The following is a 70,065-nucleotide window of genomic DNA, read 5'->3' on the forward strand; positions in this document are numbered from 1 at the left end:
ATCTTAATTAAGGGAGCCATCTTAGGGTTGGCAAGAGATTTGGTGCTCCCAGGTGCCCAGGGCGATGTCCCCAGTTAGTTCCTGGGGCAGCTGAGGACAGAGAACCTGAAATGACCCTATCCTATAGCCATACTGATTAATATCTTGCATATCACCATAGAACCTTCATCTGGAGGTGGATGGAGATAGAGACAGAGACCCACACTGGAGCACAATTATTTTTAAGACTTTAAAGAACATTCACTAGGTAGAACATGTGCTATTTTATGAAACAAATATTTTTTAATTAATTTTTTTAAAAAAACTATCTTTTCTCATTTTACATATAAATTCCAGTTCCTACTCCATCCCCTTCTCCTGCTCCCTTCACCTCCCCCCATCCCACTCGCCATCCACTCCTCAGAGAGGGTAAGGCTTCCCATGGGGAGTCAACAAAGTCTAACACATTGCTTTGCGGCAGGCCCTTTCCACTATGTCTAGGCTGAGTAAGGTATCCCTCCAAAGAGAATGGGTTCCAAAAAGCCCATTCAAGCAGCAGGAATAAGTCCTGGTCTCACTGCCAGTGGTCCCACATACTGCCCCAGTGCTGTGCCCCAGCCACACAACTGTCACCGATATTCAGAGGGCCTAGATTGGTTCTATGCTAGTTCCCTCGCTGTCAGGCCAGAATTGGTGAGCTCCCATTAGCTCAGGTAAGCTATGAAATAAATCTTGATTAAAGATATTGGAATCATTTAGTGTGTCTTAGGGTTTCCATTGCTGTGATGAAACGCCATGACCCAAAGCAGCTCAGGGAGGAAAGGGTTTATTTCATCTTACACTTTGTAGTCCATCATTCATGGAAGTCAGGGCAGGAGCTGATGCAGAGGCCAGGAGGAATGCTGTTTCCTGGCTTAGTCCTCCTCACTTGCTCAGCCTTCTTTCATATAGTACCCAACACCACCAGCTCAAAGAAGGTACCACCCACAGTGATCTGGGCCCTCCCACATCAATCACTAATTACGAAAATGCCCAACAGGCCAGTCTGATGAGGGCATTTTCTCAACTGAGGTTCTCTATAACAACATGATACAAGTTTGTGTCAAGTTGATATCAAAACTAGCCAGCATATAGTTTCAAGGTATTATGTTAGCATCCAATATCTCCAAATATTTAAATTTTAAACAGTATATGTGTAAACAACATATAGGCTCAAGATGAAAACACAGAAGAAATTAAGTTGATTTCAAGTTGTATGAATAAGAAAATGTAGCACCAAAATTCACTGATTTGCTAACGAAGGAGGGAAATGTGCAGTTTTTAAGAGCTTGCCTTATGTGCTTAAAATCAGTGTGACTCATTAACACAATGGAGGAGAAAATTATATGTAATCAGTTGAATAGACACAGAAAAGCTAGTGACAAAAAAACTCTATAGTCATTTACAATAAAACACTGGAAAGAAAAGGATCTTTTTTTTTTCTTTATAAAAATAATTTAGTTGGATGGAGATAGAGACAGAGACCCACATCGGAGCACTGGACTGAGCTCCCAAGGTTCAGTTGAAGAGCAGAAGGAGGGAGAAGATGAGCAAGGAAGTCAGGACCACGAGGAGTTGGTCCACCCACTGAGACGGTGGGACTGACCTAATGGGAGCTCACCAAGGCCAGCTGGACTGGGACTGAATGAACATGTGATCAAACCATACTCTCTGAATGTGGCTGACAATGGGGCCCGACTGAGAAGCTAATGATAATGGCACTGGGATTTGTCTCTACTGCATGTACTGGCTTTTTGGGACCCTAGTCTATTTCGATGCACACCTTCGTAGGCCTGGATGGAGGGGGGAGGGCCTTGGACTTCCCACAGGGCCTCTCTTAGAACTAGGGGGGAGGGAGGAGGGTGAGTGGGGGAGTGGGAAGAAAATGGGAGGAGGGGAGGAAGTGGAAATTTTGAATGGTATTATTTATAAGGCAATAAAAATTGAAAAAAAAATGGTTTTATTTGCTGTGCATTGGTGTCAATGTATGTCTATGTGAAGGTATCAGATCTTGGAGTTACAAACAGTTGTGAGGTGCCATGTGGGTGCTGGGAATTGAACCTGGGTCCTCTTGGAGAACAGCCAGTTCTCCCAACCGCTGAGCCATCTCTCCAGGCCCCCAAGAGAATCTTTTTCAATCTGGTAAAACTCACTGATGAAAAGCCACCAGCTAACATACATAATGGGGAAATACTAGACGCTTTCCCTCCAAGACTAGAAACAAGTCACAGATATCTCCTCTGACAATTTCCGTTAAGCATCTTACCAGAATTCTTAGCCAGCACTGTAACTTCAGGAAGAGATTCAGGACAGCAGCATCGTGATTAGTGGACTATACATGGGCACAAAACTCTGAGAATTCATGTATTAGAACTACTGGCTATAGTGCACAAAATTATTGTACAAGAATAAATTAATTGTAATTCTGTCTTCTAGTAACAAAGAATTTTTTAAAAACCCTAAAATAAGAAAGAGCAATATTTCTAAGACCCTAAAGTGTTAAATAGGAAAGCATATAATGAGATGTGCAAAGCTTCCACACTGGTAAAATATACACAACTTTGCTCACATACATTTAAGATGGCGTAAAAAGTGATATACCATGTTTGTAGATAGGAATTCTCAATGTCAAGAAATATGTAATTTACCTTATTATATATGAACTTGAACAAATTTACATGTCAGTTCAAACCTTATTAGGCATTTTTTGAAAAAAAAAGAAATTGTATTCTAAAATGTCTATGAAAAGATAAAACTTTAAAACAGAAGAATTGTGCAAAATTTTGAAGACCTGACTCAAATACAGGGTATAAATTGCAGTAGTCACCAAACTATAGCATAAATATATAGATGTACCTATATCTCTGCACATACAGAGATTTCAGACATCCTCCATAGAGAAATTTAAAACATCATTTTATTTATTTATTTATTTATTTATTGGATTTTTTTTTTTTTTTGAGACAGGGTTTCTCCGTAGCTTTTTGGTTCCTGTCCTGGAACTAGCTCTTGTAGACCAGGCTGGCCTCGAACTTACAGAAATCCGCCTGCCTCTGCCTCCCGAGTGCTGGGATTAAAGGCGTGCGCCACCACCTCCCAGGATATCATTTGATTTTTAAATGGACATTAAATAGAACAAAATTTGCAGTTTGTAGAACGACTGCATCTACCTAATTAGCATAAGCATCATAGTATTGTCTTTTTCTTTTGATGAGAGCATTTAGCATACACTTGCTTTTTGTGTTTAATTTTATTGAAAATTGTTTCATACAATATATTCTGATCTCTAAGATCCTTCTCACCTCTCTATCCACTCAACTTCATTTCTTCTTTCTCTCTCTTTAATGGGCAAATAAAAACAAACAAAATAAAACGATACAAACAGAAAACAACAAAAAATGCATGAGAAACATATTCAGACATACACAGAATCCATAAGAACACAATATTAGAAGCATATAAGCAAAATGACTTGTAAGATAGGAAATGCCCAAAGCACTATGAGACCAACAACAATAACAACAAAACAAACAAACAAAACCAAAAAAACTCCCAAACCAGCATTGAGTTCATTTTCTGTTGGCCATCTACTGTCAAACCTACAATTAAGAGTAGTTTGTTTTTGCAGTGAGACTCCTTTGCAAACAGTTGTCAACTGGAGATAGCTTCTTGGTTAGGTATAGTGGCTTGTGTCCACTTCCCACTTTCAGCATTAGGATCCTATCTGGCTTGAACCTGTGCAGGTCCTGTGCATACTGCCATAGTCTCTGTGAATGTATGTATGTGTATATATATATATGCATATATGTATATATACACACACATATGTATATATATATGTCACTCCTGTTGTGTCTGGAAGACGCTAACATATACTTTTTTCAGGATTTTACTGAATACACTCAGTTTCTATTAAAAATAGTTCCCATATGGTCCAGTAGCCTCTTGAACTTATTCCAACATCATCTCAACCCAAAGTGCTCCAGATATTGGTGCTTAAGGCACAGAAACATGTGCCATATTATATCACTCATACGTGGAATCTGCAAAAAAAAATTTAGTCATGGTGTTATGTTAATGGATTGGTGAAAGGGAGGTTGTTTTGACAAATGGCTTTGAGCAACTATGTATTTTCATGGAAAGAAATGAGCCTCCGTCTTTATACCTGATTTCATACAGGTTTAATTGGAATTGAACCATAGATCTAAACATAAAAGCCAGAATTCTGAAGTTTCTTAAAAGCAAACACAAGGCACTGTGTTCTTGGCATTATGTATTTAATAATTTTGTATATAAGGTAAGAAGTACCATGAAAAAATATCAGACAAAATATTACACATGTAGAACTGAGTACTATAGAATAGACTTCAATTGTTTGTAAATTTCTTTTATATTTTTTAAAAAAACTATCTTTTTTCATTATGCATACCAAACCCAGTTCCCACTCCCTCCTCTCCTCCCACTCCCTCCACCTTTCTCCCACCCCACCCCCATCCACTCCTCAGAGAGGGTAAGGCACAATGCTTTGGGAATCGTCCAAAGAGAATAGGTTTCAAAAAGCCAGTACAAGCAGTAGGTATGAATCCTGGTTCCACTGTCAGTGGTCCTGCACAGACTTCAATTTTAAACACTCCAATGGGATAAATTCAAAGGCAATGTTATTCTAAACACTATCAAAAGTTAATTGGTTCTATTAAATCATATTTCCTCCAACATAGCTGATTTCATGTTAGCCTAACTGAAGACTTACTTTGAAAATGCAAGTCAGACATGACAGGGCACTGCTGTAATCCTAGTGGTCAGAATGAGACAGGGGCTAGTCGGGGCTACATAATGGCACACTGTCTCAAATGAAGAAAAAAAGAACCAACAAGATATTTGATTAACAAGTTGTGATCTACTTTTGTTTGTTTATATAGTTAACGAGAAAAAATTGAATCCCTTAAAAAGTTGTTTAACACATCTTTTAAAATATATAAATCAGGTTTTTCAGCTTTAAACACATATAGACATGAACAATATTAAATGGACTCAGTGGGTTGTATTTATGGCTCAGAGAGAGAGAGAGAGAGAGAGAGGGAGAGAGAGAGACAGAGACAGAGACGCAGACAGAGTGACCATAGTTAAGAAGAGGTCATGAACTTGGGAGGAAGTGTAGGGGCATGGGAGGAGTTGAGGGGAAGAAGTTGAGATTTCAGAAATGTAAGTACAGTGTTTGTGAATGAAATTCTCCAAAAATGTAAGAAAAAAATCAGATTTTTAGAAGCAATTTAGAAAAGCCAGTACAGTCAAGAAATAGCAATGCAATGTTTTTGCTAGAAAATAGCAACATTCCCATGCTCCTGCCATCAAAACTCAGAAATAAAAATCTCAAAGTTTTTCTGGTTGACTTCTATTATTGTTGACATTTGCATTCGGCATTAAGAAGATTTATTAAAGTTTTTATATAACTTATAGCCCTCATTTTAAATATAGATGTCCTCTTACTTAATTCAGGACAAAATTAATTACTTTAATTTTTAGCTAACTAATGAAGGACATATAAAATTACATATTTGATTAGCTTTAATTGGAAATGACTCCATTACTGTAACCCCAGTGGACTCAGGACTTATTAAAACACTTTGACAAGTAAATGGTAAAACAACAACTTGAATCACTCTGACTCTGTGCCTATTTTTGAAGCATGTAGAGTTAACTATGTGTGTTCATATGAAAGTTCTAGGAAGAAAAAATGGTGTTTTCTAGTTAGTTTTCTTTTTCTTTTTCCAAGAAAAATGGCGAGTTTTTTCATCAAATAGGGCTTTGCATTGCTCTTGAAAGAGCCATAGAATAATTGATTTACCTGTCATCAACGATCAAAGCATTTATTTTACCCTGGTGCTGCGTGCTTAGATAAGGTAATAAGGTCTCATTAGTTTTCATTCCTTGGAAAATTTCAACTTCAGTCATAACTTAAATATCCATGACTTGGGACTAGAGAGAGGGCTCAGTGGTTGAGACCCAGATGTTCTTGCCTGGACCCCAGGTTTGGTTCCCAGCACCCACAGGAAGCTCACAACTTTCTGCAACTCCAGTCCCAAGAGAAGGAAGCTCTCTAGTGTTCTCCATGGGCACCAGGCACACATATGGTGCACATACATACATCTAGGTAAAACTCTCATATGTATAAAATAAAAAAAAAAGTCTTCAAAATATTGAAATAATGTGCCCCTATGTACAAAATGTCATACAGTGGTATTAGAGTCAAGATTTTAATAATTTAAGACACTATCAAGTTCTTTAGATTCAAATGTAGTTATGGTCTTGAATGTTGTAATCACTGTAAAAAATGCTGTATTTGAGTTTGTTCATAAACTTAACTGCAGTATATTAATTTTATTAGGCCATGAATGTGTGTTACTATAAAGCATAGCAGCAATTTCCCTTGAAGTCTTCAAAATTTAATTACATTGTAAATGTACTTACAATGCAAATGTAGTTGCATTAATTCTTCACTACAATATCTAGCCTTAATTCCTTAGTGAATTTTTTCAGGTTAGTATGATATCATTTATAGTTGCAAATCCCTTTTTTTTCTCTCTGAGGGAAACTGTCCTATTTTATGTCGACTTGGAAGAAGCTATAATTGTTTGGAGAGGGGGACTCTCAACTGAGACAATGCCTCCATAAGCTCGGCTTGTAGGCGAGTCTGTGGTGCATTTTCTTAATTAGTGATTGATATGGGAGGCAGAGCCCATTGTGGATGCTGCTACTTGGGAACAGGTGGTCCTCAGGACTATAAGAAAGCATTCTGAGCAATCCAGAAGGGAACAAACCAGTAAGCGGCAGTCTTCCGTGGCCTCTGCATCAGTTCCTGCCTACATGTTCCTGCCTTGAGTTCCTTCCCTGACTTTCTTTAGTGGTGGAATGTGACCTGGAAGTGTTAAAATGCAAGAAACTCTTTTCTCTCCAAGTTGCTTTTGGTTTTGGTGGTCTATCACAGCAGTAGAAACCCCAAGACAGTACTGTAAGTACTTTCACTTAATTTGTTTATCTTCAGTTTTTTGTTTTGTTTTGTTTTCTGAGACAAGGTTTCTCTGTGTCCTGACTGTTCTGGAACTCACCAGGTTGGTCTTGAGCTCAGAGATGTGCCTGCCTCTGCCTCCTGAGTGCTGGGACTAAAGGTGTATGCCTCCACCACCTAGCTTTATCTTAAGTTTTGCTTCATGATTGTATGTGTGTGACAGACAAGGTGGGGATCAGTCTGACCAGAACCAAATTTTGGAAAATGTTGGTAAAGTAGTGCTTTGCTCAAAAGTTTCTTTGCTTCACCATTAAAGCAGTTTCAGGCCTTAGACAGCCAGGAAAATGTCCACTTCCATAATCCCCCCTGAAAAGTACCTAGCTATGTACATTTGTTTGAATTGTCACTTGCTGTTGCAAAAGTCTCTTAGTTGGGAGTGCTAGGCCCAGCAATCTCTTTATATTCTATGTAGAAGCTAGAATTTGCATCTTAAGGTGGGGGACATGGCAATCTATAACATTGTCTTGATTGAATTTTCCACTTTTGGAACATTGAATTTGTTTTGGATAATTTAGTGTGCATCCTTCACATGGTAAGTAGTATCTTTTTGTGTGTTTATTTTGAGTTCCTGAGGAATTACCATCAGTGAATTAATCAATATTTAATTCATACCCAGATAATTACCTGAGAAATAAAATATATATTCAAGTTATTTCTGTGTTGGCTGAGGAGTAAATATTATTGTTGAGATTTCCAAAATTCTGTATTGTTCTTGCAGTATGGAATACATAGATGTTAGAAAAGGCATTATGTGGGTGATAATATTCTGTTAAGAAGAGAAGACATTAAGAGTGTATTGTGGAAAAGGGGAGGCAGAAGAAATACTCCACTTGAAGCAAAATTAGGTCTGTGATTTTGGTCAGGGTTTAGGAAGAAATCAATCTCGTATCAGTCACGGACCTCTGAGAAAGTGCCCATTACTATTAAGTACAAAAATACAGAAACCTCCTTTCTGCAGGCAGTGGACTCTACAGTCAAGTGAGCAATCACACAGCAAACAAGTCACTTTTATTATATGCCAGTGACTTCTCCATTCTGCACAATGTTTTGGGATAGTCATCTTGGAAGGGTCTTATGGGATAAAACATGTAGAAAACAAACAGTATTAAGGATAAAGCTTAACTTATTTGTATTGCCCAAAAGGAAATTGCTAGAACAGACAGATAATCAGATGTTTTATTTTTCATTTAAAATGTGAATATATTTTAGGTCTCAGAATGTAGCTCAGTAGTACAACATACAGTTAGCATGTACAACGATCTACATTTAATCTCTAGTACCAAAAGGGGAAAATAAAAACAATTTATTCCTTTGTAATTGAAACTTCATTTTGTCTATCAAATTTCATGGACTACTCAAAGCTACTGTTCCCTTGGTATTTTATGAGGGTTTACCTGCTGCTATTTGAGCACTTGATTTTTCACATGTATAAATAAACTCATTTAATTCTGAGGAGATATTTTTAGCTTGTTTACCACTGAATAGGACTAAGGATGCATATTAAGAACAGTCAGTGGTTGGACTTTGTAAAGATAAGCTCCTTAAGTTAAATGAAATATGCCTGAAACCCAGAACAAAGCAAAATTGAAAGCATTTCATTGATAAATTTTATCTTAATATTTGAGAGGAACATACTAATTTGATTGTTTCCCAAATAAGCCAATGTAGTCAGTCTGCAGAGCAGGCAGCAGCATCCAAGTGAGGTGGAATCCCAATGAAGAGAACGATTTTGAGCATGAGAAGAACATGGTGGGTTCCCTTGGCTAATAGCTTGAGGAAACTCTAAATACACCTTTGCGGGTGGCAAGTTATGATCTATCACACGATAAACGGGCAAGAAACTTAGTAAGCTGTGCTTTTACAAACAAAAAGGAAAAGTCCTAATGCTATTTTAGAATTTAATGTTAGAAGCTAAAATAATTTTCTTCCTGAACATAGAAAAGATACGAATACATCTGTACATTTTTAGCTACAGTGCTTTTAAGATAATACCAGTGTCTGATACAAAATAGGTATTCTATGAGATTTACTAGCTTAAAAATCTTTAAAACAATACCAAGTGTTGGGAAAGACTAAATGAAACAGCTGTGTCAGACAATTGATGATCTCATAGCAGCAAATCCCAAAGAAGGGGAAAACGCACAAATTAACATCACCAACAATGAAAACTAAATTAACAGGACATAACAATCCCTTAATATAAATGGACTCAATTCAACTATAAAAAGGCACAGGCTAACAGATTGGATATGAAAACAGAATCTATCCTTCTTCTGCATACAAGAAACACACCTCAACCTCAAATACAGACATCGCCTCAGAATAAAGAGTTGGGAAAAAATTCCAATCAAATGGACCTAAAATACAAGCTGGTGGCCGGACGGCGGTGGTGGTGCACCCCTTTAATCCCAGCACTTGGGAGGCAGAGGCAGGCGGATCCCTGTGAGTTTGAGGCCAGCCTGGTCTACAAGAGCTAGTTCCAGTACAGGCTCCAAAGCTACAGAGAAATCCTGTCTTGAAAAAAAAAAAAAAACAACCCAAAACAAACAAACAAACAAAAACAAGCTGGTGTAGCTAGCCTAATATCTAACAAAATAGACTTCAAGATAAAATCAGTCAAAAGAGACAAAGAAGGACATTTCATATTACTCACAGGAAAAATCCATCAAGAGGAAATCTAAATACTGAACATGTATGCCCCAAATACAAGGGCACCCTCATATGTAAAAGAAATACTTCTAAAGCTTAAATCATACATTAAACCCCACACACTAATAGTGGGAGACTATATTAGTCTCACCACTGGACAGGTCACTCAGACAAAAAATGAACAGAGAATTAAGAGAACTAACAGATGTTATGACTCAAATGGACTTAACGGACATCTATAGAATATTCCACCCGAACAGAAAAGAATATACCTTCTTCTCAGCACCTCATGGAACCTTCTCAAAAATTGACCACATACTCAGTAACAAAACAAACCTCAACAAATACAAAAATATTGTAATAACCCAATGTACCTTATCAGATCACTATGGTTTAAAACTAGAAGTCAACAGCAATACTAGTTCCAGAAAGCCCACAAACACATGAAACAATGCTCACCTGAATCATCTATGGGTCAAGGAAGAAATAAAGGGAAAATTAAAGACTTCCTAAAATTCAATGAAAATGAACATACAACATACCCAAATTTATGGGACACAATGAAAGCAGTATTAAGAGGAAAGTTCACAGCACTAACTGCCTACGTAAAGAGGCTAAAAAAACCCCACACTAGTGAATTAACAGAACATTTGAAAGCTTTAGAACACAAAAAGCAAACTCACCCAAGAGAACTAGATAAAAGAAAATAATCAATTTGACAGCTAAAATCAACAAACTAGAAACAAAGAAAACAATACAAAGAATCAATGAGACAAAGAATTGGTTCTTCGAGAAAATCAACAAATTGGACAAACCTTTATACAAATTAAGCAAAAGGCAGAGCGAGAGTATCCAAATTAACAAAATCAGAAATGAAAAGGAGGACATAACAACAGACATGGAGGAAATCTAGAGAATATTTCAAAAACCTGTATTCCACAAAATTGGAAAACTTAAAGGAAATGGACAATTTTCTGAATAAATATCACTTAACAAAATTAAATCAAGACCAGATAAGCAAATCAAACAGATCTATAACTGCTAAAGAAATAGAAACAGTCATCAAAAGTCTTCCAACCAAAAAAAGCCCAGGACCAGATGGTTTCAGTTCAGAATTCTATGAGACTTTCAAAGAAGAACTAATACCAATACTCCTCAAATTATTCCACACAATAGAAACAGAAGGAACATCGCCAAACTCTTTTTATGAGGCTACAATTATCTTGATACTCAAACCACAGAAAGACATTACTAAGAAAGAGAATTACAGACCAATCCCACTCATGAATATTGATGTAAAAATACTAAATAAAATACTGGCAAATCAAATCCAAGAACACATCAACCACCATGATCAAGTTGGCTTCATTCCAGAGATGCAGGGATGATTCAACATACCAAAATCTGTCAACATAATCCACCATATAAACAAACTGAAAAATAAAAACCACATGATTATCTCATTAGATGCCAAAAAAGCTTTCCACAAAATACAACATTTCTTCATGATAAAGGTCTTGGAGAGAGCAGGGATACAAGGAACATACTTAAACATAATAAAGGAAATATACAGCAAGCCAACAGCCAACGTCAAACTAAATGGAGAGAAACTCCCAGCAATCCCACTGAAATCAGGAACAAGACAAAGTTGTCTACTCTCTCCATATTTATTCAATTTAGTTCTTGAGTTCCTAGCTAGAGCAATAAGACAACAAAAGAAAATCAAGGGGATACAAATTGGAAAAGAAGTCATACTCTATTTGCTGATGATATGATAGTTTACATAAGCAATCCCAAAAATTCTACCAAGAAACTTCTACAATTCATAAATACTTTCAATAATGTATCAGGATACAAGATAAACTAAAAAAAAAATCAGTAGCCCTCCTGTACACAGATGATAAGTGGGCTGAGAAAAAAAATCAGAGAAACATCACCCTTCACAATAGCCACAAATAGCATAAAATTCCTGGAGTAACTCTAACCAAACAAGTGGCAGACTTGTATGACAAGAACTTTAAATCATTGAAGAAAGAAATTGAAGAAGACACCAGAAAGTGGAAAGATTGCCCATGCTCTTGGGTAGGCAGAATTAACATAGTAAAAATGGCAGTCTTACCAAAAGCAATCTACACATTCAATGCAATGCATCAAAATCCCAACAAAATTCTTCACAGACTTCGAAAGAACAGTACTCAACTTCATATGGAAAAGCAAAAAATCCAGGATAGCCAAAACAATAAAAGAACTTCAGGAGGCATCACAATTTCTGACTTCAAACTCTATTACAGAGCTACAGTACTGAAAACAGCATAAAAACAAACAGGAGGACCAATGAAACCGAATTGAAACCCAGATATTAATCCACACACCTTTGAACACCTGATTTTTGAAAAAGAATAAAAAAAAAAAACCAAATAAAAAAGGAAGCATCTTCAACAAATGGTGCTGGCGTAAATGGATATCAACATGTAGAAAAATAAAAATAGATCCATACCTACCACCATGCACAAAAGCACAAAATTCAAGTTCAAATGGATCAAAGACCTCAACATAAAGCCTGAACCTTATAGAAGAGAAAGTGGGAAGTATACTTGAAGACATTGACACAGGAGACCACTTCCTAAATACAACCTCAGTAGCACAGACACTGAGAGAAACAATTAATAAATGGGACCTCCTGAAACTGAAAAGCTTCTGTAAAGCAAAGGACACAGTCAGCAAGACAAAACAGCAGCCTACAGAATGGGAAAAGATCTTCACTAACCCCACATCAGACAGAGGTCTGATCTCCAAAATATACAAAGAACTCAAGACATTGGTCATCAAAACAAGAAATAATCCAATAAAAAATGGAGTATAGGCCCAAACAGAGAACTCTCAACAGAGGAATCTAAAATGACTGAAAGTCACTTAAGGAAATGTTCAGCATCCTTAATCATCAGAGAAATGCAAATCAAAACAACTCTGAGATTCCATCTTACACCTGTAAGAATGACCAAGATCAAAAACACTGATGACAACTTATGCTGGAGAGGTTGTGGGGTAAAGGGAACACTCCTGCATTGCTGGTGGAAATGCAAGCTGGTACAGCCCTTTGGATGTCATTTTCTCAGAAAATTAGGAAACAACCTTCCTCAAGACCCAATAATACCATTCTTTTGGTATATATCCAAAGGATGCTTACTCGTGCCACAAGGGCATGTGCTCAACTATATTCACAGCAGCATTGTTTGTCACAGCCAGAATCTGGAAACAACCTAAATGCCCCTGGACTGAAGAATGGATAAAGGAAATGTGGTACATTTACACAATGGAGTACTACACAGAAGAAAAAAATAACGACAACGTGAATTTTGCAGGAAAATGGATGGAGCTAGAAAACATCATTTTCAGTGAGGTAACCCAGACACAGAAGACAATTATCACATGTACTCACTCATAAGTGGTTTTTAAACATAAAGCAAAGAAAACCCTGTTGTAAGGAGGGACTGCTTATTTGTCCTGGCTGTCTGACTAGCTTACCTCTGAAATAATCACACAGAAACTATATTCATTAAAACACCGCTTGGCCCATTAGCTCTAGTTTCTTATTCGCTAATTCTTACATCTTAATTTAACCCATTTTTTATTAATCTCTGTATCACCATGTGGCAGTGGCCTACCAGAAAAGATTTGGCATGTCTGTTTCTGGTGGCTCCATGGTGGCTCTCTCTCTGCTCTTCTTCCCAGCATTCAGTTCCGTCTTCTCTCCCTACCTAAGTTCTTCCCTGTCAGGCCCAAAGCAGTTTCTTTATTCATTAACCAATGGAAGCAACACATGAACAGAAAAACCTCCTACACCAAAACCAGCCCACAAATTACAATCCCAGAGAACCTAGACAACAATGAGGACCCTAAGAGAGACATACATAAATCTAATCTACATGGGAAGTAGAAAAAGCTGAGGTCTCCTGAGTAAATTGGGAGCATGGGGACCTTGGGAGAGGGTTGAAGGGGAGAGGAGAGGCAGGGAGCAGAGCAGAGAAAAATGTAGAGCTCAATAAAAAAAGACAAAAAAGTAAGAAAAAAAGAGCTGTGTCATACCCTGCTACTGAGAGCATAGTTGGTATGAGTTTTTAATGAGTTGTTTGCTAATATCAAGTGTAGTTAAAGTATGTGCATGAAGGCTTACTAATTTCTCTAGTGGACATCTACCCACATAACTGCCAAGATATTTTTACTAGCATTTCTTGGCAGAAGGAAAAAATTGGAGAGAACATAAACAACAAGCTGGTAATCAGATAACTACATTCTGGAAGGTGATACAATACAATCTGTACAGAAATGAAAGCAGATGTCCTAGAACCAAACATAGTATCGCCGATAAGTATAATCTCATATGAAAATATAGCATAAAAACAACAGGATCACATTTACATGAAATTATGAAATATAAGCTGTGCAAATGATGTTTTAATGCATGACTTAGAGTAAACAAATGTGATTCAGGATAATGAAAGTAAATCAACGTTGGTAGGGGGAGAGAGAGAGAGAGAGAGAGAGAGAGAGAGAGAGAGAGAGAGAGAGAGAGAAGAGATGGGGGGCAGTACCCAAGAGTTCATGTTATTCTCCATACATTTTTATGACAGTAATATCTTCATATGAAAATATTCTGCTTTCTTTTAGTACTAGGATAGTAGAATTAAATGTCCTCTCTAGTGATGATTGAAATTCTTCAATCTTACCTTCCATGTGTCCCTGTGGGTTATATTTTGTTGTTGTTGTCTTATATGTGACTGAGAATCAGGAGAGACCTCTTTCTCACCGTTTTTACAAAGAGCTACAAATTCCTATGAACATATATGTTTGCACCATAAGATGAATCTTTGTGGATTTATAAAGACTGTGTTATGTGGAAGAAATACTTTCACTTAGGAATGTGTGAGCAGTTGTCATCTGAGAACCTCTTTAAGGTCAAGTTAACTCAATATTTTTACCTCACAAACAGTCTCCTTTTTTAAAAATTTTGAGACATGATCTCACTGAGCAGGCTCGGCTGACCAGGAACTCACTCCATAGACCAGGCTGGCTTCAGACTCTCAGAAACCTCCCTGCCTCTGCTTCCTGAGTGCTGGGATTAAAGGGATGTTCTACCGTGCCTGATTCATTCCACTTCTTTTTAAATATTTTTATTTATGTGTATGTGTGTGCAGCCCCTGCTGAGGCCAGAAAAGAGACTTAGAGTTGGTCGTGAACTGCCTTTTGGGTGCTGGGAACCAAAGCTGCTCCTCAAGAACAGCAAATACTCTTAACTGCTGAGCCGTATCTCTGGCCCCACATTTTCCTTCTTAAAGTTTTTTTTTTAATTATAATTTGCAACATGCATTTGGTACTCATTCACAGCGATAATTGAGTTTCTTGGCCCAGTAGAACTTCTGAAGATGGTGGCTGTTTGGCTCAGGGGCTGGTCCTGTACACAATTAAAACAGCTCTAAAGGTAAGAGTCCAAACTCCGAGAAACTCACACTTGCTAGATAAATAAGCCATTGTTAGATATGAAATGGAAGGGAGAACAGAGATTGCTAACTACACTCTTGTGCAAAATTCCCAAGTATCTAAAGTAGGAGTGAAATATTTATCTTGAACACAAAAGACAATAAATATGCCAGGGACTGGAGGGATGGTTAAGAATGGTGGCTGCCGATGGGGCCCCAGTGCTGAGAGGGAGAAGTGGACACTGGCTTCCATCCATAACCCAGGAGCTAGCTCCAGCTGCCAAGCACTCGCAAAGGAAAAGTTAGTTCTCTCTGATGGAGTCAGTCTTACTGGGTGTATAAACTACACTTGAGGATAGGCCTCATGCCTAGCAGTAGACGGCCAGCACAAAGTGAACCAAATGGTATTTCTGTAGACTTTTTGCCTCCTATTGTTTTGTTTGGGCTTTTTAAAAAAACGTACCGGTCTTTTGTTTGTATATCATGGCTTCTGTTATGTTTTCATGTTTTTTGCTGTTTATGTGTGTGTGTGTGTGTGTATGAGTGTGTGTGTGTTGTATTTGCCTGTTTGTTTTCTAAAGAAGGAGGGGAGGCATGGAGTTTGGTGGGTGTGGAGGATTTGGGAAGAGATGAGGGAGAAACAGCCGTGATCAGACTATACTGTATCAAAGTATTTATTTTCAATTAAAAAATAAAAATGAACACCGGTTGCTATTTCAGAGGACCTGGGCTTGGTTCCCAGTGCCCACATGGCAGTTTACAATGGGCGTAACTCCAATTATAGGGGGTCTGTGTCCACTTCTCGCTTCCATGGCACAGATTAAACATACCATACACATACATGAAGGCAGAACACTCATATGCCTAAAATAAAATAAGCAAATCTTTAAAAGACAATACACCTATATGCAGATGTCTTCAGAAGATAAATGTAAAAAAATAAAAGTAACCATTGTACTGTCAGAAGGGAGACTGATACAGAACCCTACTTTCCTTGTCCCTCTCGTTACAGCTCCGAAGGCTTTCTCACTGATGCTTAGGAAACGGGAAACCAATCAGCACAGAGGACTGACCGCCTAGAGCGAGGGCCTCTTTCTCGGTCCTTACCATACATTGCTTTCCTGATCTGCAAGCTACAGAGACCTCTCTCAGCAACACTTTCTCTCTTCGCTGAGCAGCTTTGTTGTTGTTATACCTTATGCTTATGGGTTCAGAGCTTAATTTTCTTTGCAACCTTGTTCATCCTAGAATTTGTACCTAAATGAGCTAATATTGAAATTTAACATCTCAGACAAGCTGTTGTTCTGGTCACAAGGATTTCATTTCAGCCAGTGGTTCTCCTAGATGTTTTCACGGCTATGCGCTCTTCTCAGTCCTAGATGATAAAGATTAGGAGTAGAACCCTTGGTGCTGGAAATGATGGCCCAGTGGTTAAGACCACGTGGTGCCTCGCCTTACAGCCATATGTAACTCTAGATCCAGAGGATCTGATGCCTCCTTCTGGCCTTCAAAAGAATCTATTATGTACTGTATACACATGTTACATAAACATACATGCAATTAAAGCACCTATAAACATAAAATACAATTTAAAAAATTCTTACCTGGGCTGGCCTCGAACTCATGATTCTCCTGTCTCTGCCTCCTTCAGCAAATCTTACTGGCGTGTGCCACCACAACTGGCTTCTTTGAACCTTTAATAAACAATTAAATCTTTAGAACCATGCTTCCTTTGTTTATAAAATATAAAATTTGAGGGACAGATAATGCTATATAGTATGGGGGATCTGATGCCCTCGTCTTTCCTCCACAGGCACCAGGCATACACGTGATATACATACACAATGCAGGCAAAACACTCACACACAGAAACCAAAATAAATAAAAACTTTCAAAAAGGAACACTTTAGACAGAAATCAATTTAACACTATTTATTTGAGCAAAGAACAACTGCAGAATGGGGTCATGCTCAGACCCAGCGTGATTTATTTGAGAGCTCTGCAGCAGTGTGAGCAGTGAGCCCTGATAACAGAAACAAAAGAACGTGGCAAGACTCCTTCCTTAGTTAAATGGCAGTGGATGGTTCTGATTAGTAATCTCTCCAGTCCCCCACCCCCTTCACACTGGGCTCTAGTATACAAAGGAAGAATCCCTACTCTCATAGACTCCCAGATAGTTTTTTTTTATTTATTTTATTCATTTATTTTTAAACTTATTTTAATTTTATGTGCATTGGTGTTCCTCCTGCATGTATGTTTGTGTGAGGGTGTTGGGTCCCTGGAACTGGTGTTACAGGCAGTTTTGAGCTGCTATGTGGTTGCTGGGAATTGAACCTGGGAAGAGCAGTCAGTGTTCTTAACCACTGAGCCATATCTCCAGCCCCCCAAATGTTTTTTAAACAAAATTTTTATTAATTCTTTGAGAATTTCATGCAAGGTATTTTGATCATACTTATTCACCTTGCCAATCTCCTCCCAAATCCATCTCTACCTCTCTACTCATCCAACTTCACAAGTTCTCCTTTTTTTTAACCCATTGAGTGCAATTTGTACTGCAGAAATACCGCTGCCTGTTGAGCCTGCCCTGCAATGGGGTGGTCATATCCTTTCTGTCTCCTAGAAGCCATCAGTTGCCAGTAGGTTCTCAGCTAGGGGTGGGCTTCATGCCCTTCTCCCCCTCTCCATGCTGGGGTTTTCTGTCTGCCTTGTGCTTGTGTAGGTCTTTTGTGTGCTGTCAAGGTCTCTGTGCGTTCCTATGGGCACTGCCTTGTTTTGTTGTGCCTGCCCTCCAATGATCAAGACCATGGGAGGGGCTGTAGACATTACTTCTCTCTCTCCCAGGGCAGAATTTTAGTAGCAAACCTCATAAACAAGCATGCTTATTTTTGTAATAGAGTTCAAGGAGAAAATATATTTTATGTATAGAGGGATATTTATTAAAGCTTGTACTACATGTGGGTCTTTGTTTAAATTTTAATGAGCTCAGCAGCAAACCATGTCATAGGTGCAGATCTGTAATCATTCTGTAAGTGTAAGGTTGGCAGTGCGTTGGTAAGATTTCTAGACTGGGAACTCCAACTGTCCCATTGCACTGAAGTTGCTTTAATGTTTTAAAAGCACATTTATTTGTGTACTTTCATCTTCACGCCATGGTGTGTGTGTGTGTGTGTGTGTGTGTGTAGGTTAAAATTGTGAGGATTTCTTCTTTCTTTCCATAATCTTGGTCCTGGGGATAGAATTAAGGTGGGCAGGCTGGGTAGCAGTTGCCTTTATCCACTGAGTCATCCTACCAGCCCTGAAGCAGCTTTTTGAATGCAAGTCTGTGGAATCAGGAATTTCCCTATTTCTGTCACTTACCTCTCACCCCAAAGGGTCGCTCTTGGATTACAGGGAGATGCTCTGGCCTGATCCAAAGACCTCTGCCGTGTTCTGTGACGTGTGGAAAAAGTGCCTTGACCCGATTTCAGTAACTGGTGTTTCTTTGTAGATTTTTGAATGAAAGCCTCTGCTACCCTTACCTTTATTAGAAGTTGTGATTAATGAAACAAATCTGATGGACAGGATGAAAAAGGTCTGCTTGAAACTGTGGGAGGGAAGGAGGAGACAGATCTGTGGATGTGGAATGGTTGGAAAGAATGTGTTCCCAGTATTCCCACAGTCTTTTTTTTCCCCTGCTACAAATCCTTCAACAGCCTCTATGGTTGACAGAAGAGTCTAGATGTTTGTGGTCATAACTGAGATTTCTAGATGGCATAAGTCTCGCATTGAAAAAAAGCGCTCTGATTGCTGTCCACAGACAGGCCTGTCAGCAACTGTAATGTTTGCCTGGTTTGCATAGCTGCACGACATTGGTAGCCATCCAGCTCCAGTGGGCCTTTGAAGGCCTCTTGGAGCTCCCAGATAGCTTCTGCAGTAGCCTGTAGTCTCCTAGTGTGGCCCTTGTTTACTTCCCCAGCATGATCTCAAAGTCTAAAGTGCTACTGTGCTGGAGTTGTGTGCCAGATGCCACCGAAAAACATACTCTACAAGTCAAATGGCACATCTGGAAGACCCAGTGCTCACAGCTGGAATAAAAGCCAGACACCAGTCCTGAAGGTTCATATCCATGTCGTTACTGAGTTTCTGCTGTGAGCCAGGGGCTGCAGCTTCAGTTTATCTGACTGCTGCTCTGCCTCCCAGGCTACCTGTGCTTGATTTTATCACTTGCTTCCCACTCAGAAAATCATTAATAAGAATGCCAGGCAGTTTTCACTCCCAGACATTCTGAATAGATTTCCATCAAGCAGATAGCCCTGGCTGCTGTAGGAGAACAGACAGCAGCGCGAGTGTCCTCTAGCTGCAAGCGCTGTGTTTCCCAGTGTAGGAGAGGCACTCTGAACTCCCTTCTAGACTTTGCCATTGCATTACTTGGGCCCAGCCTTCTCTTGACCTCAGTATCCTCATCTGTAAAAGTGCAGTGGATTGGATGGCACTTACTATGCCTCGCATTTTTGACACTCTTATGTTGAAAATATATAGAATTTATAAGGAAGCAGTTTGTAAAGGTTTTTGTTCAGGAGAGTACCCTTTCTTTTTTCCCCTGGCAGAGAAAATCAGACCATATTTGTTCTTGACATTATAAAATGACCAATATTTCAAAGAACTAAAAGCAATCAGATTTAAACAGCAAGGTAAAATGTGTGCTTGATATTAACACACTTTTCTTCACTCAGCAAGAGTTCTATTTTAATCTGTCACTTCCAATATTATACCAGCCTGTTTCAGCCCATTTAGGTTAAGTAGCTACAACAATTTGGAATGTACTAATGACTCTTATATAGTGACTGCATGTGACCTAGGCAGAATCCGTTGAGGCCTTGGCTCTAAGACTGCTGGCTCGTAGGTTCGCTTAAAGGCCCACATGTTTAGAATTGACAACATGTCGCATATGGCTCAGAATGGATTCAATCATTTTGAACACATGGGAGAAAGGGTAATTATGGCTCAGAGGTTCAGAGGCTTAGAATCGCCTCCCTGTGCCACATGGAGAGGCAATGGCTTGAGGTATGAAGCTAGTTCACCACTGCTTCTTTTGTAAAGGATGGTCTCCATGACAACATGACTCTCTTTTTCCAACTGAGCACTGGGGTCGTAGAGCCTTAGTTATTCAAATTTGAAGTAGCATGCTTCATGCACGAGCTAGCATTCTCCTCAAATGTAAAATTGACACTTATAGTGACTCATCTCTCTTCCTCTCCTTTAGTCAATGATAACAGAACTGATTTCTGTAATCTAGGTTTGGTCCCCTTTTAGGGTGCTCAGTGCATGGCTAATTGCTATCACTCCAATCCATCTAACATTTAAAAATCATTTATTTTTATTCATGTGTATCTGCATGTGCAGTGCCCATGGGGGCCAGAAGGGAGCATCACATCTCCTGGAGCTGGAGTTACAAATGGCTGCGAGCCTCTTGATGTGGAGGTGGTAACTGAACCTGGGTCACTGACAAAAAGCAAGTGCTACAGCAAATGCTCTTAATCACTGAGCCATCTCTGGAGCTCCAGCTAACATTTATTGGGAAACTGTTATATCCTAGTGCAGTAGGCACTAGTGGTAATTCACATACTTTTAAGAAACTTTTCAAATGCAAATATACCTATTTCAAAATGTAATCAGCATTATTGGTAATGCTGCACAGGGAATGCCTACTTGAATATTTGTTGAAGGAATGGAGAACAAAAAACTACACATTCTTAACATCTCAAAGGCCTTTGAACTGGGTCCTCTCAAATTCCCTCATACAGATGGAGATATTAATTCCTCAAAGGGTATTGTTGTAGAATTCCCCTCTGTATGCTGTGAATACCATTGGCTAATAAAGAATCTGCTTTGGGCCTATTGCAGTGAAGAATAGGGCAAGGTAAAAATTCCAAGCAGATAGAGGAGGAGAGAGTAGGCAGAGTCAGAGAGAAACCATTTAGTGACAGACAAGACAGACACCGGACACTGCATGGAACCCTTACCTGTAGGACACAACCACATGGAGATACACAGATTAATAGAAATGGGTTAATTTAAGATGTAAGAGATAGCTAAAAATATGCACAAGCTAATAGACCAAACAGTGTTTTAATTAATACAGTTTCTGTGTGATTATTTTGGGTCTGTGCGGCTGGGAAATGAATGAGCAGCTTCCACCTACAGGGTATATGACTTATCCAACGACACACACATAGTTCATTAGACCTGCAAGTGGATTCAGGGCATTGTTCTCTTCAGATGTAGTGCAAATCTCATGAAGTTGGGGGACATTGAAGCATAAAGACAGTATTACATATTTCATCAGATGCATTCTTTTCAGGATTTTGCTGATTGTGTTCTTTGGGCTATGCCTCTAAATGATTTAACAAGAAATGGAGAAATTTGGAATGATGTTTATTGATACTTCATGCAAGACAAAAAAGAGGCAGTAAGTAGTAGAACTTAAGTAAAATCGGCAGTAGTGAGTACGGTTTGTTTGGTGGGGAGCAGGTGGCAGTGCCAAAGGGTTCAAATCATGCTTTTGACATTTGTTCCATTTATACATCAATAAGTAGTCAATATCAAATATGTTTATACAGAGATCTAGATAAGAGTTAAAATACAAGTTCATTAAGTCGCAGGTGAGAAACATGTTGGACTGTCAGCAACCATCTAAAAATTCAATATAACAAGATTAATTATAGTAACAAAGCTCACAGGTGAGCTGAAAACCAGAAATGGGCCATTTGGTTGACCATTTGCAATGACTCCCATCCTTGAGCCTGCTGTGGGTGACATGACACTTACGCTGGTTGTTTCGCTTAGGCAAGTTGTCTTGTCTAAGACACTGGAGAATGCTGGAGACACACTGTTAAACTAGTCCTTGAACACTCAGCTAGTTCTAGGCTAAATATGGACTAAAGCACTGTTTTAAGATCAATTTTGCATGTTTTCTCAACTTCCTTGTTCAATAACTTCATGCTAATAGCTTGAAGTCTACCAAGGTAAGGGGATTTCTACAATAGAAATGAGCGATTGTTACAAGTAAGGTTCTGAGGTATTTTTAAGAGATCTTCGTGCTCAGATATTTACCAGTATGCTACTATACACAGTGTAATTATATGGCTAAATTTATCATTCACTTTTTTTTCTTTCTTGTTCCTTTTCTTCAAGATAGGGTTTCTCTGTATAGCCCTGGCTGTCCTGGAATTCACTCTGTAGACCAGGCTGGCCTCGAACTCAGAAATCCACCTGCCTCTGCCTCTTGAGTGCTGAGATTGAAGGCATGCACCACTCTGTCTGGTTCATCATTAACTTTCTATTACTGTGAATTTTTTTCCAGATGGGGGCAATATATTTTGATCAATGTCATTGCTTTTTATACTTGCAATGACATGTAAGTTTGCCTTCTCAGAACCATTCCTGGTCAGGCCTCCATGATCACCAATTACACATTCTTGGGGAACTATCCTGGATAGTGTATTAAAGGGAAAGTTCCTCTTATGATTTTAGGCAGTGTACCTCATCCCCATATTATTCAAAGTAAGTTTGAGACCAATCTGGAAGTAAGTATGGGGTTGGTGGTCGTGTATATATGTGTACAGCATTAAAAAAAAGACTGTCTTCTTTCTCCAAAGGCTGGGGAGAAGAAGCGTGGGAGTGGGGGAGGGGAACATTGATTTGGGGGTTGGGAGTTTGGCAGTATCCGGGGGAAAAAAAAAGGAGAGGAAGTAGCACATTTGATGAGTTTTGACCTATTAGCTGCTCCTGTGTGCTGCTGGCCTTAAATGGACTAAAGATTCTGGATTCACAATCAATAAATTTGAGAGAGGCAAGGGATCTCTAAAACATAGATTGCTGCTAAGAAGGAGAACGGGATACGTCATCACAGTTGAGGACTAGGGTTCCTGCTGGGCACCATGGAAAACATCACTTTTTCATTTTACCAAGGGCTGGACTTAGGGAGACAGTAAAATCTCTTACCAAACTATTTCTTTAGTGATTACATTTGATAACCTACTCGATCTAGTACAATATAGATTCTAGATGGGTTCTTCCTCTGCACAGAGAAACCAGTATTTATCGAACTTATATATTTAACAAGAGTTGGAAAAAATGACTAGTTTAGTAAAGGGCTTGGTCTATTTTCAATCCCAGTGAATTTCCTTTGTAAATAGGTTTTTCATTAAGTTAGCTTTGTTTTTTCCTTAATCCAGTTGACATACCGGGAAACTTTAGTATATATTCCATATTTTCCTTTTATAGCACACTCTTCACCCCAGCTAATAATGCCAGTTAAGAAACTGGTCCCTTCCACTTCAGTAACATGAGGTCCCCCGCTATCCCCTTCACAAGAATCTTTGCCTCCCCCACGGTAACCAGCACAGAACATGTTGTTATAGATGCTGAATGTTGTGGACCGAAGGCATGTGGCTCGGTCGACCAGTGGAACTCTCAGGTACTGAAGAATGGAAGCCTGTCTCCCTTTGTTGAAGACTTTCCCCCAGCCACTTACATAACCAGAACCAAATTTAAGGAAGATGTTGGTATATTCCCTATTGGCAACACAGATAGGTGTTACATAGCTGTTTAGTAGTAAAGGCTTATCCAGCTCCAGCAAGGCGATGTCATGGCTGTACTTATTAACAGCTGCATTGTAGTGGTAATGAGGGATAGTTTGAATCACATTTCGCCTTTGCTCCGTGTCTTCCTTTTCATCAATGTTATAATCACCTGTTGAAAACAAATCTCATAGTTTATTGTCTTTTGCATAGACACATTTCCCATGGGTCTACATTTGGCTTGGGGTCAGTGAACACTAGCAACCAAGTCTCAATGATCTAATACAGTGGGTGGGGAAATTCATGCACCAATAAATAATTGTACAATGCTGAGGGTGCCTTATGGGTTCGCAAAAAGAAATATGGGGCTAGGAAGGTGGAATAAGTTAGAATTTGAAATTATGACCCCGCTATCATTAGCCCAATTTATTCAGTAGCAATCCTATTGGATCTTTGTACAAGAGAATATGTCCATCATAATGCTGATGTTGCCAATTATTATCTATTCTGTTTCCTTACCTGCAACAACCTCAATTTTGTCACCAGGTTTAAGGCAGTGGGCAGCAGTTACCACCCATTTTTCATTAATGATGGCACCTCCACAGAATGCCTTAACCTCGCCGTTTAAAATGACCTGTGGAAATAAAATTAAGAATCTCACTGCAGATGGTATCTGATCCAGAGAAAAATGAATACATATGCTGTTTTCGGGAGTGGGGAAAAGTTGGCTGTTCGGTGCTGGCAGAAGCAGAGGGTTTCTGGAAAGTGTCGGCTCTGCTCTGCAGATGAGTTAGTGTTTCTGGAGCACAGACCAAACTACTGTTTCTCTATTGATCTCGAAGTGAATGCAGAATGAGAGCTAGTGTGGCAGGGATAGTGCTCCGGGGGAGGCAAATCTGGTGAGTGGCTATTTTCTGTGATGTGGGGCCCGTGAGTTCCTTTTATCATGCTATTTGCAGCCTCCTGGCACAAGCTTTTCAAGGAGCTACAGTGGATATGGGAGAAAATACTAACTCCCCAGGATGAATAATCAGTATTGAGTCTCTTGCCTTCTATGAGGACCTATGAGGACATCTCTTTGCTACAGGTCCCTTGAAAGAAAAAAAAACTGACCAGTTTCTCAGGAGTTGTTTCAAACCTCCAAATGAGAATGTTATAAAATGAGACCTAAGGACTCCACAGGGGCTGCATTTCCTAGTCACCTAGGTGCTGACCACCAGCAGGACTCACACATTCCTTCCAGCTCCCTTAATCACAGCCAGCGTCCTCTGGCTACAGATGGAGGCTGTCCTTGTTCTAAAAAGTCCGCTTTGCTGTGCTTGACTTTGAGACAAGGTGAACAAAAGTATCTGGAGTGTGACCTTAAACATGTACGTTATTGGATAAGAGGCTAATCCATTCTTTCTTGTCCACATTCACAGCATAAACAAAGAGGACCATCAATTTCTCTCTCTCTCTCTCTCTCTCTCTCTCTCTCTCTCTCTCTCTCTCTCTCTCTCTTCCTTTCCTTTTCTTTTTCTTTTTGCCACATCAATGTCTAAATCAACTTAGAGAATTTCAGTCCCATTGTAAACAAAGGCATTTTTTGATCCACACTTTCAGAGATAAATCTGAGAAGTGTGGACACTAGAGGGCACACTCAGCATTCAGTAAACTCTTTTCAGAAGCCCACTAGCCTTTGTGAACTGATGCCCTTAGCCTAAGTCTTAAGTAGCCCTTCAGCGAAACCTGTCCCTAAACACGACAAAGGGGTGGGGAGTGTTGGTTCCTTTGCATGTGGGGCACAGATGGTCCTTTTGAAGGACTTGTTCTGGGCCCAAATTCAACTTACTTAATGGCCACTTTGTCCTGGACTCTGAAGCATGAGCTGTGTAGCTAAAGTCCTGAGGGGCTCACCCAACTGTCACAACCCTCTGACCCCTTTCCCACTCTCAGGCTCTCTGGCTCTTTTTAGCTATTGCCTTACATTTTGAAAAATTGCAAAAATACAGAAAAAACAATAATGATATAATAAACACCAGGATTTCTACCACCCAGATTTAACAATCTTCCTAATTTTATGCATTTATTGAATGATTATTTGAGGCTAATGATTGCATTACTTATACACATTTGTAACTCAAAACACAATCATTGTGAAATATTACTCTGTACATGCTCAGTGAGCAAACTGAGGTTTAAAAATACATAAGCACTCGTGCTACTGAGATGACACAGTGGGTAAAAGTGCTTGCCACCAAGCCTAGTGACCTTAGTTCAGTCCCTGGGATCCGATTTCTGCAAGCTGTCCTTTGACCTCCACATGTGTGCTGTGGCCTATGTGTGTCACATACACTTGCCTGGCCCTAGTGTTTATGTTCCTGAACATTCAGAATATCTTAGATGTGGTCTGAGAACAAAATGTCAGAGAAAATCTCAGTTTCTTATAAAAACAGATTGGGGGGGTCATAGAGATTTAATGAGAATATTTTGTGGGTAGTGCTGGAGAAAGTGGAACTCCATTCCTCGAGTGCTTACATTTGAGAAGTGTTATATAGCTAGTGAATCCAGATTCTCGTAGCTTGGTAATCTTTATGGGTTAAAAATGTTCACTCAGGCTGGGAACATGCTTTGTAGGGTCATTGGGAAGCAAACATCTGATAAAAGCCTGGATAAAACCGCTGTTGAAGATATTGAAATAGAAAGTGTCCCTTTTGCATCTAGGGTCACTTTTCTAACCCATCATTTAAAGCTTATTTAGTGCTATATTCCTTCCAGCATGGGAATATTTGCTGGCTGACTCCAAGCCTTCATGTGTGGTCTTGATATCCCACTGTCTGCTAGCTCCAGATGATCCACCCAGTCCTCACACCACTCCCAACAAGGGCGAGGAGGCCAGTCTTCCCTTGATAGACTACCACACCCATCAAGGGAAGTGATTCCTGAACAAATGCACTTCCTTGTCAGAATGTGGATGGGCCCTGGAAGCTCCTGCTCCCTCTCCGAATGTGCTGGGAGAGGCATATTCTGGGTCCGGAGATGTGATAGGATTATGCATCTTTCCACAAATGATATAGAGTATGTGCACGTGACCTCAATTGTCCCTCTGCTTGTGCCAACCGTGTTAGGAAGGGAGCACAGCCTTGACATTTGGGTTGAAGCACTGAGAAGAAGTTTTCATGAGTACCATAGGTTGGGTGTTGGCAATGGTCCTGGGCAACCAGGCTCTATGAGGCACCATGGGTTGGAGAATGGGAGGTGAAAAAAGATGTGACTGCAACAAGCCAGGGTTCCAGCCCTCGCCACATGTTCTATTGTCTCCTTAGGCTTCTGTTATGGAGCACAAATACAAGCCACTTAAACCTTTGATATGAGACTCTTCTCATTATAGAGCACTGGACAAGTTCAAAAGATGAAGTGGCTGACTCTGATTCCAAATAATTTTACCATCAAGGAAATTTGGGTAACATGGTTCTATCCTGAAAATTACAATCCAGCATGTCTTTCTCTGGAAGTAGAATTAGCATGACAAAATGGATTTTTTTTAGGTACTAATGTAGGATTACTGAACACTTCCCAGCTAGTGGGTTAGGGTAGGTCAACGTGAAGGATAGCCAGCCCCTGGGCACATAGACAATAACATATTTTATATGACTTTCCCAAAGGGATGCTGCCTGGAGACTCTGCTGTTTTCCAGTGCCTCACTGAGAAATATGGTTGTGTCCTTTTAAGCCTGAAGAGCGTTCTTTGCCAATCCCTAATTGGTATTAGAAATTTTAGCGAACACCTTTGCCAAGAAAAAGGAACTAAGATATATTTACAATTAAAATATTACAAATGCGTGGTTTGGAATGCTTGCTTGGCCACCTAAAGACCATAGCTATCTCAATATTAGCTACTTGGAAGATGAGCTATCTGCTTAGCCAAAAGAAAAGTTCTTGCAACACTTCAGAGAATGATGGGGAAAAAATAGGAAAGCATATATTCTAAGCAAAACATCTGAGTTCTGATCTGTCAATTATTTTCATGGCCACAGTCTAGAGCCTTCTTCTGTGTATCACCGCCCCCTCTCCAACACACCTATACACAATGACAAAATACAAAAGTTTGTACTTCTGTTCTCCATGGCAATGGCAGCCCACAATAGCAGCTGTCTCATTGTTTGTTCTCTTTTGCACCTTTAATTCCAGCCTAGCCTTTCCCTGAGTTCACTAAAACCCTTATTTTCTTTTGTCATCTGTTCTAGCTTTTTAATAACACCATTTATTCTAATTTTCTATTATACAAAGTAAAATACATGATGTACTGTTTGTTAGGCTATGGCTGTTAGTCACCAAATTCATGGCAATAGGTTATTTTGTTGGGTACATAAGGGATACTCACTTTGGCTTATAATGGTTAACTATAATCATTAAATACAATGGCCATTGATATGTACTTCATAAAACAACACTGCAGGTTAATAGCTCAAATGGTCTGTTAAAACTAGCTTTGTAGATGTAGGCGAGATTATACGTGTTATTTTCTTTCTTCCCCGAATTGAAATTTTATCATCTGAGCTAGGAATAATACAAGATTGTCTTTTCCAGGTAAGACATTTCTTTTAGTTCTTTCTGCTTTTCTTTTCTTTCTTTTTCTTTTTTGAGACAGGGATTCTTTGATAGCCTGGTTGTCCTGGAACTAGCTTTGTAGACCAGGATGCCCTCAAACTCACAGAGATCTGCCTGCCTCTGCCTCCTGAGTGCTGAGATTAAAGGTGTGAGCTACCACTACCTGCTCTTGTTTTGTTTTTGAGACAGAGTCTCTCAATGTAGCCCTGGATGTCCTGGAACTTAGTATGCAAACTAGGCTGGCCTCGGACTCACAGATATCCATGTACTTCTGCCTCTCAAATGCTGGGACTAAAAAGGTGTGCATAACCACACATAGAGAGAAGTAAACCATTTCTGTAGAACTATGATCGTCATGTAAAAGAAAACATCTCTGGCTTATTCATATTTTAAGTTTTCTGTTTGTCATGGGGTTGAAGGAGTAGATCTGTGCAGGTCACTTCAGTGATAGCTTGGGCACTCATCTGGGAAAAGCTGAGAATGGGGAAATGAAGGTATTTAAGGAGAACATTTGTGCCAAGACTATAAAACCAAGATAAAAATCCATCTTTTAAAAAGGCAGCTATTTCTTAGGTGGAGCTACAAAGGCCTTAGCAGAAAGCAGAAGAGATTTGCGCTTGCTCAGAGCTGTCAGCCTAGCCATGACTGTGGGAGAAAAACAATTAAATGAAAGCTTTAGACAGGCACCTTTTTGTTTTCTCAAACCTCTACTTTAGAGTTGTTGATGAAAGTGATCTAGTAATATAGGCGTTACAGTTTGCCTTTCCTGCCCCCTAATGTTCCAAAGCTTTTATTTTTTCCTATATAGCTGTTTTAGTTTCTCAGTCGGCTAGATACCGTCTCTAAGAAAAATGTGTTTCTGTTACCGTGTGGTGCACTTAACTCTCTAGCTTCCCCTCTTACGCCCTGAAGTGTTCCTTCCAAGTCCCTGCTTCTTTTCCAAAGAGCTCTGATCCCCCTGCACAAGAACAAAAAGGAAAGATCTCTTCTGCTTGGTTTGCACCTTTGGCCTGGGTGGAGAGGAGGGGAGGATTCTGAAACTGAACTGGGTAGCTGCGCAGCTCAGGACCCCTAGAGTTCCAAGGGAGTAATCCTGTCAACCTGTCCTGATAGGTCCCTTAGGCTCTTGCTGTAGGCCAGGCAAATGAAGTGGAAGCCCAGGAATAAGGTGAGAAATGAGGGTGACATGGTGACCAGGCTTCCCAAGTCCCCTAGCCTGTGCCCACGGATTTTCATCTGGACCGCTGCTCCTGCCGTCAGAAGGGCTCCGCCACTCAACAGTTCCAAAGCATTTGCTCAAACAAGTCTCAGGTGAAACCTGCCCAGCTAATTTGAAGATTGCAGTGTCAGCCAAGCTATCGGTTTCTGACAATAAAAGTCCATACTTCAGTAGAGATAATATTTTGGTGTGAAGAATCATTGAAATCAGTATCAAATTTTGATCATGGCCTAAGGAGTTTTAAACTAGACAAAATCATGATCTTTTCTATCCACCAGAGATACATGCAACGATGGAAATATTCTCTTCATACCTACCTTGTCTGGAATAGTCACCAGACACTTGTGGCCACTATTCCCTGGAAGTGTGGCAGAAGTGACAGAGGAACCGAATTTTTTTAGTCAGTACATTTAAGTGACCACATATGCTGATTACTTATGGGCCAGTCCAATTTCATATAAGAAACTGACTAGCTCCTTGTGTTGAGGTGGGAGGAGTTGGCCTGTCTCTCCTCACAGATGGAATCACTTAAGCTTTGGCTAAATGTATAGTTAAGTCCTGGGTTTGCTACTAATCTAACTCTTGGTTATATATATAAAAAATACAGTCAGGGAATACTGTATATGCAGTTTGTGTGCAGAACACACTTGTAGGGCTGAGTAGATGGAGTCGATTGTTTGGCATTTGGGGGGCTGGTTTCTGCATGCTTCCTTTAGAACCATGGTTTTCCAGGCTACAGTATACACCAGAATGACCTGGAGTGCTTCCTTGACCCCAGCAGCTTGCTGAGCCCCTCCCTCTAGCGGTTCAAATCCAGTGAGAACTGGATGAGGTGTGAGGGTGCATGCCTAACAAATTCTTGGTGATCTGGACATACTGTCTGTCTTGGAGAAACGTGGCAGTAGGTCAGGCCTCATATGTTTATTCCAGGAAACTAGGTTTTGCTTTCACCCTTTCCATGTGAGTCCTTTTCTCTATTCCCATCAGGTTGTCTGGGCCTAGGGACTTCTTTACTAGTTTCCTCCCTTCAGGGGCTGAAGGTGTTTGTTGAGTTCCAGTCCCAGTGTGTGTGTGTGTGTGTGTGTGTGTGTGTGTGTGTGTGTGTGAGAGAGAGAGAGAGAGAGAGAGAGAGAGAGAGAGAGAGAGAGAGAGAGAGAGCGAGCTCATTTATAAGCATTGCTATTGCTGAGCCATTTTCAGAATCCTACTGTACTATTTGTTTGGTACTGAATTCCTTTTTGACCCTGTCTGGTAGCCATCCCCGGACATGCCTTCCACTAGATGCTTACCTATAGGGGTTTTTCTTTTGCTGAGTGGTGAAATCTGCCTAAATACATATCACAATCCCCACAGGTCTTTTTAATGTCCTAGCTCCATTCCTCATTTGGCCTCTCTCTTGCCATCTGAGCTCGAGCTTTTAAACGCACTGTCAATAGAAAGTACCTGCCAAGGGATTTGACCTGGTTTGGTGTTTTCTCCACCAACAACTCGACGGAAGTCATCATATGGTTCACTATTTTCAGTGACGTTATCCAGAATGGTGCTGTTAGTGAAGTCATCCAGAAAGAAGTCAGCTTCAGTAGAGTTTTCATAGCCCATATCAGAAAAAGTAGTCTCTACACGGGTGAGCTTAGAACCGTATGAAACAGAAACTCTTCCACATGGAAATGGAACTACAGAAATAGAAAAAAGAACATTATTCTGATATTTCACAGTAGGAAATGGAACTGCATTACAAACATTGAGAAGGAAGCTCATTCGTTGCTGTCAGTTTGGAGAAGTAGGCCCATCAACGCTGAAAGAAACTAAAAGGCTGACCTATTATTTTTATACAAAATTTTTAAAACTTCCATGGGTGAGAGCATTCGGCTCTGGAATCCACCATCTTTATGGAAATAAAATAGGTGTTCTGAAATCAAATCTTACTACTGTCTCCTGAGCTTCTTAAAGTCTTACTGTCCTCTAATGGAAATCCGGAAGGAATTCTGTGTAACTTTCCTTTTAGGATAAGGTAAAAGGGGCTTCTACTGATTGTTATTAACAGGCTTTCTTTTGTAGACCACTAATGCACCAGAGATTCCAACATGGAATTTTTTAAGAGCGCTCATTGTGATTCAATTGTGTTTGTCGAAAATTTACCAAATGGGTATAGGTTACAAATATTATAACCAAAGCTATATTTACTTGGATCTGACTATCTTTTCCCCCTCCCCCGCTTTCATTTATTTCCCAACAAATCAGCTGCTGATACACTGGGAATGGCAATTTTTTAGTCAAACAAAGTCACCTCCCACTTCATTTTCATGTTTTCCTCTCATTCCAGTTACATCTCTTATACCAGCTATTTCTATAGCAATTAGCTATGGTTAAGCATCATGAAGACAGTTTGTCGTTGAAAAAATAGAAAATTAGTTTAAAATACGTATTCATAAATATACAGGATCAACAATGTCTTGAGAAAAAGGACTGTTATCTTTGAAAAGGCAGAGCGGCTTATTTTAGGGTTGGCCTACTTACGCTGCTAAAGTAAGGCTACATTCAAATGGAACTCTTAATAGTTGGAGGTGCTTTTCAATCTTAATTTTCCTCTCTTAGAACATAGAAAGGCTTCTAAGGGCTAAGCTTCAGTGCCAGCTGCCTTCATTGGAAGTTAGCCTTTTTAATGTTAATTGCACGCGCACATACACGCACACACACACACACACAAGCACACACACACACACATCTCCTAAGGCAAGCTGTGTATAAGGCAATGTATGTGAAGAAGCAGGCAGAAGGTGAAGCATCTAAGACTCTCCCCTTTGTTTGCAGCAGACACACTCTTGTATGCTGGGCCTGTCTTTAATTTCCTCTGCCTGGTACATTGCTGAGATAGGTATCAAGCCCACAGCTATAAAGGAATGGTTCATAATTTAATGTACCAACTTAATAAAAGATCTTGCCTTGGAAATGCAAGAGAAACTGTACCTGGCTTGCTTCAAAATTGTTCTTCTTTTTTTCATTTGTGGGTGTGGTATATGTGTGTGGGTATGAGTGCCCAAGCCTGCAGGTATGGAAGTCAGAGGTGGACATCAAGTGTCCTCATTTATTTCTCTGCTTTATAAATTACTTTTGGAGACCGGGCCTCTCACCAAACCTGGAGCTCACTATTTCTGACTGGTCCTATCTTTCCCTTCAGTGCTGGGACCATGGATTTACACTGCCTGGCTTTTTTGCACTGGGAATCTGAACCCAGGTCCTCATGTGTGCACACCAGGCATTTTACTTTCCTTCTTTTAGTATTGTAAAGCTTGTCTCCCTCCCCCCCAAATCAAAATTATGGCTTCAGAGGTGACCAATGAATGTGGAGCTGTTTGAAACACAATTATCTGTCAACATGGTGTCACGCTCACACAACTATGAAACATTACTTTGCCCTTTACTGTAAAGGCTTGTGTGGCTCGGGCTAGGAGAGCATAAACTATTGCTGGATCCAGTCTGACCGAAAGTATAGAACCCCAGTTTATGACTCAAGTCAGGAAGTAATTTTAATAGATGGAACTAACTAGGCCTCCAACAGACTTAGACTTAACACTTAGCATCTTTTCATTAGAAATTTACTAATCAGCCAAGTATTTATATGACTTTTATGCTATGGTAGTATATTATTAGTTAGATCTGCTGAATCTCAAATATTGCACATAGATGCTACACATGTCAATTTCTTTGTGATACAGAAATCAGAGAAAAAACATGGTCTCAGAAAAGAATTCAGGCTGTACATAATTATTGAACTCAAGTGATGGTGCCATTTGGAAAATTAATTTGTTTATTTCAAGCTACTAATCTTTTGTTCAGTTTCAAAAAGGAGTAGATACAAGTAAGTATTGAAATAAGGTATTTTGGGGGCTGAAGAGATTTTTTCGGTGGTTAGGAGCACCTGCTTCTGCAGAGGGCCTGAACCTGGGCTATAACTAGAGTTATAGAGGGTTAGTGAAGCACCTACGGGTTAACCCACTCAGCCTCCATAACTCCACTTCAGGGGATCTGATGCCCTCTTCTTACTTCCATGGGAATTGCACACTTGTATAATGCATACATGCACACAAGATACTCATATATATATAATAAAAATAAATAAATCCTTTTACAAGTCTAAAATAAGATAGTTTAAGTGTTAAAGATTCAAACACAGAATTTTGTTAAACAACTTATTTAGGGCTGGAGAGATGGCTCAGCGGTTAAGAGCATTGCCTGCTCTTTCAAAGGTCCTGAGTTCAATTCCCAGCAACCACATGGTGACTCACAGCCATCTGTAATGAGGTCTGGTGCCCTCTTCTGGCCTGCAGGCATACACACAGACAGAATATTGTATACATAATAAATAAATAAATAAATAAATAAATAAATAAATAAATAAATATTAAAAAAAAACAACTTATTTAGATTTTGACCTGCTGGTTCACAAGACTTCTGGTCTTCTGCAAGTTGGTATCCCTCAGTGCAGGAACAAATTACCTTGTTATCAGCACCATTTTTACAAAACTGCGTGCACCTGCCATTTTTAATGTTACATGTTGCATCTAAAAGAAAAGAAAAAAAAACTAATGTCTTGTCTGACATATATTTCAAAAATACACAGAACTATTGGCTCACGTGTATGTTAAGCACTTGTATGGAAGCCTTGAGCTAAGAGTAGAAAATGAGGTAAAATAACACTCTCAGTAATTCATGAAGATGGTGTTGGCAATATTTTGATTCTGCATATGATCAAATAATTCGATATTGTACTTTGACTAAATCATGAGCTACGACTAGATGCTTATTTATTTACATATAACACTGGTTCAAATGCCGCACAGGTTAATGCATACAGCGTTATCAACCCACACAAGTCCCTTAATGTTCCCTCCCAATCATACTACCCTTCCTCTTCCTCTTTTACAGACTCTGTCACTGCCTGGGCTTCAAACATGGTAAATAGCTTTGGTAGTTAATGAACTTCATGTAAACAACATATATATTCTTCTCTTTTAGCAATGTATTTGTGTGATTCATCTATAAGCTTTTGTATAGCAATACTTCCTTTATATTTCTGTGTAGTAGGCCATTGTATTAATACAATTTTAATCTATCTATTCTATTATTTTTTAAAACTACTAATGTGCATGTGTGTGTGTGTGTGTGTGTGGTATCCACAGAAGCCAGAGTGTGTTTAGAGTATTTGTACATCTTTCTTTTATTACTAAGCACTTCATTTTCACTCTGTTCCACAACTTATTTTCTGTTTATTCTGGTATAAACACAACTGGTATTTACATATTGCGTCCATATTCAGCACCATTTCCATATGTTTCTTTATTTTAATTGTTTAAAGTTCATCTGATAAATAGCTCATAGTGCTTACTGGTAGCCCAGTAAATCAGGAAAGGAAGATAAACTGTTATTGGGGAAGGGAATAGAGGAACCAACCTGAGATTTCGTTTTTGCTACCAATAATTCACTAAGTGCATGATTTAAAAAAAATGGCATCTGGTCTTTTGCATTTAGTTAGTTTTTAGGACCTTTTCCCTCATGAATGTTGATAGCATCTCTGGCTCTTTTCCTGTTCCTAGCTATCCTATCATTGCTACAAAGCAATACTAAAGTGTTCAGCCAAAATTAAATACCACTTGTAGAGAATGTTTCATCAACAGGAGATTGTGACAAGGTAACAGAGGTGGGTGGTGAGAACAGGGCAAATGTGACGGTAATGATTTCTCCATTCTGCTTCTGTGCCCTTGGTTAAGCCACCAGACCTCTCAATCATTTCCTTATTTGCCATTGCCCTTTCTGGCTCAGCATGTTGCTGCTGCTCTTGATCCCTGGCCTGGTTGGTGCACATAGGGGGATGTGTTGCTGTAGCATCAACGGTCTTTTGCCTGCGGCCAAAGGCTCAGGATTCTAGAAATAGAATTATAGCTCAAGACATTCCAGGGGAGAGGTCAATAGATCGAGACCTGGGAAAGAGCACGGAGCTCATTCGTCAGCTACTGAGCACTTAGACGGCAAACACTAGGTTGGGTATTGGATTTTCCTTGGTTTTGACAGCATCAGGTTGCCCGCCAGAGCCTTAACAAAATTTTGTTCTGTTGAATAGGTTTGCCAGAAAACATGATGCTATTCAGCTAAACAAAACGTTTTTCCTATTCAAAAAAAAAAGCATAGTAAATGAGAAAGTTGGGTCTGTGGTGTCCTGCAAAAATTAGAACAAAGTCAAAAACAAATAAACAAACCCCCAAACCATAAAAAACAACCTCAGAGAATATTCTTTTGTTTGTAATTTTTTCTTCCCACTCTGTTTTTCTGTCTGGAAATGTTTCTCATATTCTTTAGGAGGAAAGGGTGTCTAGAGCCTTGAAGACCTTGATTTTCTGATAATGGGTATTTGGATTTCTTCTGCAGCAGAGGAAATCCGGAGATCTTTATTCTAGCCAAAGGGAGCCAGTAGCCAATTAATTCTTGTTTTTTGTTTTTCTTTTTCTTCTGACTAGAAGGCATGCCCCAAACGTGTGCTCCCCACTCCCCTGACTAAGAGCGCTGATAAACGGAGGGTGTGGTGGGGGAGAAATCAAAAAGCCACACTAGTGGAAATCCGGGCATTTCCTAGGCAGGGTGAGGCATGGGCCCACACACCTGGCTGCTGTGCGGCCTCATGACTTCTCAGGGGCGCGTTCAGTCAGCTCGAGGCGAGAAGCTTAAGTGGGAGTTTGTATATACTTTGTTGCTGCTCTCCTCTAGTGTCCGTGATGAAGAGCATTCTGACAGAATTCCCATTTTGTTTCTGAATCAGCTGAGCTAATTTTTTTTTTTTTTAAAAAACAAACCCTTTATCGAATTGGTTGGATCTGATCAATATACCCCAGAGGCTAAGTGCGGCGGTGGCTGTAGTACAGCTACAGAGCCCTGGCCAAACAGAAACGTGGGAACCAAGGGACATTGAGATGTTGCCAACACTTTTTCTCTATGGACCGTAACCTCTTTCGTATTGTTAGAGCATTTCTGAACTTATGTTCGTATTCCTCGAGGCTGTTCTCGTCCTCCTTTTAAACTGTTTGTTTTAAAACGAGATAGAGAACCGGAGAGCTGGCTCACTGGTTAAGAGCATTTGCTGCTTTTCCCGGGGAACCAAGTTAGGTTTCTAAAACCCACGTGGATGCTCACAGCCACTTTTAACTCCTGTTCCAGAGGATCCCCTGCCACCTTCTGGCTTCTTTGGGCATTGCATGGACATGGTACCCAGTTATTCATGCTGAAAAAACATCCTTAAGCATAAAAGAAAAATAAATATATCAAAGTAGATAGACATGGTTTTACAATTATTTCATCACTATATTTTTATATGCATGGGTAAGTTTTATATGCATATAAATTTATGTACCCCGTGCATATCTGAGCCTGCGGATGCTGAAGAAGTACAGCTAGTTGTGAGACACCATGTAGGCTCTGGGAACTGAACAGGTCCTCTAGAAGAGCAGCCAATGCTCTTAACTGTTGAATCATCTCTCCATCCCAACCTTTATGCTTGCAATGATCATCTACTACAATGTGTCCTTCAATTATAACAGACTGAGTTATCTATCCCCTTCACTCCAATAGTTTCATCATTTGAGGCAATAATGAGTAACTATTCAAAGTATTCCCGTATATACCTGGCATAGGAGGACTAAATTTCACTAAGTAAGTCTGAATTTGAAATTATAATCTTTCAGAACAAATGGCACTTTAGAGATCTTGAGCCAATTAACACAGCCCCAGGAGGGGAAACCCAAGCTGTGGGTTATTGCTACACCAGGGATGCTAAACAAATGGAAGTCCAGCCTGAGCATTTTAGTTTCCCCGCGTGCATTCATTCTTTCTTTTTAAATTCCTTTGTCCTTTCAACTTTTCTTTTCATTCTGAGATCTTTCAGATCTCAAAGGAAGATGATCAATGAACTTTCCCATGGTCCTGAACAATCTTGCAGGGACTTTTATCCCCTTTCTCAATAGGACAAGTGCAGCTGCCGCCTTTCATTTCATCTCCTGCCTTGTTCATCTGTCAGAGAGATGGCTATATAGCCTTAAGAGTGTCCTGATATTTTTCTACCTTTTATCCTTAGCCATGAAACCTGTGCTGTTAAATTTCTTCCCTCAGATTGCACATCTATTCTCCTAGAGTTTCAGAGAACAAAGTTTTTTCTTGGTACCACGTGCTTTTCTCAGTCACAATGTCTGAAATACTGCATCCAGAGTAATCAGCAGGTAAAGGACTTTGGGGTTTACGGCTCAAATCACAAATATCTCAAAAAAAAAAAAGATTCTAGGCAATGAAAAGGTAAACAAAGCCTTACATTGCAAGTTACTTTTTCCCTGTTACTCTTTGATATAATCAATACTGTTGAATTGAGGAACAATCTCTGATTTTTATAACAAATTTAACATATAAAGTGTTTTATCCATCTGGAGGAATTCCTATTACATTGGGAGCTGTCATGCCGAGATCTATATAGACTATCTACTTCCACAGCCTAGATCAAAAGTGACTCAGCCACAAGTTCAAATTATTTTATAGATGCAGTTTTGTGCACAGTTCAGCTGAAGTTCACTTCCTGGCTCAACCATTTACACCTCTTCTGTTTGTGCTGTTGTCTTCCAATGTTCCTCAAACGGGGATAATAATGGTACTGAGCACATATGACTGTATTAAGGATTAATAAGTAAAGGGAATGGAACATTACCACTCAATACTAGACTGAATTCATACCCTGAAAACTGACTACAGAGACCATGAATGCTTATAAGCTTTGAAAGTTTGTTTTAGGAGAAATGTGTGGTACATAAATATTTCAATTTCCTGTTTCATCTGGTTTAAGAAGGAAACTTTGAACCATGAATAATAAAAATGTTACTTACCTAATTCACAGTTCCTTCCTTCAAATCCAGCTTGGCACCAACATTCATAGGAATTAATATCATCCTTGCATTTTCCACCATTTAAACAAGGATTTGACTCACACTGATCTCCATCTTTAAGACAGGTTAGAAAATGGAATTATCAGATAAATTGCTTAGAATGCCCAGTCCTCCCCTGAATAGATGTCTGATTTTAGGGTCAGAGAAGAACCACTGTGCTGCAAGCTAACTGCATATGGGTAAGTGATGCGCTTGTTTTTCTGAGCTTCTAAAATCCACGGAAGCAAAGGCCAATGGTATCTTGAAAGTTGCCCATAGGGAGACACACACAGTTCATTCAATCCAAAGGAAGAGGGGAGATATGTTTGCATGGAAATTACTATATGAGCAGACAACAAGAGAGGCTGTTCATGTTTCTTTATGGAATGGAAACAGGTTAACCGCAAGTCAATCAAACTCATCCACTTCAATAATTACTATTTATATTTCATATGAGAACACTTTAATGCAGGTATTGAAGAGCAAGCTGTGTTAGACAATAAAGATGTTTTCACACAAGGAACTAGCAGCGCAGGTACAGGGCAAATGTATCAACTTACCTATCATATGAAGCAAGGGTCTGTGGGAACAGGGAAGGTGCCGGAAGCTTAAAGATAGTTGTCTGCCTACCAGTTAGGTTCCGAGTGGACAACCATGGTCAGCACATCATCAGAAACTTAAAAGTACTGTTGGGTGTGCTTTATGAATGGATTTGCTGTCTCCATTCTGTTTTCTGAAGTTTCTACATTTATGGTCTTTGAAGACAATGACAGCAAAACAAACAAAAAACAGGAAGAAGGAATAGGCAAAGAGGGGAGCAGAAGGAAACCTTTAAGTCTTCTTCCTTAGTGTTTGGCCGCCATTCATACTATTAAGAAAGTTTCACATGGAGAGGGTGAATCCAACCAGAAGGAGAGAATTATGCATTTTGAGCTATAGAAAAATTGCGAACTAGGCCTGTAGGACTCCACATATGAGAAGGAAACAATGAGATAAAATGGTATCAAAGATCAAAGAGAGAAAAAAAAGGAGGAATAAAAGAGAAATTTCCAGTTATTAGTCATTCTTATATATAGCCAAACTCCTGGGTACATAATTGTGTAGGTTCTCATAATCTTTCCCTACTGTCTGATAGCAGCATGTGTCTATTGTCTATGTTCTGTTGACTAAGGGAATAGAATCCTTTTCAGAAATAAACTCTCTGGAAAATTGGATTGCTGTAAAAATTAGACCTTGCCCTCTCTGCCCCTTGATCCAATGTGCTTTTGCACAGATACTGCAATTTGTTCCAATTCTATGAAAACAAAATACATTATCTCTGGTTTATTATTATTGATGTTCAGAACTGGTCTAAAAACGAGCTACATTTGCACTTTATATTATAGACCAATGAATCTGAATTATTTAGGGTGTTTCAGTGGAAGGGTCTGGGCTTGCAGCCAGCCACACAGGAAACTCATTTGCTGAGACATATCTTCAAAATGAGTGTCATTATATTTTGCATTTAGTCCTCCTTTGGGTTCCTATCTTTGTGTACTATAGACCAGGAAAAAAAAACATAGTAGGGGTCAAAGACAACAGGAGACAAGACAAGACATGTGAGATTTTCTTTTAATTCTGCTGGGTTTTGGAGCTGGAGAGGTTGTTCAGTGCTTAAGGACACTTGCTGCTTCTTCAGAGGACCTGGGTTCAGTTCCCACCACACACATGGTTGTTTATTACAGTTTATAACTCCAGTTCCAGGGAATCTGATGCCACTTTTCTTGCCTCTGTGGTTACCAGGCACACACATGGTACAATACATACATACAAACAAAATACATCAAATGAAAAGAAATAAACCCACAACAACAGCAGCAGCAGCAACAACAACAGAAGCAACAGCAACAACAGACTATTAGACTCCTATTTAATGAATAAGAACATTCAGATTCCAATGTTGTGAGGTGTTGTACTGAAAGGGGTTGGGAAGAGAACTTGGATTTTCTTCCAGGTCTTGTGACTCTCCAGCTGGGTAACCCAAGGCAAATCCCTTACCCCTTCTATGCCTGTTTCCTTCTCTGTGAAGCAGAATTCACAGTGGGAACGTGTGAGGGTTAAATGTGCTAGGCATTCTGTAGACTGCTTCTGTGAGCTGTACTCTACAAGGTGCCTGACAGACGCTAGTTTCCTCAGGCTCTTTGTCTGATGAGGCCATGTTAGAGAATGACACAGCAATAAGGAGCCCGGGACCAGGCTATTTCTGAGTAGCACAGGCTAGTTTTATCGAATCTTAACTACATGTGAAAACAGGCATGGTTTTTTTTTCCTTTTCTGTGCTTGTTTGTGTTGTTTAGGTTTTGGTAGTGAAAATAGTAGAGACAGAAGTATGCCCTTGATGTGTCATGGGTATTTGTGATCAAGGTATAGCAAACATTGCATCTAGCTCACCGAGAAAGTCATTGCCCAACTTCAAAATATTCTGCAGGGACTGGGACAGGGGCAGGGGTTGGCTCTGGGTCAGGGGCTGGAACTGGGGCAGGAGCTAGGGCAGGGACAGGGGCTGGGACAAGAGCAGGGACTGGGACTAGGGCAGGGGCTGGGGCTGGGACTGGTTTGTATGCTAATTGGCAGTGTGAAGGAATCATAAAAGTTCAAGTGTAGCTAAAGTAAAGGCTGATATGAGTTTTGCTTCTTTGGTGTGTGTGTGTGTGTGTGTATGTATATATGTATGTATGTAGAAGTCAATCCTGGGTGATTGGTAATCTTTTTTTGATTATTACTGCTAAATATACATACATACATACATACATGCATACATACATACATACATGCATATCCAAGAAAAAAATATTTAACTACAATCTACTAGGGCCTTTTCTGTTCTTTGTATGTATGATTTCAGGTTTATTAAACTAATAGATCTTAGAAGAGAATCTACTATTGCCACTTTGCCGGACGAGAATAATTTCTAACTTTATCCTAAATCCTTTCTTTAGTGTAGTTACCCGGCAAGTGTGGCTACCACCCTTCATCAAAGAAGACTCTCTGTACAGCAAATGGGGACAATCACAGAAAACACCACTGGACACAATGCAGAGATCAATGGATCATGGGGAGGGCAGATCCAGTAAATACATTTGTATCACAGCCTCAGTGAGCATCACAGAAGAGGGAACAGAAAGATTGTAAGAGCCAGAATACCAGAAAGTCTGCTGTGAAATAGTCTCTCCTAGAAATGGCTACATACACAAGATCTAGACATTGGCAGTATATAATGGACATGTTAATGTGGGAGGGGGAAAAAGTCTCCATCCTAGACAAAGACTTACAGGCAACTGCAGAGAGAGAGAGAGAGAGAGAGAGAGAGAGAGAGAGAGAGAGAGAGAGAGAGAGCTCTAAGAATCGTTCTTCTTTATTGGTTATCTAGTACAAAATGGTCAGTCCTGGAACTATACCAAATACATACAAATAACAAAACTGGTTGGTGATGAGGATTAAACTCAGGTTTTCATCTATGCTGGATGAACAGTTTGTTGTTGTTTGTTTGTTAACTTGACAAAAGCCAGTGCCATCTTAGAAAAAAGAATCTCAATTGAGAAAATGCCTCCATCAAACTGTCTTGTGGGCAGGTATGTGGGGAATCTTTATGATTAATGATTGATGTGGGAGGGCCCAGCTCCATGTGGGTTGTGTAAGAAACATAGTTGAGCAAGTCAGTAAGCAGTTCTTTTCATTGCTCCATCTTCAGTTCCTTCCCGGACTTCCATCAATCTGACCAGTAAGTGAAAGACAAATAACCAGCCCACAAATCACAAGCCCAGAGAACCTAGGCAGCAATGAGGACCCTAAGAGAGACATACATAGATCTAATCTACATGGGAAGTAGAAAAAGGCAAGATCTCCTGAGGAAACTGGGAGCATAGGGATCTTGGGAGAGGGTTGAAGAGGAGGGAAGAAGCAGGGAGAGGAGCAGAGAAAAATGTAGCGCTCAATAAAAATCAATAAAAAGTGAGGGGAAAAAAGAACATCAAATAACTAATTTCTTCCCCGAGTGGCATTTTGGTTATGTGTTTATTAAAGCAACAAAACGTACTTTGCTAACAGAGGTATCACTTCCCCAAGCCCATGGTTTGCATTAAAAAACAAAACAAAAGAAAAACAGAAAAACGATCCATAAACTTCAAAGTTTTAACTTCAGTGTAAATAGAGTTTGGATGAAGTTTTAGGGGCAATTCAGAAGAAAAGAGCATGGCAGCATTCATCCTTGAGAAGGAGGAAAGACAGAGTGAACCTCTTTCCTTCCATGACTTCAAAGGGGCATGGAGAAACAAGAAGGAGTTCTGAGGGTATGGAACTGTCTATTTTCCTCCACAAAAGGAACTGTAGAAAAGTCAAATTGGACCTTAAGTTGGTGGAGCTCAATGAATAGGCATCCCAGTTCATTTGTTTCTGTCTAAGCAGATAGCATAAAGGAGGTGAACCCGTGAAAGTTCCATCAAAATTCTACATCTGGATTTAAATTCTTTAAAATTTGTATTTGCAGGCAAAATTTAAAAATGTACAAAGATATAATATAAGAAGTTGGTTGTTGTGAAAGCATTACATTTCTTCCTTTGGGTCAGTTCGTGGGACAGATATTAACTGCCTGCCTTCATTGCAGATACTGCTGTAGGTGTCAAGACCCATCTGCAAGTGAGGTTAGTTCTTAACAAAACTAAGCTTGCATTCTATAGGATGGGAAAATGGACAATAAATTGGTGTTGAAAATGCTGCAGGTTGAGTAGCCTCAATTTCAAAGCTCAAATTCCAAACCACGCCAAAATCTAAAACTTTTGGGATACCAACACGATACTATGAGTGGAAAATCCCATGCTGTGAAATTTGGCTTCATAACCAAAATTATTAAAATTATTGTATGACATGATCTTCAGACTACATATTTAAAGACCTTTTGTTTGCAAGTATATTAGATAAGGGGTACCAAACCTGTAGTTAAAAAAAAAAAAAACAGGGCTGGAGAGATGGCTCAGAGGTTAAAAGCATTGCCTGCTCTTCCAAAGGTCCTGAGTTCAATTCCCAGCAACCACATGGTGGCTCACAACCATCTGTAATGAGGTCTAGTGCCCTCTTCTGGCCTGCAGGCATACATGCAGACAGAATATTGTATATATAATAAATAAATATTTAAAACCAAAACCAGGACACAAGTGTCTAAAATGGCAGAGCTGCCAGGGAACAGGTTGAAGTATTAATATATGATAAAGGGAGAACTCATTGAGTTGGAGGAATTTGGGCAAGGGAAGGAAGTGAACCTAGCAGAAGCTGGGAAGAGTCAGCAAACAGGGATAGCAGATAACTAACTCTTGTAACATGGGAACACTGCTAGGATGTGCGGGGGGGGGTGGTTGTGGAGTGGGAGTAGTAGTAGAGGTGGGCAGAAGGGCAACAGGAAGGGCTGGACAGTCAAGCCATGGAGGGCATTGAAGACCATCCCAATGATTAGGATTTAACATAGAAAGCATTGGTAGTCAGCATCTTTAACTCCACTAATGACAGCGAACTTTCATTCAGCTTTGAGATGTAATTGTTTTGCTTTCTTTCTATGTTTATAGTTTGTTACTGAAATTTTACAACCTCTACTTATATAAAGAAAAAAAAACACAATTCTCAAATATCTCAGATAGCAGCTAGGAAATAAAATGAATTGCTTACCAACGTACTGCTTCCAAAACTCAGTCTGTAAGAAAAAAAAAAAAAAAGGACAACTTAATGATAGTGTTTAAAGAATTTTTGATGTGGATTCATTTTCTTTTATAACATTTGTGATTTAATGTGTACTGATATTTTAAGATTTCAAATACAATTTTCTTTCTTTTAAAATTGGTTTAAAATAGTTTTCATTTTATTTTATGTGTATGGGTGTTCTGGCTTCCTGCATACAGGCACTATGTGCATGCAATACTCACAGAGGCCAGAAGAGGGTGTTGGAGCTCCCAGAGCTGTAGTTAGAGATGTTTGTCAGCTTCCATGTGGACACTTGGAATCCCACCTATGTCCTCTGGAATAGGACACGAAGCCATCTTTCAAGTTCCCCACTCCCTTTTTAAATGAAGGTTTCCATATTTTGCTTGGGGACATATTGCTCTCGTATGATGTGGGTATACTCACAGTTTTTTCAGTGTTTTCAAAAACTTCTCGCGCTTCTTCAAAGCTACACCTTTCTTCAACACATTCTCTCTCAAGGTTTCCTTGAACAAACTCTTCCAGTTTCCCTGAATTATATCTTTTTGGACGGATAAGAATTTTGGTGGCATTTTCACGATCAAGGAAAACTGAAATTTAAAAGAACCTTTCTTTAGTTTTAAGGGAGAGAGAGAGAGAGAACTCTGAAAATGATATATGTCTTTTAAGAAAATGTTTATTTTTCAATCCAAAATATAACTAATTTCTCTTTGGGGAATGGAGCCAAAATCTTCAATGTTCTCACGGTACTATATACACATTGAGATTTAGGAATTAAAATTCAATTTTACTTTTAATCAGTAGAGCTCTAATAATCAAAGGTCACATTTTCAGCCATATTTGTATTTAACTTTGGATGAAAAAGAAAGTTCTCAAATAAGCAGTAACTTCACACTTCGTCATCACTTGAAATAGCTCAGTGCGGGATCCTTGCAAGGTGATCCATCATCACTGTGACTGGGCTGCTTCCAGGACATAGTCTCCCAGTGACTTTGCAACAAACATCTGGTGAAGAACAGAAGCCTGTCTTTATTTGTTTTGATTTTTGTTTTATTTTTGTTTTGGGAGATAGATAGATGATAAATAGATAATAGGTAGGTAGGGGAGTAGATGAGAACATGAAGTTGGAAGTTGGGTAGGTAAAGAGATAGGGAGGATCTAGGAAGAGTTGGGGAGGGGAAAGATGATCAGAGTATTTTATACCAAAATATATTAAGCAACAACATCAACAAAATCCCAACTCTAGGCCAGCTGCAGATGGGACCCCAGTGCCTCTCATGGGCTATTGAGAAACAATCATGCAGTAATTGAGTTTATCTTCAGGAAGATGATGTCTTTAGTTGGTATATGAATTCCAGTGATGGAAACATTTCACTGAAATTTATGATGTGGTTTCTTTTAGGTATGGCTGCCTGCCTACTCTGTAGGACACTTCTGTTTTTTTTTTTTTTTTTGAGTACTTAAGACTTTGAATTTTCTGCCTTCTTCCCTTTCCTTCTCCTTGCATCTTTGTATCTATTCCTATCTCTCTGTATCGCTCCCTCTGCATATATACATGCATATGTGTAGGCATATATGTGTATATGTTTACATATGTTGATGTATGTATATAATGTACATAATCAATAACAGGAACCCGAAAAGCTGCTTGGAGTTGCTCCTTTCCTTAGCAGCTATACTGGGGCTAGAGAGATTGTTCAGTGTCTAAAAGCACTGATCTCATAGAGGATCTGGGTTTAAATCCCATCACATAATCATCACATCACATAAGGATTTGTATCAGGTGGCTCACCACTACCTGTAACTCCATCCAGTACCAGGGGAATCTGATGTCCTCTGGCCTCTATAGATAGGTACCAGCATGGATGTGATGTACATAAACTTAATCTCATATGCAGGCACAAATAAAAATAATAAATAAATCTTAGAGACAGCATCAATGTAGCTGATAATACTTCAAACTGAACTCTCTAGGGCATTTAGTACTAGTTTTTCATTAACAGAAACAGGGAGGGTAGAAGAAATGAAACTTAATTTTATTACCTTATTTTTTTGTGGCAGTAATTTCCTTTATGGAACATTCTAGTCCATTGACATCCTTGATCTCTGAATCCATTTGGGAACACTTCTCCAATCCCTGAATTTATTTAAGTATCTTCCTATCATTCTTCCCTTGCCAACTTCCCCAACTCATTCCATTCCTTGTTAGCACTTTTCTTGCCAGGCAGTCTTGAGGCGAGGCAGGTTTGTATTTCACCAAATTGCCTATGGGTACCTTTGTGTATTTATATCTAAGTTCCCACCGCAATTTATTTGCTTGGTTCAAGTCATTCATATAGAACATCTGTGATGGTAGTAATTTATAATGTGGACGAATGGAAAAACAAGGTTTGCAATTAGATAGGACAGGATTTGAATCATCATGTATCTGCCTTTTTTTTTTAACTGTGTGAACATAGATAAGACATATAATGCCTGGACCTTAACTTTCTCAAATATAAAATGGGTATAGCAACAGTGTGAAGTGTGTACTCATCATCATCATGTTGACGGGATCTCTGAGATCAATTATAAGCCAGTGTGTCCCTGGTTACTCTCTTCCCCCCACGTTTCGCATGCTGTTTTCCTTTTCCTCTGAGCGTTCCTCCTTTCTCCAGCTCTGCTATGCCCTGTGTAGTGCCGTTACTTCCTCCCTGCCCTCTGTGCAAGGAAATCATTATTGTCATTATTGGTAGCAATCTTGTAAAGAATCATTTTGACTTCATGTATTTCCTGACTGCTTCCTGTCACACAACAGAGGATTAGCCCTGGATTTCCAGTCGAAAGCCAGACTACAGACCCTGTGCTGTGTTGGTATCAACACACTGCACTCGACCCTTCAGATCCTCTATGTATGTCTCCTAACCCTTTCATGAGCGTGTGGCTATTGAACCACTTCAGCTCTGTTTCATTATTACCACTTCCGTTGTCTGTCTTCTTTCTATGGCTACTGTCCAGGTTCGGATCTTTTGATTCCTCTGGATAATTGCAAGAGACTTAAGGTTGGACCCGCTAGCCTGGAGCCTCATCAGTTCTAGAGTGTCACCAGCCTGAGCATTGTAACACAGGGAGGGGTGTGCTTCTTACACTTACATTTGTTACACCTCCACATTGCTCTCTACTGTTAAATCTCTTTAGATTAGGACCCTTTTTTAAAAAGTATTATGATCTAGTTCATCTCATTTTCTTGCCTCACTTCTAACAGTTAATATTCAAACCAGACAGAACATCTGGAATACTTACATTACTGTGGATGTGGCTCTTTCTGTGTGAGGGTTACTATCTACATAAAATGCCAACATTGGTGATTATTTTTATTGCTCTCTCTATATGATTATATATATGATATTATACATACACATGTGTATGTGGAGTGTGTAGATGGGTGGATGTGTGTGTTCTGGCTAGTTTTATATTAACTTGACAAAAAGCTAGAGTCATTTTGGAAGAGGGAACCTCTTTTGAAATATGCCCCCATAAAATTGGCCTGTGAGCAAGCCTGTGGGGCATTTTTTGATTGATAATTTATATAGGAAGGCCAGGCTCACTGTGGCCTGTGCCACCCCTGCACTGGTAGTTCTGGGATGTGTAAGAAAGTGGGCGGAGCAAGCCTTGAGGAGCAAGATCGTCATGGTACCAGGCACCTTAACAGTAATGAATGTCTTAACATACCTGAATGCGTGAAAGACAGTTTTGATCTGTATACTTAGTAAAATCAAATTCATTTCACAGACTCATTTTGATTTCCAATTCTAAATTGGCACACTAAGGCACTAGTCATGAACATGCAGCAGCTCCATGACAGTTTAACAGAAGACAGTGCTGCCGGCTTCCTGACCACAATGATGCTAAAATCCTGTTGCTTTTCTCCTTAGTACATCTCTTTAGGATTATCTCTAGTCATCATTGCTGCAGCTCTGAAATCTTGACTCTTCTATTATCTTACCATTATCCAAGGTCTTCTGGTGGGCAGCAGTCCTCTGACGCACACCATCCCCTTAGCACTAATTTATAAGAAAGTGTTAGGTTCTTTTGTCCTCTCTTAGGTGTGTTGAATGACCTGCCTTTATGATCCACGCAATGAGCTGTCCAACATGTATTTTTCATCTCTTACTCTACCCACTTTGCTAGAGCAGTTTAACCTTCACATTTTCCTGTCATCACTTCAGCCTTTCAGTCTGATTCCACAGTTGACATCATGTCTGGAGTGGAAACCAGAAGAGCAGCCTGTTTTCTGGGGATGTCCAGGGTTGGCACCCCTGATCCTGGCACTGTCAGCTGCTGGAGTTGCTGTTACAAGTAAGCGTGATAAATGCATCCCGAGTGAGCAGGCTGTTTGTCTAAATGCAGTAAGTTTTTCCCTGTGCGCCTCTCCCTGGGGAGGAAAGTCACTGTTGTTGCAAAAAGGAAACCAAACAAAAACTTACTGTGTTGTACTTTGCATGAACTAAGTTCCTACTCCTTCTAGCCATTTGTATACTTGCTTTGTCCCCTAGGGAGGTCGCTAAGTAAGTACCACGGTTCGCTAAACAACAGTTCTGAGACTTGTGAACTCACAGAGGAGCTTGTTTATTCCCATCCATGGAAAAACTTAATAAACATCTAATTTAATAAAGAAAGGTTGATCTTCCAATTTTAACTGAGAAATTCAACAGGAAAGATATACTTTTATACATTCTAACAATGCCTTGCCATCTACCTCTAAAGCATTGAAACACATGTAGATCAAGAAATACTTTTTCTGTAAATAAGACCACTGTGGTTTTGATGTTTCCCCTTTTGATTTCAAGGTGGTGAGTCTAAAATCCCAAAATAACATGGTTTTCTGTTTCTCCAGCAATTTCTTTGTTAAGAGATTTTTCCACTTTCATTTTTTTTAAAACGAAGGACACAGAAATTTTAAGAGGAATTGTATTGTCAAATAATCAGAATAACTGTGTCTATTAAATTCAAATGAATCACAAGCACTGTAAATGTAGCTCATTTTTAAAATGAAGGTGAAGTTACCAGACAGCCAATATTTGCCAGCTGACATGCTGCCTGCTAGAATCGAAACTATAGCGTCAAATCACGGAACCTTGGTTAGTTGAAAACAACGGTTCTAAATATTTCTGTATCTGAAAGAGAAGCAGATTCAACGTAGCTTTGAAAAGGAAACAAACCTGCACATTCAGCGCCGAGTAGATACCCCAAAAGGAAGACAGTGATGAGGCCTGGTGATTCTGCCATGATTGTGTTCAGGTGCTGCGTGACCTTTGTTAGTGGATTGTGCAAGTGTCAGGGCTGATCAATCATTCCAAAGTCCAAATTGAACTGGATTTACTTCTGGGAAATTCCTGTTCAGATCCCTCAGTGGGCCTTTGGGCTCTTTCCAGAGGTTTCTTGGGTCAAGTGAAGAGAATGGGCAGGATTCATCATTGAAGCGATCCTTGGGTTTCATGGGCTTCTGTCACTGGGGCAGGGCTACCATTGGCTGACAGCAAGGTTTATTAGTTGGAAATAATTTTATCTTTGTCATAGAGCAATACTATAAAACTTAAAGATTAAAAGGGAATCCTTTATCTGATCCTTTATATTAAAATATGTTAAGTATGTTTATAAACTGAATTTACAAATTATAATTCTGAAAGATCTGCTAGTCCCTTTATTGCAATGATTTACAATCTTTCTTGTGCCATGTGCCAGTATAGTGACACATATAGATCCTGTCTCTATATGTGTATGTATTTATGTAGAAATATACATGTATATCTATACAACATCCATGCAATCCCCATCAAAATCCCAACACAATTCTTCACACATAGGACAGTTTTCAGCTTCAAATGGAAACACACACATGCACACACACACACGCACACAAACTCAGGTTAGCTAAAACAAGCCTGAATAATAAAAAAACTGCTAGGGTATCACCATCTCTGACTCAGATTGTACTACAGAACTGTAATAAAAATAGTATGGTAAACATAGACATATTAATAAATGAAATCAAAGACCTAGACATAAATACATACACTTATGGATGCCTGGTTTTTGGTAAAGAAGCCAAAAATAGACACTGGAAAAAAAAGACAGCCTCTTCAAAAATTGGTGCTGGTTAAACTGTATGGCTGCATGTAGAACAATCCAAATAGATTTATACCACACAGTACTCAACTTTGTATGGATCAAAGGTCAGATACACTGGAGTTGATAGAAAAGAAAATGAGGAATAACCTTGAATGCATTGGCACAGGAGATGACTTTCTGAACACTCAGAACAACAGTTAATAAATGGGACCTCCAGAAACAGAAAAGCTTCTGTAAGGCCAAGGATACTGTCAATGGGACAAACCAACAGATTACAGAGTGGGAAAAGATTTTACCAACTCCACATCTGATAGAGGACTAATATCCAAAATATATAAAGACCTCAAAAAACTAGACATCAAGAAAACAACTCAATTAAAAATGGCATATAGATATAAACAGAATTCTCAAAATAGGAAACTCAAATGGCGAAGAAACACTTAAGGAAATGTTCAATGTCCTTAGTCATCAGGGAAATGCAAATCAAAACTACTTTGAGATTTCATCTTACAATGTCAGAATGACTAAGTTTACTAAAACAGCTCATGCTGGTAAGGATATGGAGTAAGAGGAACACTCATACATTGCTGATGGGAGTGCACACTTGTACATTCACCATGAAAATCAGTGTGGTGGTTCCTCAGAAATATGGGAATCAATTTACAACAAGAGCCAGTTCTTGGACATATACCCAAAGGATACTTCTTTTTTTTTAACCACAGAGACACTTGCTCAACCATATTCGCTGCTGCTGTATTTCATAAGATCTAGAAATTGGAAAAAAAAACTATATCCTGTCAGCAGAATGGATAAAGAAAATGTGGTCCATCTACATAATGGAATATTACTCAATCATTAAAAAAAGAAACCTTGAATTTTACATATAAATGGATGGAACTAGAAAGAAATCATCCTGAGCAAGGTATCCCAGACCCAGAAAGGCATATATGGTATGTATTCACTTACATGTGGATACCGATGATACCAAAGCTACAATCCGTAGAACCACAGAATTTAGGCATAGAATAAAGGACTAGGGAGGACAGATACTTCTCCTTAGGAAAGGAAATAGAATAGATAGTTATGAATAGATTGAGGGAGTGGCCAAAACAGGAGAATCAAGTTGGGGGGATGGGGTGAGGGAGGGGGAACGTGGAAAGATACAGTTAAAATTAAGAGGCATTTGAGGGGTGGTATGGAAACCTAATACAGTAAAATGCATACATATATGAGGGCAATATAAAGAAAATAGCCTAATAATGGGGGAGTCACACCTCCAACTGGACGTTTCTTATCACCAAAGGAAGCTTCAAGTACCAGACTACCTCTTATTGGGTTGTTGGCCAAAGAGGTCGCATGGGAAGCCCTGAACAACCCAGGCCGTTGCCACTCTCCACAAGCGGGTAGTATGCTCAGTTGCTGAAGAGAATAAGTACATAATTTTTGGACATATATAAGTCGAGCCTAACTACGGCCTTCACCCCTATGTGCTAGTGTCTTTGGTACAGGAAGGTACTCTGAACCCTAACAAAGGAGAAAGCAACACCAACCCAGTCACAAACCCTTTGATCTACAATGGTGTTCTGCCTGCTAGATAAGCCAGTGCAATGGCAGCACAAAGGTTACGGACGTAACCGATCAATATCTGCTTTGACTTAAGGCCCCCTCCGTGAGATGGAACCCATTCCTGATACTGCTCATGTGATCAAGAGCCTGAGACTAGATAGCCTGGAGACCCAGGGTGAAACCAAATATTACTGTTTGGATAAAAGACTGTAGCAACATGTGACATTCTGCTATTACTCACAGATCAGTGCCCTGCTCAGCCATCATCACAGAAGCTTTCTCCTGCAGCAGATGGGAAAAAACGCAGAGACCCACAGCAAGAAATTACATAGACCACGAGAGACCTTAGAACACTCAGGCCTAAATGTCCCTTCCGTGACAGCTAAGGAGACACTGTGTAATAGTAGACAGAGTTTAAGAACTAGAGGTGATGACTCTTATTTCCAATAAAAAAAAAATCTCAGAAGATTACATTTCAAATTACCTGTATTTTTTGTGGTATTTGTAGTGATATTTTATTTGTATTTTAATAAATAAAGCTTGCCTGAAGTTCAGAGAATAAAACAGCTGTACCGATCAGCCTTACAGTGGTGACACACGCGTGTAATCCCAGTAACCACACTAGTCTGCATAGAAACCAGGTGGTAGTGGTACATGCCTTTAATACCATCCCTAGAGAGGAATATAAGACAGGAGGAGGCAGGTGTCAGTCATGGTCTAATTCCGAGATTCCTGGAGGTAGGATAGCCATTTTCTGACTGAGGTAGAGGTAAGAGCCAGTGGCTGGCTGTTTTGTTTTTCTGACCTTCAGGTTGAACCCCAGTTTCTGTCTCTGGGTGCTACAGGTGTTTTTAGAAACTTATTTTTATTTTAAGTGTTTGTTTATTTGCTTGCATGGATGTCTGTGCTCCATGTGTGTGCACAGTGTCCAATGGAAGCCAGAAGAGGGTGTCAGAGTCCCCTTAGAACTGGAGTTACAGACAGTTGTAGGTTGTTATCTTGGTGTTGGGAATTGAAGCCTGGTTCTCTATAGGAACAAGTGCTCTTAACTGCAGAGCCCTCTCTCCAGCCTCATGTGATATTGTTCTGATATAGTTTACTTCTATATATCGTAGAAATCTTGAATTATATCATTTCCACTTTTGCTGCTTGTAAACAGCTAACAGACTTTTACAGAAATTACAAATGAAGGGAGATCTGTTATGTTTGAGCAGATATCTCCATTCTGGAGCTCTTTATGTGTAGAAGCAAAATCCAATCAGCTGCGCTATTTCCATTATTCTGAAGAATTTTCATTGTGTAGGAGCCATGGTACAGTTTTCTCAGTTTGTGTTTATTTGAAAATGTCTCTGTTTTACCTTCATTAAAATATTTGGATGGTTATAGAATAAGGTTGAGAAAGTTTCTCTCATTCAGAATATTAAATAAGTTATTGTCTTCCAGCAGGCATTATTTCTGATGAGAAGGTGATAATATTTTACTACAATTTTTTTCAGAAAATGACTATAATAATATAAGGTGTTCTTGAGATTCATTGAGATTTGTGGACCTGTGGTTTGGTAGTTATTTATTTATTTATTTTATACTGGAATTTTTTTATTTTTATTTTTATTTTTTTAATATTTTTTATTGAGAATAAGAAAAAAAAGTTTCCGCCTCCTCCCAGCCTCCCATTTCCCTCCCCCTCCCCCCACTCATCTCCCCCTCCCCCCACTCCTCTCCCCCTCCCTCTCTAATCCAAAGAGCAGTCATGGTTCCCTGCCCTGTGGAAAGTCCAAGGTCCTCCCCCCTCCGTCCATGTCTAGGAAGGTGAACATCCAAACTGGCTAGGCTCCCACCATGGAGATCATGTGACAGAAAAATGTTTCCTTTTATGAGACACGGATTCTGTGTGTATGTGTGTGTGTGTGTGTGTGTGTGTGTGTGTGTGTGTTTGTGTGCAATCACCTGTGTATGCATGTGTTTTAATGAGAATCTTTGTTTTCTTGTTATTGAAGTTTGAGTTCTCTATTTTGGACAAGGGCCTCTGTTCAGATGTTTTTTTACAGGCATCTTCTCCCACTCTGTGTCTTTTCTCTTACATTTACTTGACAATAGGTTCTTTTTTCTTTCATGAATTTTGTCTTTAGTGTCACATGTAGAAAGTGCCATTTCTATTTTCTCCTATATTATCTTCTAGGAGTTTTGTAAGTCTGTGATCTTTTTGAGATGAAATTTTCAAGTGTATGAAGTATGTACTTAGACTCTTTTTTTTGTTTGTGATTGTTCATTTTTTCCATCCTTATTTGTTGAAATATTTGTTCCTGTGTCAAAGATCAGTCGACTGTGTTATGTAGAGCAGTTTCTAGGTTCTTTGTTTATTCCATATATCTATTTATATATTCTTTCAAGGGTACCATACTTAATGACTGCTGTAGCTTTACAGTAAGCCTTGGAGTCCAGTAAAATCAGCATTTGGGCTCTTGCTTCTCTTTCTAGGTCTATTATGCTTCCATATAACCTTGATAATTAGTCTTTTGACAGCCATAAAATGGCTTGCTGTTATTTTTTAAATATGAATTGCAATGAACGTATAGATTGTCTTGGGAAGAACTACATCTTGACAGTATTGAGTCTTAGTAATGAACATGGAATATCTCTATTTGGTTCCTTGATTTCTTCCATCAAAGTTTAGAGTTTTCTTCATATAAATCTTGTAGCTATTTTGTTATCTTTATATTTAAGTATTTTGTTTTTGATTATGTTAATCTGAATGGCCTTTTGTGTTTTAAATGCCAGATTCCACTCACTCACTGCCACTAAGTGAGAAAGCAGTTGACTTTTATATTTTAGCCTTGTGGCCTGCAACCTTGCTCTAATCACTAATAATTTACTCTAGGGGTTTTCGCTACTGGGGTTTTAATTTATGTTTTCACATATTCAGTTTTACTAAGTAAGAATCCAACTGTTTTTTTTTTAAAGGAAAGAAAGGCTTATTCTGGCTCACAGTTTGAGGGGATAAATGCATTTCTATCGTAGTGGGGAAGGCCTGGCTGCAGGAGGTCAGCTGGACATATTGTATCAACAGTCTGGAAGAAGAGCCTAATTGATTTTTACCCATTGATTTACATTCTGGCCTTGCAGAATTTAGTTATTAGTTGCAGGAGACATTTTTTCCTTTTTGAAAGTTACTTGAAGTTATCAACAGATAGACATATTACTTGCAAAATCCTTTTATTTATTCATGTGCGGTTTATATGCTATTATATATTTTCTTGCTTGCTCAGTTACTAGCTTGCCCACTACTATGTTGAACTATAGTGGTGAGAACAAAAATCCCTTGATTTTTCCTGGTCTTGTTGGGGAGACTATTTAGTCATTCTATAATAAATATGATGCTAGTTCCAGACTTTGGGTAGATTTGTGTTTTTGATGTCATGCAATCAATACAACTATATTTTTTTCACCTCCTCACTAAGGATTGAATCTTGGGCATCACATTTACCAGGCAAGTTTCTCAGACTCATTTCTAAGTATTCATTTTAAGAAAGAACATCTCTAAGTTACACAAGATGATCTTGAATGTACTCTGTATCCTAGAACTTCTGATCCTTCTGCCTTATCCTCTCAAGTAGCTGGGAGTATAGGCCTAAGCTATCGAGTCTTATTTATTTTTTTAATTTCTTGAAAATGTGGATTTCATTTGATTGATTATTGAATATTGTTACATGCCTTGGAATTCCCCTTATGGTCAGGTGTATGAGTTTGTACATACACACACATATATGCCTCAGAATCATGCTTTTTAACATTACTATAGCTCTTTAGTATTAATTGAAATCAGGGATGGTAATATTGGCACTGTTTTCGTTGTTCAGAATTGTTTTGGGTATCCTGGATCTTTTGAGTTTTCATATGAAATTTAATATTTTTTTCAATTACATTGGAATTTCGACAGATTGCACTAAACCTGTAGAATGCTTTTGGTAGAATGACCATTTCACAACATTAACTCTACTGATCCACGGGCACAGGGGTGTCTTTCTATCAGTTTCTTTCTTCAATGTCCTTTCATTGTACAAGTCTTTTACTTCCTTGGTTAGATGTATTCTAATATTTCTTTGAGGCTACTAAGAGTGGAAATATTTCTGATTTCTTTCTTAGTATGTTTGTCATTGGTTTGTAGGAAGGGCACTGATTTTTCTATATTAATTTTGTATGCTTTTACTCTGCTGAATGTATTGATCAGCTGCAGAAATTTTCTTGTGGAGTCCTTTGTGTCTTTTATGTATAGAGTTATATCATCTGTAAATAAGGATACTTTGATTTCTCCCTTTCCTATTTTATTCTCTGTATCTCCTTCTATTGTGTTATTGTTCTAGCTGAGACTTCAGTGACTATATTGGACAGGACTGGAGAGAGCAGACATCCATATATTGTTCCTAATTTTATTTTGCAACATCTTATTTATTTTTTAATTATATTTTTATTATTTTATATTATAATATAATCATAATTTACCCTTTCCTGTTCTTTCCTCCAACCCATTCCATGTACTCCCTGCTGTCTTTCAAATTCATGGCCTTCCTTTCTTTAATTGTTGCTATATAAATACATATATACATACATATAAATATATATTTATATATTTATAAATATATAAATAAAGGCTGCTGAGCAAGTTTTTCTTTGTTTGGCTGGTTGTTATAATTTTTGTGAACTTGGCAGAAACCTAGACATACTTGGGAGAGGGAATCTCAACTGGGAAAATGCCTCCATCATACTGGCCTGCAGGCAAGTCTGTGGGGCATTTTCTGACTGCTGATTGATGTGGGAAAGGATAGCCTACTGGGGGTGGTGCTATCTCTGGGCAGGTGAGCCTGGGTTGAATAAGGTGATTGAGCAAACCAGTAAGAAGAATGGTGTCTGCTTCAATTCCTGCCACCGGGTTCCTATCTTGAACTACTGCCCTGACTTAACCTGTAAAAGGTAATAAACCCTTTCCTCTTCAAATTGTTTTTGGTCATGGTATTTATCACAGAAATAGAGAAGCAAACAAGGACACTGGACAGGAAGTTCTCCAGTGACATAGGTGCATCTAAACAAGGCAAGTTAGAGTCTCCTATTTACCGCAGGACGCTGAATGGGCTGTGCTCTAGGAGCAAATTCTGGGCTCTGCAGAAGACTGGAGCATGTTTTCTGGGCAGTGAAGGTGGGCCTAGTCAGTGGAAGGGTTCAGAAGGTCACGAAGGCTGGGTTTTTGGTGCAGGAAGTTCTAGGGCAGCAGAGAGGCCTCAGCGGGGGATGCGGGACGCATGTATTTGCTGCAGCAAACTGTGACAACTGGACTCCTCGACCAAAATTTCTCGGAGCTATTTGTAGATATAGGCCTTGTGCAGGAGGCTGGCAGCCCGGGAATTGGTTTCCAGAGTGTGTAGGTGAGCCTAAGTAGGGGATTTCTCACATGGTTCAGGAGGCTACTGGGCAATTCGGGTACCCCTAAGCAGGGCTAATTAAGATCCCCTACTTCTTATTTGTCTTCTTGTACCTCTAGTTTTTACTGTCTGCTTTTATTTCACGTATTTCTGTGGAAGTTTGAAGATTCCATCTTGTTTTATTTATAGTTTTTAAAAGAATATCTTATATAATTTTTGAAGCAATCACTGTGGGTCTTAAAATATTGTTATGTCACTTGCTGTAGTCTGTTGTATTAGTATTTTAACACTTCAAGTGAAGTGTGAAATCTTGCTTTGATTTTGGTGCCTTAACTTTCCCCACTCTTAAATACTATTTTACTGGTAAGCAGATAGTGTGTTTTAATTTTTATTTTGTTTAGTTTTTATTAGTATGCAGAGAAATAGGTGGATAATGATGCTTCTAGAAACCATAGGTTATTAAATACAAATCCTACTTTAAGGTTTGGAAATTTTTCAGATGAATTATTGGTCAGAGCTGTTTTAGAGCCTCCTGAAACAATATAGGCCCTTGCCATTGCCTTTAGTTGCTCACCAGAGCTAGATAGCAAGATCCTATGCCTAAAGATATCACATATTTTGGCTGCAGGATATAAAGAAATGAAGCTGGAACCGAACTGCTAGCTAGCTTTCACAGTACTGGAAGGTGCTATACAGGTTCTAATGGGAGAAAAGTCAACAGTCCCCCTAGCTCCTACATCTTCCAGTATTTCACTCATGTTTCCTCTAACTGTTTCACATTCTAAATGAAGTCTTTGATCCATTTTGAAGTGTTTTTTGGGCAAAGTGACAGACAGAGAGGGATATAATTTTATTCTTCTGCAGATGAATATTGAGTTTCATCAGTGATGTTTGTTGAACGGGCTCTTTCTCCATTTATATTTCTAATAGCTTTGTCAAATATTAGGTAGCCATATGTACTGGCTAGTTTTATGTCAACTTGACACAAGTTAGAGTCATCAAAGAGGTGGCAATCTCAATTGAGAAAATGCTTCCATAGGGTCAGGTTGTAGGCAAGCCTAAAAGGCATTTTATTAATTAGTGGTTAAGAAAAGAGGGTCCAGTCCATTGTGTGTAATGCTGGACTTGGGCTGGTGGTCCTGGGTTCTATAAAGAACTAGGGTGAGCAAGCCATGGGGAACAAGCCAGTAAGCAGCACCCCTCCATGGCTTCTGTATCAATTCCTGCCTCTAGGTTCCTGCCCTGTTTTAGTTCCTGTTCTGACTTCCTTCAACGATGAACAGTGTTGTGGAAGCATAAGCTGTGTAAACTCTTTCCCCTGCAAGATGCTTTAGTCATGGTGTTTTGTTGCAGCAATAAAAACCTTAACTAAGACACCATATATGTATGTCCTTCAACCTTATTTTTTGAAACAATGTATGCTAGTTTGAATGTAATTGGCCCCCATAAGCTCATAGGGAGTGGCACTATTAAGAAGTTGTGACCTTGTTGAAGTAGGCATAAACTTGTTGGAGGAAGTATGTCACTTATAGGGGTAGGCTTTGAGGTCTTCTATGCTCAAGATACCACCCAGTGTCACAATCTGCTTCCTATTACCTTTTGTTACCTTTTGATCAAGATGTAGCCAGCACCATGTCTGCCTGAATGCTGCCATGTCCCACCATGATGATAATGAACTAAACCTCTGAAACTGTAAGCCAGCCTCAATTAAATGTTTTTTTTTTTTTTTAATAAGAGTTGCCATGGTCATGGTGACTCTTCACAGCAATAAAAATCCTAACTAAGACAGAAGTTGGTACCAGGGACTGGGGTATTTCTGTGAAAGGCCTGACAATGTTTTTGTTAGGAGGAATTTGGATTTTGGTACTTAAGGTTTGGAAAGCAGTGGAATGCTTTAAACACAGCTTAATGGGCCATACTAGCAGGAGCATGGAAGACAATGCTGCTAAGAATGATTTGGAATATGTGGGGCTGATTCAAGAGAGTTCAGAGGAGAGGAATTTTAGCATGTTGCTTAGAGATTGGTTTTGAGATTATTTCAGTGAAGAAAGTGGGTGCTTTTTGCCCTTGTCTGAACAGTCTTCCTGAGGCTAAAGTGATGAATTTTGGATTAATACCTTTGGAATGTTTTGTGGAAATCCTAAAACAGCCTAGTATAGACTCTCATGTGGTTATTAGTGTTAACTTGATAAAGATTTTTATAGTGGAAAGGAGCAAGCTGAACAATGAAAAACATTTGAGGAGAAAAAGAGCACCATAAAGTGGAATGGAGCTAAGTTTCTTGTCTAAGAAGATAAACAGATTAAGAAATGGAATAAAAGGAGTGGTGACCTCAGGGTAAGATCCTACCAAGTTAAGTTTCCAACTTATGAAAAGGAACTAAAGAAAAGCTTAGGGCCAGGTGTGGTGTCTGCCTTTAATCCTAGTACTGGGAAGGAAGAGGCTGACAGATCTCTGTATTTGAGGCCAGCCTAGTCTACAGAGAAGTTGCAGGACTGCCAGGCTTAGGCAGTGAAAGATGGAAAGCTTATGAAGATGTAGTTGAAAAGGCAAGCAATGTTCCAGACCCAGCAAGTATCAGAACTTGGTAGAAACTCTGGCTAAGTGGTTCTGCCTTGAGAATTAAAGATAGAAGAAAGGGGCTATGGAATTTTCCTCCATACCTAAGGAAAGCCGCTGAGGGCAGGCATCTGTCAGAGGTGTCCCTGAATGGAGGCCTAGAGAGTTCATTGTATGAAGCTGTGAAGTTGAAGCCTAGTTTTCCTTGCAGACCCCAAGATATTAGAGATTCCACAGTTATGGGATACCTGCCAAGGAAAGCTGCTAATAGGGCATGGAACCAGTCCAAGAGAAAGTGTGTTGCAGTTAACACAACTGCAGGAGTTGGAGATCTGAAGAGGACTTACAAGTCAGACATGAAGATGCAGAGTTTGGAGTTTGCTTAGCTGGTTTTCAATCTTGCTTTGGTTCAGTATTTCCTCACTATGCTCATTTCCCCATATTTTGGAATAGTAATGTATATCCTGTGCCTTTATATTTATTTTACAGGGGATTACAGTTAAAAGACCGCATGAATCTCAGAAGAGACTTTGAACTTCAGACTTTTAAACATTGTGACTGTGACAGACTATGGGGACTTTTGAAGTTGGACTAAATAAATTTTATATTATGATATGTTTACAAGATTATGGGAGCCAGGGAGTGGAATGTGGTAGTTTGAATGTAATTGATACCATAAAGCTAGGTAATTGCACCATTAGGAAGTGTGGTCTTTTTGGAGTGCATGTGACCTTGTTGGAGGAAGTGTGTTACCATGGGGGTGGTCTCTGACGTCTCCTATGCTCAAATATTGCCAGGTATCACAGTACACTTCCTGTTGCTTTCTGATCAAGATGTAGTCAGCACCATGTCTGCTGCATTCGGCCATGCTTCCTACCATGATGATAAAGGACTGAATATCTGAATTTTAAGCCACCACCTCAAGTAAATCTTTTCCTTTATAAGAGTTGCTGTGGTCATGTTGTCTCTTCACAACAATAGAAAACCTAACTAAGATCCAAGGTCTCTCTTATTTCTGCTGTGCTATGGACTCCAAGTTCAGTTAGTACTGACTTTGTATGAATGGGGATGTGTGCGTCTACTAGGTCATGGGCAAGCTATCAAGAGCAACATCCTCAAAGAAAGGAGACTCTTCCTCCCTAAACAGCCATCAGCTGTCAATAACTCCCTCCACAGCTAGAGGTGTGTCCTTGGGAGCCCTTTGGCTTGCTCTTATACAGGTCTTATGCAGTATGCCTATTTTTCTTAAGTTTAAAAAGCAGTATTATCAACTTAATAACCATTTTTATTTCTATATGCCTATCTAATGAGTCTGACTACTGTCTGGCATGTATAATACTGTAAATTTTCAGTAACCAACACCCAAATTCCAAAATCCTGATTACTTCTTATGAGTACCTTGAGGAGACAGTGTGGTAGTCTTCATGGGGTTTATATCCATTAACACAGTAGCTGGTACAAGTACAGTTAATTATTTATCTTTTGAGACTGGGTCATGCTCTGTAGACCAGGCTGATCTTGAATACACAGAGATCTCCTTGCACCTATGTCCCAAGTGCTGGGATTAAAGGTATGTGCTACTACCCCAAGCTATTTTCTTTTATTAGTACAGTTATTGTACTACCTTGCCTACATATCACCAGCTGCTGCTCTCCAGATTGGCTGTACCAGGAGTGAATGTAGATTTTCATACTGTTCATGCCTGCCAATTAATGTTATTATCCTATTTATATTATTTTCTGATTTAAAATGGATTAAAGTGGTAATATATGCATGTTAGCATATATTTTTTATGCTTTTTATACTTTCGTGTTTTCCCTTTGGTAAGTTGTCTGCTTATCATCTTTGCCCATTTTCTACAAGTTTTGTTGGTTATGAAAGCACAAAATAATTGCATCATAGGATATTTATTGTAGTTATTATTGTAGTCCCAAAGCACAAATACACAAGTATCCATCAAACAGACAAATGGGTCAGAAAATATGGCCTATCCATGCAATACAATATAGTCCAGGAATAAATAGAAATGAAATATTTAAAAATGCTACAACATGGGTAAACCTGGAAACAATTATTCTAACTCATGGAAGTCAATCAGAAAAGAGACATATTATATCTTTCAAGTTATATACAAGGTTTGAAAGAGGCAAATCCACAGAGACAGAAAGATAAGTAACTGCTAAGAACCTAAGGGGAAAACCAGGAAGAAAAGGGGCATTGATGTTACTGATGGTCAGAATGTTTTTAAATTCATTGTAATAATGGAATTATTAAGGTGTTAAAATTATTAAATTGTATACATTGTACTGGTTATTAGTGTGGAATATGAACTATGGCCTTAATAAATGCTTACAAAAATCTAAAAATAATATAGTTTCCAATAACGTTAAACTGAAGCAGTTGTTTTAATTTCAAGAAAGCTTAACGACATCTGAAATTTACAAAATAAAAATCTGTGCATACTAGATTGTATAATCAATACTTAAGGTATATATATACTCACATATACATAATACATTTTATGTATATGCATATGACATGAAGTAAAGGGGAGACTGAGAGGAGGAAGATAACTAGTAAACAGGGAAAGAATAGCCCCTTTTCCCCACTCCCACCCTCCCCCTGCTACAGTTCCAAGGGTGAGAGAGCAGGATAGTTGGCCCCTCCCCCTCAGCTGCCGCGTGGTGATGTGGGAGAAAGAAAGATGCTCCTCCCTTGTTCCCCATACTTATCTCTTGCCACCTGCAGCAGGCAGGAGAGCTGGCCTCAGGAACATAAGAGCAGGTGAGCTGGTACTGTCTCTCACCAGCTGTAGCACTTGGGAGATCAGGCACCTTGCACTTCACCTGAGCAACACAGTAGTAGAGCTGGCTCTGGTGGTGTGGGTGTGTGTGCGCCATTGAGCTGTTGGAGGACATAAGAGTGGGAGAAATGGCCCTGTGCCTAGTTGCCTGCTACATTGTGTGAGCTAGCTGAGACAGTGTTGGAGAGCTCACCCTGGTGGTGAGAATGAGGGAGAGCTGGTGGGTTGACTAACCCACTACCACCCGGGGCCCAGAACAAGGGCTCTGAGTTGGCTCACCCCAACATGAGCTGTTGGAGCATGTGAAGGGGCAGCTCCTGCAGATCCAGAGTTGCAGATCTCCACAACACAGGGCAGCAGCTGGATATCCAATAGGAGTTCCAGTAAGCATACTGTATTAATAGTGTAGCAGAAGTCAGAGACCTTGAACCAGACTAAAGACTCATTGTAATCTATGAGAGATTTTTTTTTAACTTTGTATTTTAGGGGGAGGTTGCAAGGGCAGAGGGAGGATATGAAGGGACAGAGAGATAATTGGGATGGGGCACATGATGTGAAATCCACAAGGAATCAATAAAAAGTTAAAATAAAAGTTAAAAATAGGGGGAAAGAAGAGAAAGTATGAGAGTGTGGTTATGGGAAAACATATAAAATACATGATATTCTTAAAACATCATATATAATGAATGTATACCAAATCAGAAGGATGACAAGGACAAATAATAGCTGTGGGAAAATACAATTGTTAAGTGAGAAAAAAATCATCATGTTAATGTAATTATGATCTCTATGCTTATATAATTGACTTTGGCAAATCCATGTATATTTACAAGTGTTCTTTTCCCCATTCTACGGTATTATTAATTATTAAGTATGCTTTATCACTTGTTCATTATTATTATTATTATTATTTGGTTTTTCAACACAGGGTTTCTCTGTAACTTTGGAGCCTGTCTTGGAACTAGCTCTTGTAAACCAGGCTGGCCCCGAACTTGCAGAGATCCACCTGTCTCTGGTTCCCGAATGCTGTTGTTCATTAATTCTTAAAAATTGATAAGGACTATTTATTAAAATAACCAAAGAATAAAACTACTAGAGCTAACATACTTAAATACAGTACAGAAGCCCCATGAAGTTTATTCCTCACGCCTCCTATTGTTGCCTCTGCTCTAGGCAGGTGTGAGGGAAGATAAACCTGGTATTAACTTATAAGGAAACAAAACCAAAAACTAAATGGAAATCTCTGAGATGCTCCTTTTTCACAGATGATGGAAGAATGGGGGGATAATTGATTAACATGGCATGGTGTAGCCCACTGTGAACTGTATTACCCTTGGGCAGGAGATCCTTGTTGTATAAGAAAGCAGGCTGAGAACAAGCAAGGGGAATCAAGCCAATAAGCACCATTCATCCATAGTCTCTGCTTGAGTTCCTGCTCTGATTTCCCTCAGTGATGGACCATAACATGGAATTGTAAGAAAAAATTCCTCCCCCAAATGGTTTTCAGTTAGTATTTTATCCTAAGAAAAAAGAAACCCAAGTAGGAAAGGGATCAATTAAAAAAAGTCTTATCTCTACATGATATTAACAAGGACAACACCAATACACATGCCAAAGTAGACAAGGGAAAGTCCATGAGACCTCAAGCCTTCATAAAGAACTACAGGCAAATAATGTAGAGGGAAGTAGAAATAGTCTCTCCCAGAGAGGAGCACATGAATTGACCATCCATTACCAAATGATCAGTCCTGAATATGTATATACAAGTAACAGTATATAGATTGAACATGTTATATATAGGAATATCTTTGTGTTTACTTATATAAGAAAAATGAAAAAAGAGGCCATGGATTTGAAAGAGATCCAGGAGGGTTTAGAGGAAAGAATGAGAAGGGGAAATGATGCAATTATATCCTAATCTCACCTATAAGGGAAGTAATTATTTTATAAAACATAATTTAATTATATTCTTTCCCTTCCCCCACTTTCTCCCATATCTCTCCTACCTCCTTACCCACCCAACTTTATGTTCTTTCTTTCTTTCTTTCTTTCTTTCTTTCTTTCTTTCTTTCTTTCTTTCTTTCTTTCTTTCTTTCTCTCTTTCTCTCAAAAAATATTATGGGGTGGCTGTGGTGGTGCATGGCTTTAATCCCAGCACTCAGGAGGCAGAGACAGGAGGAGGCAGGGGGATCTCTGAGTTTGAGGCCATCCTGTTTACAAAGCAAGTTCCAGGGCACCCAGGCAGGGTTACACAGAAAAACCCTGTCTTGAAAAAAACGAAAGCCTAAACAATAATTTTTTAAAAATATAATTACTTGTTGATTTTTATTTTATATGCATTGGTGTTTTGCCTCCATGTATGTCTGTGTGAGGGTGTTGGATTCCCCGAAACCGGAATTACAGACAGTTGTGAGCTCCCATATGGGTGCTAGGATTTGAACTCAGGTCCTCCAGGAAGAGCAGCTGCTGAGCCATCTCTCCAGTATCAACAAACAAAAACTAATAAAAAACCTAATAAGGCAAAAATACAAGAACTAAACAAACACACACCTAGTTTGTGTCGGCTAACTCCTGGGCCTGCTTTAGAATGTGGTGGATATATCCAGGGACATTCTGCTGGAGAAAATTGATTTCCCCTTCTCTAGTAGGTATTAGTATATATGCTTCCTCTCCCCACTCCTTCTCCTCCTCCCCCTCCTCAGTTTTCAGTTTTACTTGTTTTTTTTTTGGGGGGGGGTGGTGGGCAGAATCTCTTTATAGAGCTCTGGCTGTTCTAGAACTCACTCTGTAGACCAGGCCTGGAACTCACAGAGATCTACCTGCCTCTGCCTTCTGAATGCCGTGTTTTAAAGGCATGCTTCACTCTGGCTAGACCTGAGCAAATGGCTTCTTGGTTATAGGTGGGACTTTGTGTCTACTTCTCTTTCCCAGGGCTGGGGTTCTGTCTGGTTTGAACCTGCACAAGTCTTGTGCATGCTTTTACAATCTCTGTGAGTCCATTGGCACATCAGTCCTCTTGTATCTGGAAGATGCTGTTTCCTTGGAGTAATTCACCATTTCTAGTTCTTAGAATCTTTTTGTTTTGTTTTGCCTGCATGTATGTCTATGCACCACATGTGGGCAGTGCCCCCAGAGGCCAGAAAAGGGCTTTGGATTCCCTGGAATGGGAGTTACAAAAAGTTGTGAGCTGCTATGTAGGTGCTAGGAGTTGAACCCAGGTCCTCTGGAGGGATAATAAGTGTTCTTAACCCCAGAGCCATCTCTCCAGTCCTATTACGCTATATTAACTACTATTACTATGCTGTGAAATTCATCAGCAGAGCCCAGTCCTCCTAGCTGAAACATTTTACCTTTTTGCTAATGAATCTTCTTTTATTATCTACCCCCTACTCTCCACTATGGGATAATTTAAAGTTAGAATTGTCAGGTCAGTGGATGAAAGGAGTTGGAATAAGAAATAAAGGTTCAGAATGGGTGAGGGGAGTTGAAGAAACAAGTTTGTGAACAGTTTTCTGTCCAAGGTCGAATCCTGTCCCGGAGTTCTGGGTAGAGGCCAGCTAGAGCATTTCTGGGAATTGACATTTGAGACTTGTTGAAATTAGCTACGGGGTTGATTTCTTATTCTGCTTGCCTGACATCTATATCGTCTACATTTGGCCAACATGGGGCCTCTATAAATGGTTTTTTAAAATGTCACAATATGCTTTCATTCAGTAAACACAACCCCAAGGAAACACTATTGAAGCAGTTGTCAAATGAATAAAACTGAGAAATAACACCACATTCAATAAAAATAACACCATTTTCAAGGGTAATACTGAAAAATCCTGAGATAAAAAAAATCTCATTTTATACTGTCTGTTTCTTATAGGATGATTTTGAGTTTTAATTTCTTTGCTACATTTATTTCTACAAACTAGTTTTTTTAGATTTAATAAGTGATAAAGTACTATAAAACAGTTGTCATATTCCTATTAAATTGAGAAAGAGAGGGGGTAGTAGTCCAGCATTAAACACCTGTTATGTGTAAGGAACTTTATTTATACAACATTCTCAAATCCTTCCAAGAGTACCACAAAGAAGGAATTCCATTCCTCTCACAGATCATGACACTGATACTCTCTGGCTGAGGGGTTTAGAGAGCTTGCCCAAGCGTGCATGGCTACTAAGTCGAGGAGTTACAATTCAGATCCAGGTGGCTGAGACTGTAAAGCTCTTGTGGTTAGCTCCTATGGTTCATTCTGTCTCACAGAGTGATTGTCAGAAATGAACTAAATGAATTAAAAAAGGGAAAGTAAGATAGTTGATGAAGCAATCCAAGTAGTATTCACAGTTGATGGTGGGAACGTGTGTGTGATCAGCTACTGCTGAGCCTTAATTCAAACGTGTGCAACATCTCAGAAATGCCTGACTATTGGAACCATACACGGGTGATTTGCCAGTTCCTTCACCTTATTTGCTTTTCATTTTCTTGACATTTTGATTTGAACTTGTTTTTTTTTTTCTCTTTTTACTTCATAGATGAGGAGATGAGACTCAAAATGGTGACATACTTTGCTCAAAGTCACAGCTTTGACTTGGGTCCAGCTTTGTGTGACTCTTTTAAAGCTTCATCTTCACTTGTCTCTGTGATTTTAGCATTAAATTAACCAAGGCTTTAACCCCAAAGAAACACTGGCAAAACAATATCCTTCAAGCACTAGGCCACAGTTTATATGAGTTCACTTCAGGTTCCCATGACCAAGAGTTTTAGGTAAGATGGCAAATTGCCCAGGACCATAACTTTGATGTTGTCTGAGGTTTCTGTCCTACCCAGTTCCTGCAATCATTAAGTCCCAAAGAAATCACACAGAGGTCTACATTAGTTATAAACTGATTGGCCCATTAGCTCATGCATCTTATTAACTCTTATAACTTATATTAGCCCATTATTCTTGTCTATGCTAGCCATATGGCTGGGTACTTTTTTCAGCCAGGCAGTTACATCTTGCTTCTTCTGTGTTTTGGCCAGGACTGCAGAGGAATGGGCTTCCTTCTTCCCAGAATTCTCCTGTTATCATTGACCCACCTCTACTTCCTGCCTGGCTACTGGCCAATCAGCATTTATTTATTTATTTAAAATAATTAATTAAATAATTTAAATAATTAAATAATTAAAATATAATTGACAGAATACAGACCATATCACTTCCCCTCTTTTTTTTCTTTTATTTTTTTAATTATATTTTTTTATTGAAAAAAAAAAGATTTCCGCCTCCTCCCCGCCTCCCATTTCCCTCCCCGTCTCCCTTTTCCCCCCTCCTCCCTCTCCTCTCCCCCTCCCTCTCCAGTCTGAAGGGCAATCAGGGTTCCCTGCCCTGTGGAAAGTCCAAAGTCCTCCCCCCTCCATCCTGGTCTAAGAAGGTGAACATTCAAACTGGCTAGGCTCCCACAAAGCCAGAACATGAAGTAGGATCAAAACCCAGTGGCATTGTCCTTGGCTTCTCAGCAGCCCTCATTGTCCGCCATATTCAGAGAGTCCGGTTTTATCCCATGCTTTTTCAGTCGCAGTCCAGCTGGCCTTGGTGAGCTCACAATAGATCAGCCCCACTGTCTCCGTGGGTGGGTGCACCCCTCGTGGTCCTGACTTCTTTGCTCATATTTTACCTCCTTCTGCTCCTCCTTGGGACATTGGGAGCTCAGTCCGGTGCTCCAGTGTGGGTCTCTGTCTCTATCTCCATCCATCTCCAGATGAAGGGTCTATGGTGATATGCAAGATATTCATCAATATGGCTATAGGATAGGGTCATTTCAGGTTCTCTGTCCTCAGCTGCCCCAGGAACTAACTGGGGACATCGCCCTGGGCACCTGGGAGCACCAAATCTCTTGCCAACCCTAAGATGGCTCCCTTAATTAAGATGTTGTTGTTTTTTTTAAACAAAGGAAAATATACATAGTCCATTTTGGGGGAATGTGGTTGTAGTATTCCAGGTTACTTCCTGCTGGTTGGGGGCACTGATAATCTTATGGGGACCTAAAGAAAATTTAGAATTATGATCAAGTCCTGACTGGAGTATCCTATGAGGCTTGATCATCTCAGGCAGCATCTTGAATCTGTTCTGGATGTAGAACTCAAACATCTGGGCCATCTGTTCCTACTGGAGATTTTGCAGGTGGTTTTCCTTGATCAAACCTGATTTTTCTTAACCTGGAATGAACCCACAGCCTCTCATTTCCTGTGGAAACAAAAGCAAAACCGCTTCTCCTAAGTAACATACCCTTTGACTTCAATTATGAAGTCAGGGTATTTTCAAAATACCTATCTAGTATTAATTTAACAGCATTTATAAACAAATACTTTTTAGCAGCTGTTGTTCCTTCCTCAGCATTCAAACAATTCAAAGAGAGCATAATAACATACAGTATCCAGACTCTTTGTGTGTTTTTATCTTTATGTGGCTTTATTTTAACCTCTATTTCTTTTATTTTCACTTTTAATTTTTGGGTTTTTGAGATAGAATTTCTCTGTATATCTTTGTCCTGGAATTTACTCTGTATACCAGGTTGTCCTTGAACTCACAGAGAGTTGGGGTTAAAGGTATGTGCCACCATGCCTCGTAGAGGTCTGCCAGCCTCTGTCTCCCAAGTGTTGGGATTAAAGTACCCTCTTTTTTATTTTAAGGACTTTAACCGTTTTCTTTACTCTCCCAAGCTTGCATATATTTTTTAGCACACTGTAAACCATTTAGAGGTTTTTTTCATCTTTGAATTTCTCTTTACTGCATCTCTCTCTCTCTTTTTGTGACCACATGAGCCTTTAATTTGCTAAGCAATATGGAGATTAAAGCCGTGGCTTTGACAGCTGGATGCAGCCCATTCCTTAGCTTTCTGAGATTCCAGGCTCATGGCAGAGGCACTGGCTGTAGCCACAACTCGATGGCATTTCCAGGTCCCTGCCACCAAGAAAGCTGCAACAGTCTGCTCACAGACCACACTCAAATGCTCTGTAGTGGACCTCCTGCCTGAAAGAGTCAGAGTTTGTGCTGGCAGGATGGCCCAGAAAGCTGGCATTTTAAAATGGCACAGCTTTTTTTTCCTGCTACAGTTGAAAACCAAAAAGCATGCAGTCAGCTTTTCATCAACACCATTTAAGTGTTTCATGGCAGGACCTCTTAAAGAGCTGCATGGTTTTGGAACTAATGCTGAGTCAGGAAGCCTCTCTTTTTTTTTAATATTTATTTATTATGTATACAATATTCTTTCTGTGTGTATGTCTGCATGCCAGAAGAGGGCACCAGACCTCATTACAGATGGTTGTGAGCCACCATGTGGTTACTGGGAATTGAACTCAGAACCTTTGGAAGAGCAGGCAATACTCT

The 70,065-nt window shown here is 39.4% G+C and overlaps 1 protein-coding gene across 1 annotated transcript; it reads right to left on the reverse strand.

Moving 5' to 3' along the window:
- Positions 1-21,607: 21,607 nt before the first annotated feature.
- Positions 21,608-49,599, reverse strand: F9 (coagulation factor IX). Its single transcript, XM_050159647.1, has 8 exons — positions 49,456-49,599; positions 44,681-44,844; positions 44,225-44,249; positions 38,492-38,605; positions 34,013-34,141; positions 31,023-31,252; positions 24,291-24,405; positions 21,608-23,943 (listed from the first exon to the last, which is right to left on the reverse strand). Exons 1-8 carry the CDS (start codon positions 49,520-49,522, stop codon positions 23,396-23,398), a joined length of 1,392 nt encoding a protein of 463 aa, XP_050015604.1. The 5' UTR covers positions 49,523-49,599; the 3' UTR covers positions 21,608-23,395.
- Positions 49,600-70,065: the final 20,466 nt, after the last annotated feature.

The sequence above is a fragment of the Alexandromys fortis genome, unplaced genomic scaffold (assembly GCF_014885135.2).
Source record: "Alexandromys fortis isolate MF-2015 unplaced genomic scaffold, M_Fortis_MF-2015_v1.1 scaffold_95, whole genome shotgun sequence".
Lineage (NCBI taxonomy): Eukaryota > Metazoa > Chordata > Mammalia > Rodentia > Cricetidae > Alexandromys > Alexandromys fortis.

Bases quoted from the DNA above. Each gene is read 5' to 3' on its own strand.
- F9 (XM_050159647.1), bottom strand. From the start codon at position 49,522: ATGGCAGAATCACCAGGCCTCATCACTGTCTTCCTTTTGGGGTATCTA. The intron at 38,606-44,224 runs GTAAGCAATTCA...CCTGTCTTAAAG, and splicing joins GTTTTGGAAGCAGTACGTTG to ATGGAGATCAGTGTGAGTCA. The intron at 34,142-38,491 runs GTAAGTAACATT...CTTTTCTTTTAG, and splicing joins AGGAAGGAACTGTGAATTAG to ATGCAACATGTAACATTAAA.